We start from the raw sequence: 72,089 nt of genomic DNA, 5'->3' as shown, positions 1-72,089 counted from the left end.
TTTCTTTGTGGGATGCAGAGTCCACGCAAGTCTCATGGTGATGTAATAAAGCAGATATTGATATATCTAAGAGGAACAATCAGCTGTGGATTGAAGTATGGTCGAGGAGGATCAAAAGGAATTGTTGGGTATAGTGACAGCAGTCATAATATTGACCAAGATGATGGAAAAGGTACGACAGGTCATATATTCTACCTAGGAGATGCATCTATCACATGGTGCTCACAGAAGCAAGACACTGTAGCTCTGTCATCATGCGAAGCTGAGTTCATGGCCGCAACAGAAGAAGCTAAACAATCAATATGGCTTCAAGAACTGTTGGGTGAAATCAAAGGAAGAGAACCTGAAAAAGTTCTCATCAAGATTGATAATAAGTCTGCAATTGCACTCACTAAAAATCCAGTGTTTCATGGGAAGACGAAACACATTCACAAAAGGTATCATTTCATACGAGAATGTATCGAGAAGGAGATCATCAACGTTGAACAAATACCAGGAACTGAGCAGAAAGCAGATATATTGACAAATGCATTAGCTCGGATCAAGTTTGAAGAAATGAGACAACTGATTGGAGTACAAGATATGTCACGGGTAAGGTTGAAGCTTAACGGGGAGAATGTTGGTTAAACTTCAACATTAAGCCTAAGATAATCTCTAACAAGTTGGTTAGGATAAGAAAAGAAAATTGATGTAATCCTAAGGGAATTAGAAGTCATCTAGTTCTAAGAAAAGGAAAGACATGTAATAAGGTAATAGGACTAGGAAAAGGAATTCATAGTTCTATATATATATGATCACCAAAGTTGTGGTTGATCATATGAGCAAGATTAGAGCTTGTGTTTAGTTTTGAGAGATTTTCTAAAAATCAATAAAGAGAGTTGTATTTATATAAGCTAAGTTCATCTTGCAGTTGCCATTAGAAACAAGGTTTATTAAGAGAGTTTAATCTCACCTGAATTTATCATATAAATTCTGTTTTGGGTCAATTTGAGCAGCTATAAAACAACAAAGAAGACGAGCTCTGGCATTGGTTTTCCAATGATTGGCGGCTTAAATAGTTGAATGTTTAGGGTCTTAAATGGTTTGACAAGGTTGGGTACTTACCTGAATCGGGTTTTGAGGCTTATAAACTGCAGGGAAGGAGCTATAAAATGGGGAGAAAATGCAGCGGAGAGAATATCTCCATTACCAGAAAGGTGCCTGCAAAGTGCTTGACAAAATTACCCAACCAGTTCGCAGTCACTAACTCACCAAAATTCCACCCGTTTTCAACTACATCAACAACTCGAGTAGCAACCTAGACAGCACCTTCAACTCCTCCACTTCCACGCCACTAGCAACAAGTCTTGGTTTTCGACATTTCAATAATCAAATTCAATAATCATATTTCTCAGAGTTCCATTTGTTTCCACCACCACCACCACTAATATTCATCACAACCAGCAACACTCACCACTACCACCACCATCACAATCAACAAATCAAATTCAGGGGAAAATCATCCCCAATTTCACATATCACACCTAATCGAAAACCCCCATCAACAATTCAAATCTAATCAAAACCTAAAAGAAAACACTACCAATCATAAATCCTCAAGTGATAATTTTCGCCCTTCTTTTTCTTCTTCTTCTTCCTATTCTGAATTAGAAATCTAATTTATTTATTTATGAGAATCAAAATTAGAATTAGAATGAAATTAGGAATCTTAGAACTGTGTGAGAATTTAGAAAGGAACGTAGAAAGAGGGAATTGATAACCATATCTGGTCCGTGAAGTGATGAGGAATCTCGTTTTGTTACCCTGTTCTTTGAGTTGCAGTTGCAGAGAGGTAAAGACGAAATGGGATATGTTGGTATACGTGTAATCTAAACTCTAACCAGGCGTTTGGACTTCTCGTGTTAATGTTACCATTGTTAGGGATAAATAATGTAATAGTGCATGATCTGTTATAGAAATAGTAACTTCGTTTGGTCAATGGTTTGACTTAACAGTCTGTTTCGGATCAAGGTACCAACTCTTAATATTTTAAATATTGAGTACCAAAGCTAGGTGTTGAATATTTATTGGGTATCAAACATAAAATAACCATTATTTTAAAGGTTGTAACAAATTTGATCGCAATATTCTTGATTAGTTGAGGTTTTCTAAGTGACTCAGTGAGCTGAGTAACTCAGTGCAGTATTGTAAATTGAAATTCGATAAAAAAAAATATCAAATAAAGTCATCGAATGACAAGAGTAGCAAAAATTACAAGAGTATCAAACATAGCTAAGCATGTGATAGCTTCAAGTAGAAGTAAGTGGAACGAGGCACCAGTGTACTGCATCAAAATGGAAAGAGGTGCACAATGTATGAAATGTAACTCTACAATACATTCAGCGAAAAATATTGAAGACTTCCATGATAATGTGCTAAGGAGGGTACACAACAGATATTTTGAGGGGAACGAGATATTTAATGTTACGGAGAATGAACCGTTATAAGAGTGGCAGAAGAGAGCAATATCATTTTCATCCTTGGATGCACCCGTAGGAGGAACTTCGTATATTGATCTGTTAGTCATAATGTTATCTTTAGGAAAATATTCGCATTGGGAAATTGATCTAGCTGAGGATAAAAAAATTTGGGCAATATACCGAATACTTGTGGAAACAGGAAGTTCGGTGGATATTCTTTTTTACCATGCATTTAAAACCATGGGATACAAAGATTCTGACCTCATACCGTCTACCTACATTATTTACAGGTTTAATGGAGTCGCACCAGGGCCAAAATGCGAATTGACTGTGAAAAGCTCCGTATAATGCATTAATAGGCAGACCTTGGGTGCACAAAATAAAAGCAGTTGCCTCAACATTTCATCAAACTATTCGATTTCCAATACCCAGTGGAATAAGAAAAATAAAATAGGATTTTAAAGAGGCAAACCATTTTCACAAAAAAGATGTTCATAATTTCGAGGTAAAGATAGAGAAAAAGAATGAACAAAAGAAGAAGGTACTAGAAGCGAGAAAATAGGAATAGTTGATGTTATATATGACTAAAGCTAAGGAAGGATGGGATTTTCCAAGTGAGGTTCCCAAGAATTAAGAAGATCCCTTATAGAAATTAAAGGAACCATCGCCCCTTGGAGAACCGGTTATGAGTTTCGCAGCAGTCGAGCCAGTAAAGGAGATAAATTTTTAGGAACTAACGAGGAACCAAAGATAGTGAAGAAGAAAAGTTGATAGAATTATTGCGAGATTATCAAGATGTATTCTCATGGTGAATAAACAAAATGACAGGGATTGATCCACTTGTTGCATGTCATAAACTTGATATAAACCCAGCAATAAATCAAGTAAAATGGTGCATTCAGAAGATAGCAACCACTTATCACAAGTAGGTAAAAATAGAGATTGAAAACATTCTTGAGTCAGGAATCATAAGGCCTGCAAAGTACCCGTATTGGATTACGAATATGGTGGTAGTATCGAAGAAGAATAAAGAGACACAAATCTGCATAGATTTTAGCGATCTAAATTCAGCTTGTCTGAAAGATAGTTTCCCCTTTCCAAACATACCTCAAATAGTGTAGTCGACATCAGGATATCATAGATTCTCGTTGATGGATGGGTATTCAGTTTATAATCAAATACCCCTTGCTGAAGAAGATTAGGAGAACACTACATTCTTCTCTCCAAGAGGATTATATTGTTACATAAAAATGCCTTTCGGCTTAAAGAATGCTGGTTCCAGTTACCAACGAATGGTAGAAACGATTTTCGCTAAATGGGCTCATATAACGTTGGAGTTCTATGTAGATGATATGCTCATAAAAACTAAATAGTTCGGAGATCATGTAGAAGACCTAAAGGAAATTTTCTATCAAATGCGAATATATAAGATGAAGATGAATCCAACGAAATTTATCTTCGGAGTCGAATCAGCGAAGTTTCTAGGACATATAGTCTCGAAGAACCGAATCGAGATAGATCCTGTAAAGGTTCAGGATATATTGGACATGCCATCTCCAACAGTTGTAAGGAACGTGCCGAAGCTAAACGAGCATTTAGCGGTGCTAGGGAGATCAATTTCCAGATCTTCTGACAAATGTAAACACTTATTTGATATTTTAAAGAAAGGAATGAAGTTTGCATAGACACATGATTGTAAGCGGGCATTGCAAAGTATAAAAATTATCTCGTTAAGTTGTAGATCCTACAAAAACCAGAATCTGGCGAAGAATTATTGATCTATCTCGCGGAGATACCAAACACCCTTAGTGCGGTATTACTTCTTTCTGGTGAAGGAGTATAAAAGCCAATATATTACATCAGCAAAATTTCCAACTCTCCAGAGAGAAATTATCCTAAGATAGAGAAGCTAACATTAACATTAGTTTATGCCACTCAAAAGCTACAAACTTATTTTCAGACACCCAAAATCAAATTTCTGACCAGAACTCCCATAGAGTCAGTTTTGAAGAATGCAAAAAGGGTGGGAAGAGTAGAAAGGTGGAATGACCAGATTGAGCAATTTGGAGTCAAATATGAAATTTTAACTTCGACGAAGTCGCACGTAATCGCAGAATTTCTGGATGAATTTCCTTCGGGAGGAGATGGAGGAATAAAAGAAATGATGGATATGGAAGAAGATCGTACTGATTCTGAGGACCTACTCAAAGAAAACCATCCGCGAAGTTGATAAATATTCGTTGATGGATCATCAAATAGTTCAGGTGGAGGCATAGGAATCGTATTTACTTCACCAGGAGGAGAAAGAATAATCAGTTGTTTTCAATTGGAATATGCAGGCACCAACAAAGAAACCGAGTATGAAGCAGTGGTGCATGCATTGAGGCTGGCCATTAAGATGCAGTTAGACAATCTGAGGATATCTAGTGATTCGCTGCTGGTAGTTTGTCAATTGCAAGGAAAATATAATGCAAGCAATCCCACGATGCAGAAATACCTACAACTCGTAAAGCAATGTTCTCCCAGAATACCAAATATAATCTGGAAACACATATGCAGGAGAGATAGCAAGCATGCTGATTCCTTTTCTTTCATAGCATCAATGATCGTAGATCATGAAATCAAGTGTATCAGAATCGAGCGTTTAATGCAACAATTTATAAACAAAAAATCTGAAGAAATAAATGTTATGCTCCTAGAAAATGATGAAGGACAAAATGAGACAAGCAGCGAAGACTGGAGAACACCAGTTCATAAATATTTGGAGAAAATATACTTACCTCGCGACCAGATTCGAAGATAATAAAATCAAAAGCAATGCGATTAACTACGAATTGCGCGAAGGAATCCTGTGTCGAAAATATTTCCTGGGTATGTTATTAAGGTGCTTGTCACAGGAGGAGGGTACCTAAGTAATGAAGGATGTACATTATGGAGATGCTGGCAACCATATTGGTGGTAGATCATTGGCTTATAAAACCAGGGAAAAAGGATATTTTTGACCCTACATGCATGAAGATGCGAAGAACATTGTCACCAGGTGTGAAGCGTGCCAAAGGTTTGGGAAGAGAATACATACACCCGCTACAAACTTAAACTTGATACAAAGTGTTTGTCCATTTTCAATGTGAGGTGTAGACATAGTAAGACCTTTCATGACTGGGTCAAAGCAATGAGAAAGCGAAGGAAACAAAAAAAAAACAATAACTACCACTCTGAAGAAGAAGTTGAATGAACATCAAAAAGCATGGTGTGAACAGATCCCGAATGTGTTATGGTCGTATAGAACAACCAGACGAGATGCTATAGGGATGTCAGCTTTCTTCCTGACTGAATGGAAGCAGTATTTCCCCCCGAAGTAATCATCCCTACAACTAAGCGAGAATCCTGGGAAAAGAATCTAAATTATGATATTATCTTTACGAAGTTAGATGACTTGGAAGAAAATTGGGAAACCATACCTTTACGTATGAAAAACTGTCATCAAAGGTTATCTGGGAAGTATACCAAACGGGTAAAGGAGCGAAGTTTCGAGCCAGCCAATTTGGTGTTACAAGAAATCCCACCTTATCAAAAGGGGTGAGGAGGTAAATTGGAACTAACATGGTAAGGTCCTTAAATTATAAAAAGAGGAGTGGGCAATGGAGCTTCCAAACTTATAGATTGCGAAGAAAAAGGGACGGATAAAGAAGGTAACCCAATATACGGCGAAGCAGAAAGGCAAGATCGCAAACTGGATCATCCTTAGAATCTAGTATATATTAAGAAATATTACTCTTAAAAATAGAATGTTTGTTATGAATAAAGAATGAATAAACGTAATAAACAGCTGATCAAACATGTAATGAAATATCTTTTCCAAATTTACAAAGATCTCAAATACCTACGAAGAAAAAGGGGCACTCTAAGACCTCTTCAACAGGATGGTAAGACCTCGCAAATATAAGAAAAAATAAAAGGGGCATTCTAAGACCGCTTCAACAGGATGGTAAGAACTCACCAACGGGAAAAACAAGACATCTTCAATATGCCAGTAAGACCTCACTAGGAGGAAGAATAAGATCCCAAATTTAAAAATTCTAAAACCTTCGCCTAGGAAGGAAAGGTACCCAATCTTTGGCGTTCACCCTAGTTCGCACAAGATTGCAAGAAGCATAAGACCTAACGCACGTCATGTTGGGAAACCCTAGAGATGTTAAATATGGGCAATAATAAGACCCATCCGTCGAGGGTCCTCGATGGCCTTCGGTAAGGGGTGCAGAAATATGATCAGGGCGCCGACGTAACGGTTGAGCTATGGGTGCCCGGAACGTCTTGAGCATCACTGTCCATTATCGTTTGGCAAGTCCTGACTATGACGCACTTGGTCCCAAAGAAACCCCACCTCGGGTGTGACTTCATAACCATGAGCCATATCGGCGAAGGGATAAGAGGTCACGAAAACAATTGATTGTTGGAATATACCGGATGAGAAGAGATCAACATGCATTTTAGGGGTAACTTCCTTGAAGGGGCAGTCATGGGAAATATAAAGGGATGACATCTTCAATATTAGGGAGATGTGTAACCATAAAGACGACAATATCATGGTGCTGCTATGCGTGAGAATAGTTAAGCTTGTCATATTGTCGCGGAATACCCTGACGAGGTAAAAATATGGAAGTTAAGGCGATGTTGATGGACTATTACTTGCAATTGTAGTAGGCGCCAAAGACTTCGCCGAAAGGCGCTAATATCATGGGGCTGCTATTCCTAGGAATAGTTAGGCATAGAGCTGGCAAACCAGCCAAAAACTCACAAGTTAACCCGACCCGGACTGTGAAAATCCGTGTCCGTCCCGGATGGGTCCTAAACAAGCCGGGCACGGGTTGAAAAAATATCGGCTTGTGAGAAAACGGGTTAGACCATCCCGTCCCATAAATTCGCGGGTTAAACCCGTAACCCATCTACAATAATAAGTTATACTTAATTTCCATCGTCTAATTATCTAGGATTAATCTCATCCGTCCGTTTAGGATATAAAACCCAAAAATCATAGAGAAGATTTCATTTCTTCCCCCTCTTTTCTTTCTTCTCCACTGTCTCTTCGTCACAGATAAAACTAATGTCATCTATCTTTTTTCCGACGAGAACAATCTAAGTATTAGTGTGTGATTGGATCAGAATTATCTCTAGAAAGTTAAACTCTAAATTCTTTTTTGTACAAATCTCAAATCTTATTCAGGTAAGTCATCATTAATTCATATTTTTATCGAAGATTAATGGAAGATGATTGAAGATCGAAATTGAGAAGGATTCGAAGTATAAGATGTGAATGCTGTCATCGATTCACAACAGGAAGAATGGAAGTGGCCGCTATTGTTTGAAGTGAAGAGTTAGATTTTGCAGCAGAATCCGAAATTGATTGAAGAATTAAATCTAGGGATTGAGAATTTAAGGGTTTGAGAGCAAAATATGATATATGTTATAAAAGGTCAAGATATGGGTTTGTTAAGTATTGAGAAGAAAAAATCAATTTGGCCTCTGTCGGTATTATGAGCCATGGGAAGGAACTTAATATCCCTATTACCAATTGGATGCACTGCGTCTGAGTAAACAAGAAAAACGAGCATTTCCAAACGGTCCAATATTAGATGAATCATGTGATTGTGTCGCGTGGTAACCCAAGAAATTGACTTTAGGTTGTAAGAAGTGCTAGGAACACATTATTTGTTTGTAGCTTAAGCCCATCGAAGTTCCCGAGTAAAAATGTATCGTTATTTTTTATATTGTTCTTGGATTGTTTTGTCTTTTTTGTAATGGATGAATTTTACTGTTTTTGAGTAATTTCGTAATTAATTTTTTTGAGTAATTTTATAAAATGGTATTCCCTCGGTCCCTGTTATATAGGCAGAGTTTTGAAAATTTGTAGTCCCATCAGATAGGCGGATTTTAAATCCAAGATGTGTTTTTTCCATACATTACCCTTATTTATTATAGGTAGTTATCACCATAATTAAATTAATGTTTCTAATGTCGAAAATTGTACAAAGGATAAAACAGGAAAGAGGATAGATATATATGAAATCAAAGTTTTTTCTTATTCTAAGAGAAACTCACTTCTCCGCCTATATATTAGGGACAGAGGGAATAGTAAATTTATAATCAGTAAAGGTTATGGGCCGTGGAAGATACAATATGCAAATAGACTGTAGACTAAGGGTAACAGCCTTGATCCAAAATACTACATTGTATGGTCTGAGTTGACTTTCTAAAAACATTAACAACAGCGAAACCAAATTATTTGTCCAGTTTGATTTTGGGTGTTCCGTTAAATACAAGGGATGAAAATGAAATCTCAGCCGTGAGTCATAAAACTATTTGCACTTCAATATTTTGGAGAAGAGTTAAAAGGTGAGTGCCGGTAGTCAGGTGACTCAGGTTTTATTAACTAGATACATTTCAGCGGGATAGAATACTCGTCTAGAAATACCCCAGCTTTCTGGCCTGGTATAGTAGGCTCAACTTAAGAGTGAACATAAATATACTGCTCCCAGCATGTTGTTTGAAGTGGAATTTATAATTTCATTTGTTAAAAAAAAGGTTCTAAGAGATCATGTTATAACTAATCAACTGGCATAGACCGTCAAACATCTAAATTGGGGTCGCACAACAGATCATGTTATAAGTTTGTGGACCATTGAAATTGGGCTCGCGTAACATATCAAACTACAAACTTTCACATATTTTTATTCCTATGCATACCTTGTTTGACGCATTTTGTGTATATATTACACAAGAAGAAGCATTCTTCACTTCATGTGTCATTTCACATGCTTGGATAGTCAGGTAAATAGATTAGCAAATAAAATTAATAGACATTTCTTTATCGGTAAAGTAAAAAAAATATGAATACAACGGAAGAAGGGAAGTAGAGGTTTGAACCACCAAACAGTACAAAAGAAAATAAAGAGGAAAAGGAAAATGAGCCAAGAATTTAAAGCCATGTGAAAACATGCCTTTATTAAATTAAGCTATGGACAAAGTTGAATAGCACCACTTCAATGTCTGGATTTGGCGTCCATCGAGTTTATGAGCCATGGGAGGAAACTAATTATCTCTACCGCGGTACGGATAAACTAAGGGTAAAACATACTAAAAAGGATATCATGATTAGGGGAAACTCTCAAGTGATAATGTGGCAGTCGAAAAAGAGCACATTTAATAAAAGCCAATATGAATCAAAATTTTGAGTTATTTGTGTGTAAGACAAAATTATGTCCACATAGTATAATTCAAAATTTAAGATAGTTGATTATGTATCTTATAAAGTAGGTTGTAGATTTTAAAACATCTTTAGCTATCTCTTATACTTGTTTATGCACTTACGTTATTGTTACTTTTCCTCTGCACTTGTATTCCTGTACAGTAGTATCATTTTTCCAAAAAAGAGAAAGCTGTACAAATATGGAGATGGAACAAAATGGAGCTTATGATAGTCTGAGGGCAATGGAAACTAATCTCACATAACTTCTCACTTCCGGCCAATCTAAACTTGAAGACCTCAAATATGTTCTTAAACAATGGCCATGTTGCTTCTAAATACATGCGCAGGTCCGAAGGATTTGTCGACTAACGAGAAAGAAACTAACAAGCGCATGAAGAATCGATTTTGATTGGTTAATATCGTACCTATTTCCTTGATTTGGTAAATAACAAATATACAATATCATGTTTTCGAAAAAAATTTAAAATCAGATGTGTAGGCCATTGACGATGATGATCCATTTATTGTCTATGAACCTACGAGGTGTAAAGCTTCCAAAATGTGTCGTATGCTCGTACCTTTCGTTGAGGGTATTATTGTTGTCTTAAAGGAACACCAATGTGTTTGTAGCATAACAATATCCCCACATTAGATACTGCAGGACTTGTTCATGGGAGCAAGGGAAACATCTATTTCTCCTATACTGAAGCTGGAAATTTGTATCTCTATCCCATGGTTAGTCATTTTTTAACTTTATTTTTCTGCAAAATCAAACTTTGATACAAATGGGATTTTGCAGTATCCCATTTTATTACTCGTTATTTCCCTCTATAAAATATTGCACGAAAATTTATTTAATATAAAAAACAAACAAATTTGTGGAACACAGTTCCACTATATCAAAGAAAAACTTTCACGGTTGAATGTTGTTATAATATTTCGATTGTGGTAAATAAGAGTTTGTTGCTCGGACTTGAAAAGATTTTTAAAACAAAAAAATATATAAAATTTGTCACAGGATCAAGAGATAATAGGACTCAGGATTTCACCAATTCTTATACTCATGCGATTCAATTATTAATTCTAGACAATTAAAGCTTATATTGATAACAAATATCGACTCTTACTTTGCCAAAAATAGATTTTGTAAGTATTATATGTAAATCATAAACATGATGCATCAAGAATCTCATGGATTAAGCATACATCATCAGACAAAATCACAAATAATCAATAAAAATCATAATTCCATTCATAATAGTGCAAATAGTCATAAAAGAATTAAATAAAAATTACTCATGCATAAAGAATGGTTTCCTCCATCATCCCAGTATTGGGGTTTAGCTACTCATAATAATCATGTTCTCAAAATACATACTTGATGCTCAAAATATGATTAAAAGAGTGAAAAATATAAAACAGTGAAACTACGACCCTCTATAAGCGTCCAGAAAAGAACGATACCAGAGAACTGCAGTAAAATAACGACACTCATCCACTGCGCTGGAACTGTTGAAGAACGACGCTTCTCAGCTGCTGACGCTGCTGAAAATAAGACTGTCCTGGAGAGTCTGTTCTTCGTGTTCTTGAAGCTCTTTAATGGCAGCAGCAGCAGCATGTGAACATTGCTGCTACTCCTTCTTCTTCGCTCCCCCTGGCTCTGGGTCGACCCCAAACTCTTGATAAACCTTCTATAACTTCTCTCCACCTCTTATATACTTCACAGCTCAAAGAAATCCCGATAAAATCTCTTTTTTTTTTCTTTCTTCCAAAGTCTCGGAAAATATTTCTCAAAGCTTCTCAAAGCTATTCGTACGCGTCTGTTAGCTATAATCTTTCCACCAAACTCTTATCAAGACTTGAACAGGACCTAGTACGTAACTATCCAGCGTAAAACTCTCGCAAAATCTTTCATAAAAATCCTTGAAACTGGACAGAACAATACGTATCCTGTTTGGACTTTGATCGCTTCTCCCAGCCATTCCAGCCCAAGTTGATCGATAAAATCACTTGCATACGGTCTGTTTAGTCTTAACAGGCCTAGCCCAATTGATTTCAGGGATTTAATCTCCCTCAAAACTGCCCAGAAATCCAACAGCAAATTATCAGACGTGAACTTTAGTTTTCCCGCCAAATTCCATTATTTGAACTTTGAATGTGGTGTCCCCTTAACCAGACCGGGAGTCCCTTTAGCATATGCCTTGAAATGGGGTGCCCCTTATCCAAATTAGGATGCCTTTAGCAATTCTTTTGGGATGTTTTCCGCACTTTTTCAGGGTTCCTCCGGGGTATTTCCGGTACACTATCAACGGCAATCCAAGGGCCACATTTTTAGCCAATTTTTGCCGCAAAGCCTTATTTATCTAAAAACACCTACAAAGAGATTAAAAACCAAAATAAGTACAACAATGGACACTAACAATATACACAATTGAGATAAATTAGACACATAAATGCATCTATCAAATGTCTCAATAAAAATTCAACCACACGGTTCTTTATCTCCCACTGTCCCGCATATAACATTCCCAGTAAACAACCTGCCATCTTCCACACAAGATAAAATTAATGAACACAAATATATCTATTGAAGTGAATCGATTGATGAGTGGCGCTTTCACGACATGGTTAGTTGATTTTTGTTGATATTTCAACTTAGTGTACTCCGATATCTTATAAAATTGTTTGATGTATAATTTATATAGCAACAAAAGATCTTCTTATCATGCAACCTCGTTTGATTGGGACCATGAATACTAATTGGGGACCTCAACCATTTTATTCTCACCCCAAATATTTTGGGGGTGTTATAAGATGTACTGAATATACTATTTTATCTTTGACTAATATTTTTTCTCTTCAAAAAAACGATCCTAATTAACGACCCTTCAAAGACAATAACGACTATTAAGGATCGTCATGGTCGTATTCTATACTATTACGACCCTTTAATGCATTTCTGCCATTAATGACTGTTCGAAGATAACGACTTTAGACAATAACGACTGTCCAGTAACGACACTTCAAAAAAAATAACGACTGTTTGGAGTCGTTAAATACATAATTAATTCCCTGACGATGCTTTAAAAACAATAACGACCCTTTCAAAGCATCGTTAGGGAATTGATTATGTAACAACTCCAAACAGTCACACAGGTTACGTATTTCCGCCATTAATGACCTTCGAAGAAGATAACGACTCTTTTATAGGCAATAACGACTCTTTTAGAGTCGTCATTGAAACACTCAAATACCATGACGATTTTTCATATAAATCTGGACAAAAAAAAAATTGCAAACAAAATTTTTTTTTTTAAAAAAGTTAAACTCTAATAAAGTAAGGTCATCACTAATTAATTAAAATTATCATTAATTATATAAGGATAGATTAATCATTAAAAATTATTTTGGATAAGGAGTGACACAAATTAGGTTTTAGTGAACCTTTTTGTCCTTTAATGAAGGCCCCTAATTAGTACTCATGGCCCCAATCAAACGAGGCTTTTTATCCTCATATAAGTAATCCAGAAATTCTTTTTATTTTTTTTAATAAGAGTAATCCAGAAATTCTAACTAGTTGAAAATAAAATATTTGAACAATATATAGACGGACACTAGATTAATGATGCAAAATTGCAGATCAATCAAGTCACTCTTATTTACAATATGAAGGAGCTTTAATGGATGGTTGAATTTTCATTTATTTCTTTAACTGGTTAAAAGCTCCTGGGATTCAAGACTTATCATTAACTTTGAAGATTTTTTTTTTTTTTTTTTGTGTAAAATCAGTGAGAATCTATAGAAGGTATTTGGTCCGTGCATGATCATGTAATAAGTTTCTGACATTGGCTTTGGGTCTCATAACCGACAACGTGCCCTAACATCAATATCAGTCTAGTCCCATTGGCATTCAAGTTCCAAACTTTTATCCTGTCTGTGTACTTACCGAAAATATGGAGTTTGTTTATACTTTATACCGCAGATGAGCAATTTTCATGCATCATCATGCGTTTAATCTACCATGAATTCGGTAAGAATAACCATCTTGGCATGCAGGTCTACTCATGTAAATAGGCCAACAACTAGAATTAAAAAGCATTAGGAATGAGGGAATGTAAAAATGATTAATGAAGCTATTGGCTAACCCAAATCCTTGCCATCTGTGATGCATAGATTGGCCTCTACCGGTATTATTAGCCATTGGAGGGGACTAATTAAATATCTCTACTACCAATTGGATGAACGAACAGAAAAAGAAAACCGAGATCATTTTTGATGGGAAACTCGTACGTAAAAGTACCGACTAATAAAAAGGAGTTAAGAGGTAATCTTGAAGTTAAAAGGAGTTAAAAGGTAAGTTAATATTGGAGTTAAAAATCCCCACTAACAAAAAGGAGTTAACGGTACGAATCCCAGTGTAATATCCACGTCGGGAATTAAGAGATCAACTCTTCTTTATATAAAGGAGCAAGTTTATGATGACGTGGCGGCTCCACATTCAATTTTAGGTCTGCAAATATAGAGTGCCACGTGAGCGAATCAGTTTTATTACACAGATGGATGTCTTTTCGTATCCGTATTTGTTGAACATGGGATGCGAGATTACGAAGAGACACATTTCTGTTCTGAATTTTGAACCGATGACACTGAAACATTGGAAGTACATTGAATGGTTGCATTCCAACAATGACAAGTATTGACAACCTGTTTGGAAACTATATATAGTGCACAGACTAAAGATTGTTTTTCATCGTTGTTTTTCTTTTTCTTTCACGATTCCCTTTCATTGGAGATTTGCAATATACTGCAGATAGCCTTATTGTGATCTACCTTTGGCAACAGTGCAAAGAAAAAAGAAACAGTGGATTTTACAATGAAGCCGAAAACATGATCCTGAAAAGGAATTGAGGTTTGTGATACACTATCTACAAATATGCCATTAGTTCAGGGAGCACTTCACTTAGAATGACGTCGACATTAGTTCGTCATGTCAACATTTAGGCTTCAGACGTGACTCTTCAGTTCAGTTGCATATATTTGTTTCAACGAATGCACAATACTGATCCCTTTCAAGAAATCCCTCCTCTTGATCTTCTTATTCAATCAAAAGTACAATGTTAACAAAATTTAAGAAACCTATTTCAGATTTGTCCTTATTTTAGTGTTCGAATCAATGTGTTACACTTTTAATTGTGTATAGACAATCGTAAAGTGTCGGGACTCAGATACTCTATCGAGGGTAAGAGGATTTGGGAATGGTTGAATGGAAATGAAAAGATCGGAGTTCAGGTTAAAGTATCTTCTCATAAGTTGCTCATTGTGGTAAGAAGTCAGTTCTTCCATCTATGGTTTCCATTAGCTTTTGATAAGTTGATAAAAACATACTTTGGCATCCATGGTCTCCATGAGAAAAAGTTGGCATGGAGTTAGAGAGATGTTTCCTTACAAACATAAGCGAAGAAATATGGAGGATCTCTTCAATCAAATCGCAATTCTGCCAACCAAGTTTAGATCTTTTTCCTTTTTCTTTTAATTTTGAAGAGATGATTCAGGACCCACTGATGGATTGGAACAAGGCCGTAAGGATGCTTCAAGGTAAAATATTAATTTGTTTAACATTGAAGTTGTTGGAGGTTATAATGATGCTAGTGATCATGTAAAATTTGGATAGATTTTAGCGTAACAGTGCTTAGATGGAGGTTATAATGATGCTGTGAGTGGCAAAAAAAAAATCGTTAACTCTGATGTATATGAACAAGGAAGCGATAAAAGGGAACAAAATATTTCATTAAAGCTCCTATGTACTAACCCAAATGTTCTTTGCTCTGACGTATTTCGTTTAACCAGCATTTTAAGGAAAAGTTATGACAATAGTTCTAAATTTAAATCAATGTTTTGGGTAGGAGGTGGTTTGACTCTAATCTTTATTGGCTCATCTTTATCATTGGCAGTGAGCGCAGTTGGTATTGAAGAAATGAAGTATGTTTACACTGAAATCTGAAGAATTGAAGTGAAGAGTGCAATGACAAAGCCAACCGTGAGCCAATCTATATAATTCGAGTCACCAATTTTTATTCCAAAATGACAGGTTAACTATAAATCCTACACCAACTAACAAGATAATATTTCCAATGTCGTTAATATCGCTATTGATTTCTTTTCCATTCACGGATGTTGTAACTACTGGAAACCCAGTAATACGCCCAAAGTGATAGTAATCAAGATCTAAGACATACTAAGTAAGATAAACATCGAAATCTTTATTGATGAATCATTCAAAGTAACAAAGATACAAGTTCTTGAATACAAGGAAACCCTAATCTCTCCCCTAGGTTAAACTCTCCCACTCTCCAAATATCTGATCCCTTATACATTGCTCAAGGACCTCTATTTATAGGCCATCTAATTCTAATGGAACACAACTCATTTTATTTTGTCGCGTTCTCGCAGTAACGCTTTACACTTCGCACAAATCGTTTTCCATAAAGTTTTTTCCCTTCTTTCGCTTACTTCACATGGGCTTGTCGGGACACCCGTCTCTTTTCTTGCTCCATAATTTATCTATCTCGTGGATTGTCTTTTCGGCTAAGTAATCTTACTTCGTCCTTTTTTACTTCGCGGCAGATATCTTGTAGGGTACTTCACGGATCTTCATAACCCTTGTTCTTCTTGGAGCTTACTTCGTGATGAGACACTATCTCGCACATAGCTTTTACCTCGTCGACTTGTCAATAATGGTGACTCTAACTTGATTTTACAAGTCACTGACGAAGATTTTCGTGACACGATACAGGATCTTTAGTCCGGATTCTCGCGTCTTCCTATGTCCACGTGGCGATCCATATTTTGATATATACAAATATCCGACAGAATTGGAGAATCAAACCAAAAAATATCACAAAGAAAGGAGATACTGCATGACAGAAGAGCATCTTCGCTAAATTTAATTCACAATACAGTAATGAACTTTTTAGTTTACAATTTATTAGTTAATATTATCCAAATTCGCTGAGTCTCCATGTTTATGTTGACTTCAATTTTCAGAATTCTACAATTAGCAAGGAGGAAGTGGTCAACAAATTTCCAAATAAAAAAAATGAAGTGAAGGGATACACTTTCTCACAAGTAGTTATGGTCTGATTTCAAGTTCTTCACAAGTCTCATTAAAAAGGCAGAGAGGGACAAAAGGCTCCATATCAATTTAAAAACGACATAGGAAAGGAAGTCAAGCCAACGATTAATCTATAGTTTCGCATTCACAAGATCCATTGAAGAACTAACTTGGTTGTGCTTAACTAACTAGCACAATAGTTTAATATACAATGGTATATGTTATTTGCTAAACTTATCGATTTTTGTTTAGGTGTTAATGCAGAGAGATTCATTTTGTGATAGATAATGTTATGATTTAGATTGGGACATGTATTTTGTAGGCACAAGTAGCCAAATGTGCTGATTTGTAAGCTGCTAAAATTATACAGCTTTGTTATATAGTAACAGACTTACATCACCACACATGAAGCCAACAAAGATTTGTAGCCATCAAGAATGTTCTGAATCTTTGATGTATATGTTCTCTCCATTAAGTGTCCATTGACATAATATATAAATGGTTTGATGCTAAAAAGTTCCATTCATAAATGGTCAACCATTATGAATTACACTTATCACTTTTCTTAATTTTGGTTTTGGTTCAGTTAATGAACCAGCCCGTCCATTTGGACAGGTTTACAGAACTTGTTAGTATTATAAGAGAATTTTCCATTCACTGTTTTCCTCTACGGGATAAAATTTTAATAAAACTTTTGTTCGATACAACTCTTCTCCTAATTAAACTCATAATTAAGTAGTACAGTATGGACTTTTGGTGATACACTTGAAATCAAGTATCAAAAGCATTTGTTATATTATTATTTTCTAATTAATGGAAAGGACAAATGAAAAACTTATTGAAACAAATTAAAGTCTACAAAGCGATCCAGTCCATAGAGATGGGCAGAAAAACAAAACAATAAGAGATACAAACAAGGTTAATTGAGAATAGCATCACTATTTCATCCTATTGTGATTTGACATACGAATAGAATTAAAAATTGACAATATTGTTGTATTAAAACTTTTTGATTCGCAGATCAAGATCGGTTCACTCCAGCATCTCAGGGTATGATGTTTTTTTTCTTATTTGAAGAAGAGGGAGATCCCCTCACCCTCTTATTTTTACACTATCTCATATTTTTAGTGATATTTTTCTTAATAAAACTTATATGGTAACGTATTTGAAACTAATATTTTGGGGATATGCTCGTCTTATAAGGCTCAACATACCCACAAAAAATGAGCACATTCCAAAGTACCAAATCCCACCATCTACCAATCTTAATTTTAACGGATGAAAATTCATTGATTTTCGACGGTTGATTTTCAAAGTAGTATATGACGGAGTTATACACTCCGGAATATAGTGATTTTTTATGGGCATATATTTCTTGATAAGACAAAAATATCTGCAAAATGTTAGCTTCAAATATGCTAACGTTTAGATTTTATAAAAAAAAATAGTATCAAATGTGTTAGATAGTGTAAAAATAAGGTTAAAACTTTTTTGAAGAGAAAAGAGAAAAAAAACTTGAAGCCGAGTAACATGCCCAAAGATCATTACACTTTTACAAGTGGTAACTCATAACCATCTCCCGATGAGAAACAAGCTCTCTGAAACTTATACATCTAAAACACCCGTGCAAGGATCCCCACTGGAAAAGAAATTTCTTAATCTCAAGGTATAATGTTGTAACAAAAAGTATGTTCATGTAAAACAAATAGAATATAATTAACGCATATGGATGGGTATCATAACCTATTCCAAGTGAAGTTTCCAAATGTAATCACTTAGACTTAGGTCATTCTTACTCACAATCAAAGAAGGAGATAAAATAGACAAATGTGTTGCAGGAATATGTGGGGAAAGGTGTCTGACCACCATGTGGTAAAGTGCATGTGCACCTCCCCTCTTCTCCTAGACACATGTTGTGTTTTCTCTTCCCACTAAACACATGGCATACAGTACCCCAACACCTGTACTACTACATGCATTTAGTGTTATGTATTTAAAGTGTATAAGACAAAGAAAATAAATGAGAAACTCTCTGATTCTTCTTCTTCTCTACTTTTGTTTCTATTATGTTTGTCTCCCATTCACAATAAACTTAAACACGTTATCAGCACCTTGCTACAACCAACTGAGATTAAATTCTTCACAAGAAATTTAACTCTTCATCTTTATTGGTTCTTCATCAACTACTTCTTTCCCAAAGAGGTATTTACCTCAACCATTTTTTTTTCTCTCCTGACAACAAGGAAATTCCTTAAACATGCTTGTCCTCTTCTAAATAAATGATGCATGTTTGTCTCCCTTATTTATTAGATGCTTTTAGATATTTGTTCATGGGATTTTTTATCTCCATGATATTGATTAGTTGATCTCCATGATATTATCTCCATAAATATCTGATTCTTCTTCTTCAAAAAAAAATTATATGTTTTTTTTTATAAAGCTATGAAATTGAATAAAGTAGAAATCTTTTTCTAGTTTGCAAAAAAAAAATCCGTTGATTTGTCCTTCTCTTAGAAATGATACATTTATCTTTCTTCTTTATCACATGCTTGTACTTTTATCAAAAGTAATATATTAGTCTTTCTCTTGTATTGATAAAGCCATATCATAGGTTTGTCCTTGCTTTAGACCAAAAGTCAAGAATCTCTGATTTTGTCTCAACTTTTTTTTATCATGTGGTGTTACGTTATATTATTTCATTTACTTTCCAAAACTCATAATCCATGTATGTATGTTTTAAATTTGGAAAGCATCATATCATAATTTTATACTACTTATTAGAAAAATACTATGCTACTCCTTGTCTTTGCATGCATATAGACTTTCCTCATGAATGCCATGGTACCTTTTTTTTTACACCATGCTTATTTACCATATGTTCTTATTTGAATCATAATAGTGTATATGTACTATTTTAGATCCTCCTTGTGTTATTAAAGATAGCCCGAATAATAATAATAATAAAAATAAAATAATTTGCAAACGTATTAGCACTTAAATCCTAATAAATATGTGCATGTAAATATTAAATATTTTTGTATTCTATTTTTTCCAAACAAGTTTATTTTTGGTTGATAAATTTGTTAACCATGAAGAAATTTGGTTAGTCATTTTTGTTGACGGGTTATGACCATAAATTGGACTATGACATATCCGTAGTGCCTATATACAACCATAAAGAAACTTGGTTTATATATATTCATCTTGGCCATAAAAAATTTGGTCATAAGAAATGGTATCAAAATTTGTCATGTTCATGGACTCAAAAGGATTTGAGCACCATATTAATGTCCTTTACTTTATCTATGTAGATGGACCCAATTCGACCGGAGTTCGAACTTTTGGACTCAGCAGGACTTGAGTACCACCGTTGGGTCGCTGATGTGGAAACTACCTTCGTCGCAAAGGATTTCACCTCCACTATCAAGCCATCTGTCGACGCTGCTCCGGAGACTGAGAAAGACAAAGTTAATGCTCTTATGTTCCTCAAGAGGCATATCGATCCTAACCTGCGTTGGGGTTATCATCACTTGAAGACACCAAAAGAGCTATGGGATGCTCTCGATATCCGGTTTGGGAACATTCATGATTCCTTAATATCACAAGTCCTACTGGAATTTAAATTAACACATTGGAATTTCTTGTCATACTAAAAAGGATTTTGAATTTGAAAGATTAATAGTTAAAAGTTACCTGGATCCCCTTCTTATTGTTGTCAGCATCCCCATTTGAGGCAGCAACTATTGGTTCTTTGTTTAGATTTGATTCATCAAGCACTGGATTAAATGTTGATTCCCATTCCTCTATGATGTCTGATACCATGAAAGAACCAAACTGATCTATCTTAGTCTTAGATTGAGCATCTTCTACGATTTCTTCTGAGTTAGAACCTAGAGAGCTAATGAATTCAATTGGATCTGGTGAATTAAGGGACATTCTAAAAGTCGCCTGACTATTATCAATATCTAGTTCCTTATATGGTATGAAATACTCTTCTTCTTCTTCCTCTTCCGACATATCTTTTGAGAAAGAGTAGTGGGCATCAGCCGTTTCGAAATTAAACTCAGGTATTTCCTGGTAATATGATAATCTTTGGTTCACCATCAATCTCTAGTTTAAAGAATGTTTAAGCACAGCTTGTAGGACACATGCTTAAACTATTATATCTGATCGGGGTGCAAATTCAAACAAGTCTAGAAATGCCTAGTCTTCCTGCCTCACAGTAGGCTCGACTTAAGTGAGTATACATACACTACGCCGAGCAATTTGTTACAATGGACCAGACATGAGGCTGGATTTAAGAAAACGTCGGTTTTTCTATACGGTTTACAAAATTATTCATAAATTATTGAGAAAAATTGTACTTCAACTTTGGAACATTATATATCGGGATGATATATCTTTTTGAATATATCTTTGATGAATCCAACATATTAAAGCCTCGCAAATAGAAAGTGTTCGAACTTTGATATATTTCAATTCCTAGAGCATCTCCATTGGAGTATAGTTTTTAAAAAATATTGATGTCACCTAAGATTTTAGAAACTCGCAACAGAAAAAACCTCTCCAGTGGTGGTTGGATAATCCAAATTTAAAATATGACGTGGAAGTTTGAGTTTGGAGGAGAGTATGGGTTTTTGGAGACTCCCGTCCATACCCACGTCATCAATTTGTTATTATTTTAATTAATTTTTTGAATTTTGTTTCTATAAATAAGCGAAAGTATATCAAAATAGATATGGATACAACTACCACTGGAGATGCTTATCAAAATAAGATTTGTATTTATATTCTATGTTATTATGTACCTTTTTTTAGGTCTCCACATATGATAAATACTCATACTCCATTGGATATGCTCTTAGAAAACATTTTGCCGTACAACAAACTATTTGTTCACACTTGAGCTTTACAAAATGATGAAAATGTATCCATTGTGCAATTTAATAAAACCTATGATTGCCGACGAATGCTGAATTAGTTCATATTTCCTTATATTCCTTTTTTGTAGTAAAGATGAACTGTTGAAAGTATCACTTTTGTTCCAAATTCTGAAAGGAAGAAATAATACTCTATTTCAATTTTTGCATAATCAATAGAAAAACACCGACTGTATATCGATGGGCTAGTGCTTTAGCTGAACTCAAATCTCCAACTTAGTTTACTCGAATATCTCAGAAGAAGTTTTGTTTTCCTGATGGTACGATCACATATAATAACCATACTTTTTTCTTTCTCGGTATGATATTTTAAGAATTTTAAACTTAACAATATATGAATGTTACACTGGTTAAAAGGTTTAAATCAATCAAGCCCTTCACGAAGATAAAATGGATGACTGGCGTTTTCTTTATTTTCACAAGTGATATTATCTGTCCAGAGGTGTAAACTAGACCATGGCAGCACGAGCCCAGCCCAGCCCAGCACGTGGGTTGTCCCGGCATGCTAGCTTAATATGCTTTGCTAGGCCTAGCTAATTGGCACAGTGGCACAACACGTGGCACAAATAAGCATGTGGCACAACACGCTAACAAAGCATGTCATAACACAATTCCGCATAATATAATACGTTTTTTTTGTATATTTCACAAAGAGTGTTTATTCTAACCATTTGTTGACATTTTATTTTTGCGGTATCAAATTATTTCAATGATAACACATACAATATCTAAATATGTTGAAAATATTTACTTTGAAAAATGTAAAATAAGTGTACCAGGTACAACATGGTACGCCCTTGGGCACGTCACAACACGGTACGTCTTAATCTCTCGTACGAGGCATAACACGGTAGGCTCGCCTCTTAATGGATGTGCTGGGCTATGCCGGCCCGTTTTATATCTCTACGTTTGTGTGCACATCATTCAACAATGTGAAATTTGAAAATGATGAAATTTTTTGAGTAAAATAAAATGCAATACTCTTATTTATACTTGTTACATAGGTAATTAAAAGAGCTTTTCAAACATATAAATCTTATAAAAATCCGGTGTATATTGAAAGATAATAAGTTTTAAAAAAAATCGATATATATCTAAAACAATGATATTTTCATAAATATGCAAATATTAATTTAATGTAAGATTTACCCTTTATTTTTATTGAATTTACGTGATAGAGCTTAGTAATTTTAAATGAGGACAATTTTGTAATTTCAGAGGCCTCCTACCAAAAGGACCCTTTTTTCTTTCGTTATATTAGTTAGATGTAGCATCGTAACAAACAGTTTGGTCAAGGCACTGAAAATTCATGACCTATCAAACCAACACTTATCGAAGAGTTTGACACTTACTATAATCTAGCACATTAAAAAAAAATTTATCAGAACTAGCAAAGAAAAAGAATATTTTCTGATAAGAATCAGAACTATGACATTTTTTTTTCGAAGAAAAAGATTATACTCCCTCCGTCTCTATTATAAAGGCGGAGAAGGAGAAATCTCGTAGAATAAGAAGAGTTTTGGGTTTCATATATTTTCCTAAAACTACCTTATTTACCTATAATAAAGATTCTGATAGTTAATGAATTTCCTGATTCCAATGAATTTGTATTCCACTAAACAACGAAAGTATAAGAAAATCTGGTGAGAGAAATTGGCTAAACAATAAATATTGGAGTAAACCGTATGGATGAGAAGGTAGTATTAGTAATTATCCTAGGAAATTATTGTTAGTAATAAATATCTTTGTTGATACCCGTAAGCTTAAATAAGGGTATATAAGGAAGAAAACACATTGAAAATAGTTTTCTGCCTATATATAGGAACTGCAATTTTTTACTTCTCCGCCTTTAGAGCCTATCCTATGGAATGTGTGTGAAGGAAAAAGTCCTTATCCACGCAGGATCCACAACAATATTTATAAAAAATCATCTCCAACCCATTGATGTGAGGATGATGTGGCAAAAGAAAAGTTAGACATCCTCTAGATGAACCTCTAGTTTTAGACATTCACTTAGAGGATGTCTTCCCATCCTAGTCATACTTTTGTTAATAAAAATCAATGGAAAATAAATATGGAAAGGATTTTAACCAATTATATGCCTACAAATAAGTAATAAAATAATAGAAGACTTTATGGGTTGGAGACAAATATTTGTTTTTCTTAATATTTAAGATTTTATACTCAAAGAATGTCTTAAAAATGATGCCACCTATGAAATATTCATGTTCACCATTGGAGAAGATCTTATAACAGGTACGGAGGGAGTATTAAAGAGAAAAAGGTTATATCAGAACTAGGACATTAGTTGCCTACTTCAGGGTCTGAGATTTCAGACACCGCGTAAACTCCATTTATTACTAAGAGCAAAGGCTATGGTTAGTCTCCATTTGGAGACTAACTCGCCCATATGAACGACCACTCGTCCATATGAACGAGTATGGCCACTGTGGGAAAATATAAAAGAAGGACTAGCCGGGGGACCGTCCCCCGTTTAATAGTTTTTTTGAAATCTTATGGGGGACAGTCTCCCGTAAGAAATAAAAATAAATCTTGACGGGGGACAGTCCCCCGTCTAAAAGAAAAAAATTCCAAACGGGGGACGGTCCCCTGTTTGTGTAGGAAGTCGATATCAGGAGCAATTCTCCTGGATGTTTTCATTCTTCTTCAACATTTTCATGGTTTTTTCATCTTCTCCTTCACTATGATCTTCAAAAATGATAAGCAATCCAATTTCTTGCAAAAATAAATGTATCCCATTGATTAACGAGTAGAGGTAAATCCTATTCTAACAAAAAAAATCGTTTATTGATATTAATTTCATCATCTTATTTAGGTTTTGGTTAAAAGTTACCCTAATTTGATTTTTTTTCTAAATTCTTGAAGGTGTTGAGCTAATTGGGATAATTGAGCGAATTAAATGTATGATTCTTAGCTTAATCTTAATGTTGAGCGTATTAATTTTGTTTACCTCTTGTTCCATTGTTTTAATTTGATTGATTTATAGCTTAATTTTGATAAATGGTTAATGACACTTGTTTTAGGGTTCATATAGAGAACAATGGATTATACTATTTTGTCTTCTAAAGGTGAAGAAAATCATATATGCAACACTCTTGACATTGTAGATGGTGAACCTTCAATTAGATTTAGAGGTGGATGGAGCAATATGCATAATTTGTATGAAATTGTATGTAAAAATGAAAAATGTAAGTTGTTTGTAGACCAATGTGGATTGGGTCGATTACTTGACATAAATTTTTCGAAAGATGATCAACAACTCACACACGCAATTGTTGAGCGGTTTTGGAAATCTACAAATATTTTTCATTTTCCTACATTTGAAATAGGGCTCACACCCAATGACTTCTCTTGGTTGAAGGGTTTAGAAGTAGGAAAAGGAGTAAAGCTAGATTATGTAAATTGGTGTGATAAGGAAAATAGAGAAACTTGCTTGGAGTATGTTGAAAACCCTTTGCCCAATTTAGCTCAATTTATTTTCGATAAAGCCGAGAAAAAGAAAGCCGCGGAAAAGAAGAAAGCACTAGAAAAGGGGAAAGGGAAAGCCACAACAACCGAGCAAGAAAGTGATGATGAAGAAGATATTGATGAGAATTTGGAGCCGAATGATAGTGAAGAAGAAATTGGTGAGAATGGGGAAAACATAATTCGTGGTCTTGATGTGTCCTCCTATTTGAGCAAGAGGAGTGGTGGTATCAAATGTGTAGACATGTGTGACTGGTTGAAGACATTTAAAGGAAAGGGTGGAGTGGCTATGGAACCATATTGGGATGAAATTGTTCGGGTTTTTATTTTATGGATGATTGGTCAAGTGCTTATGCCAAATAGTGTATCCACCATAAAGGTAGGATGGTTATGTAACTTTGAGGAGTTGGATTTAGAAAACATAAATAGGTTTGATTGGGGATCTCCGACGTTGGCTTGTCTTTATAAATCTTTGGGCGAGGCTAGTTGCAAATTGAAGACTTTCAACGAGATGTGGATGATCTTAGAGGTATGTACATATGGCTCATTTTATATCTTAAACCCATTTAATGTTGATATTTGTGGAAAAATGTTATATATTAATTTCCCCCACTTTTTTTTGTAGTATTGGTTTTACTACTATTTCCACACTTTGTTTCCCAAAATTGATGGGAATGTACGGGTTTGGGATGATTTGTGGCCAAAAATTAAGGTGTTTAACAAGGAGAATTTAACGGAGGTTCAAAGGGATATGGGAAGACATTCAATTACTATTGCTCGTAAGCAAATGGAGAATAGGTCAATACAAGGAACAACATGGCAGCCATGGCGAGGAAGTGAGCATACTAATAATGAAGTCCTGAAATATTCGCATAGGTTGTCAAAGAAACGATGTGTTTTCTTGGATATTGAAGATGATCATGGCTATAGGTACTTGGGTGAGAGAATATGCAGATACAGGGAATGTATGTTGATACAGAGATGACAAATCGGAGAGCCTAATTTGGCCTAGAAAATGTCTGCAGATAACCGGTATGGCGATAATGCTCCTCTCATGATATTATTTTTGCAATTTATCATATGAAAACTAAAACGGTCTCAACTTCAGTGGTACAGTGGAGTGTTCGTTTCGTTAGCAACTTCAACCATCAGATCAAATAGTGATATCTCCCACCCTGAAAACGTACATTTTCAGGTGAAGCTGCATCACTCATCAACTGACTCCAAAGCTTACCATTACTTATTTATATGAAAAAGAAAAAAGAACTCTTAAACTTCTTTATTTTGGCTTGTCTCCTCCTAATACCGTGGTGATTCATTTTTAGCTTTCTTTTCGTTGTTTGTTTCTGCCATCATCGATAGACTACTGTAAATTCTATTATTCTAATATATCTTCTCTTTTCCGATCAAAAGAAAAAAAAACTTCTTATAAGAGAAGGATCTAAGATCACCTAAATTGAGAAAACAAAAATCAAAATCTTTAATTTGTAGATCAAACGTACAATTAGCTGACTAGTTTTTGGATTCAACCACCAAATTAGTTATCTTTTGAATGAGCTTGTTTTTCCAACGTTCTTCAAAATTAAACATGGGAATGGAACTTTAGAATTTTCCCATTCTTTCAATTATCGAAAATATGTTCCTGATTTTAATTATTTTATTTAAAAGACCATGAATTACATTGATGGTTTCACTTAGATACAAATCCATCGACTTAAGATGAAGGAAGATTTCTTTCTGATAAATTTTCCGGAAAATGGGTCATTTGTCCAAATATTTTTAAAACATGGTTCAAATGGACGAGTAAAAATTAGTATGGGTGTAATGGACACCAAAAAAATAGCAAGGATAAAACTGGATTCATCCTGGCTTAAAGTTCAAAAAATAGCGAGGATGAAATTGGATGCATCCTGATGTAAATTAAAAATAAGAAAAATAATTTGAAAATGGGTAGAATGAAACTATTTACATCCTGACTATTTTTACATTCTTATCCATTTAAACAGTATCAAAATCTAAATGTCCTCCACCCAGGAATTGTTGATTTTGGTCTTTTTAACCAATTTTGTGACTACAAAACTGCCCGAAATCTGGTATGAGTGATATACTTGACTCCAAATTTTCTCATATGAGTCTAAATGCATTCGATGATCGAATGTTTCTTACCAAAATCTGCCTCTACTAACGAAATATGCTCAGTGACCCATATTTGACATCATGATCCAAGATGTACCTCATGGCACAATATCTCCGTCTTAACCTACCTAGTGACTGAAAATTTATATCTTTGCCTGAATTTTGCTACTGCAACCCAGATTCTGCTTCATGACTGAAATCATTTTTGTTTGTGATCCAAACTTGTCAATCAGCCCAAAACCAGTCACATGACTTATAATCAGTCAGTCACTTGGTCGAAAATATGTCTAATTACCAGCATCTGTCGAATAATTAAAAATTATTATATCGACGCCGTCCATCAAAGTACTTTCAGTGTTTTCTTAATACAGATGTGCCGAGATAATTCAACAGATAGAAATTTTTAATTGATAAATGGTCCTTTCTTGGACAACCTTGGCCTCGAAAGTTATTTTTTAACAGATAGATTCAAATACGAAAGGTCATTAATTTATCAAGTCTGAATTTGAACTAAGAATCGGCATATCTTCATATCATATCATTTAGATACGATGTTGTCAACTCAAATAAGTCCGAGTGTCCAACATTCGTGGGTGACAACAATAAAACTCTGATACGACGTGCATACCATGTACTATAATTTCACACTACGCTGCTTCCACGACAAATTTGAATAGCTTCAAGGATGAAATTCTTGGAATCCTCCTTTTTTAGTACTATAAAAAGGATTGATTTCTTCCATTTTAATTCATTGGAAGTTATCATCATCTCTCTAATACATCTCTTCGATAACTCTCCCATCGATCCTTAGTTTTGTACAGAAACTAAGTCATGGCAAGAATCAACAGTTTGGTTTGTGTTTTTGCTCTTGCTTTTCTTGCACTTGCATCTACTTCCTATGGTTATTATGATAATGAAGAACCAAGACCTTCTGGTACCGAAGGTCAACCTTTTAAGATTTCTAATTACGTTCCAAGAGTTAGAGTGCCTAAAGTTCCTGAGGTAGAACATCCAGAAGTCCCATCCGTTCCCGAGGCCGAGAAGCCATACGTCTCCACCGCACCTAAGGTTGAGAAGCCGTACGTTCCAGCCGTTCCCGAGGCCGAGAAGCCATACGTCCCAACCGCGCCTAAGGTTGAGAAGCCGTATGTCCCAACCACCCCTAAGGTCCCAACCCCCAAAAACTATGCAGTACAAGGGCTTGTCTACTGTCAATCCGGTGCTGAACGAATTCCAATTGAAGGTAACTTTTTCTTCCGTTTTCCAATTCTCACTGTTTTGTTTGATAATCTTGCAGTAGATAATATCTGGATAGAAATTAATTTCTGATTTTGTATGTGCAGGAGTTGTGACAAAAGTTGTATGCTTTGCCGCTGATTTAGTTTCTCAGCTATTGGTCGTCACCAGTAAAACTGACAACAAGGGATACTTCTACACTCCATTGGATGTATCTTCCATCATTTACCAAGTTTTCCAGTGCAAGGTGTACCTTGATACATGCCCAATGACAATTTGCAGTCACCCTACCGATATCAACAATGGTGTCACTGGTGCCCTCCTCTCCCTCAACTATCACAGTCTCCCCAACAACAAGAACTTATACTCTGTTGGTCCTTTTGTTTACACTCCTGAGCCAAAGTACTAAAGATGAAATTTCTTCATCCGAGAGGCTTTGTTTGCTGCATAATTATTCTTTCATGTTCATTTTTTGTTTAGTTGTTGTATTCGTTTATTTGAATGGAGTTGAAATTTGTGATGGACTTTTAATCGGATTACATGTTATTAGCAGAATACACCCCTGGAAATGCAAATATAGATGGACACTGTATTATATATACACAAATCTCCAGTATGAAAACCATAGCCAAAAAACAAGAGCACTGTATCACAATCAAATTTTATGAAAACAACGTATTGTTCTAACTGCAATAGAATCAACAAATTCCAAATATCCACTCCACCACTTCTCTTTTTTAAGAAGCAAAACAAAGAATAAACCCCAAGTTCCAACTCCAATGCCTGTAGCAATAGCAACGTAGAACTCATCCTCTTCCTCCTCATATTCTTCAATTTCATTTGTAGAGCTAATATTCTGATCACCCTCGCAGATTTTTTCTGTTGGTACTCCGCACAACAACTCATTCCCGGTGAAAATTGAACCATCCCAACTCAAAGTCTCAAAATGAGTTCCTTCTGGAATCCTGCCACTCAACTTATTGTAAGATAAATTCAGAAAACCAAGAGAATCCATTGATGTCAAAGACTGTGGGATATTCCCTGACAATCTATTGTAGCATAAATCCAGTGACTCTAATCCTGACATATCTCCGATATTTGCAGGGATATTACCCGAGAAATGATTATAGGACAAATTAAGCATGAAAAGTCCTTTTAATGAAACTATCTCTTTTGGAATGCTTCCCTCTAGATTATTGCATGATAGGTCGATTGCAGAGGTATAGCTGTATAGCATTGCAAGTTGGACCGTGATCCCTTTGATATCCATCTTCAACTGCACAGATCTAAAATTATAATAGTCATCAGTCACAACTGTGTCATTAAGTCTACTTGTTAGCTTCTCCAAGTTCCCAATGTTGCTGGGAATTAAACCGGTTAAATTGTTACGCGACAAATCCAATATACGGAGTTGAGGCAACTGCATGATCTCTTCAGGGATAGACCCATAGAAGTTGTTTAACCTCAAAGAAAGGATTCGAAGGCCACGAAGCAAACCCAGCTCAGAGGGTATACTGCCTCCAAACTTGTTATTCGCTAAGTTAACAACTTCCAAATATTGAAGTTTACTTACGAAATTAGAAAGAGTACCATTGAAATTGTTGTTATTCAATTGAAGAAATCTCAATTTTCCTGCTGTTACAATCTCCTTCGGAACATTTCCTGTGAAATTATTTCTGCCAAGGTGGAGAAATGTAAGACTGCTACATTGCCCTATACTAGCAGGTATTGTCCCAGAAAGAGAGTTATTAGCCAGAGTCAATACTAGCATCCGTGTTAAATTGCTCAATTCTGTGGGCAATTCCCCGGTTAACCGGTTGCCAAAAAGAACCAACTTAATTAAATTTCTCAAATTCCACACAGAACTAGGAATTGAACCATTAAGCTTGTTAGTATACAAAGCTAAGGAAGTAAGAGAGCTTAATCTTCCAATTTCTTCAGGAATGAATCCACCAAATTCATTTTGAGAAAGATCAAGGTGAATAAGACTAGTAAGATTACTAATTTGCGACGGAATCAACCCGGAGAGTATGTTGTTGCTCAAGACAAGACTAACTAAATTGGTGAAACATGAGAAGTTGAAACCAAGGAGCGTACCTTGCAAACCCAAACCTGTTAGATTGAATCCCACGATGACGCTTCCCTTGTTATTGCAAGTGATTCCAGACCATTTGCACGGACTTACTGCACCAAAATCTCTCTTCCAAGATGGGAGAATAGATGAAGTCTGGCTAATAAGTGTTGATCTCCAATTCAGCAAAGCCTTAACTTGTTCGGCTAGTTGTGTTGAACTAAATGAAGAACCACCAGATACAAAAATAACTGAAGGAAAAGCCAACAACAAGAACACAAAAACGGTATCAGTGGCAACAACTTGTGCTATTTGCACCATTTTGATAGCTTAATTTTTCAGCGGGGAAAAGATTAAAGAAGTATTTTTTATTTTTTTTCTAATTGCAAGTGTTAGTTTTTTCTTATGCGAGGACTACTCTTTTGGGTCAAGGAAAGGATTTCTCTAATTAATCTCTAATTAAGAAAAGTAAGAAAAGTCCAAAAAGCTCTAAGAAAATTCTGTATAATATAAGACCGGCCGCCCCACTTGCGTACCTCATTCATCTCTAGCTCATTAGCATCGTGGCAATCTATTAGGACCAGGTGTGATGAATTAGGTGAGAAATATTTCCTATGCAGCGACTTCTGAACCGAGGCTAAAATTTAAGAAAAATCTGCAGAAAACCCAATGAAACTTGGGTGAAATCTGTGACTCTCGGATAATTAAGACTGAATGTCACAACCTGAGATTTATCAGAGGATTACTCTTGGGTAATTAAGAAGAAACCTGTTTTGAGGCATACATTTGCTTAAGTTTATCAGCCGAACCTGGACAAAATATAGGTTCAGCCGATAATTTGAGTATGCCTCAAAACAGGTCTCATTAAGAATTATTACTGTGAAACAGCCACCATATGATGGAACGGTCACCAAATACTACTGATAGTATAACAATATTTCACTGGAAAAGATGACCAACTCCCCAAGTCCAAAAGCAACTTCAAATTTTTTCTACCCAAAAAAACAAAGATCAAGTGATGAAATGAGAGATTCAAGGGCCACAGTGCAATTTCTGAATATTTATAGGTTTTATTTGGATGATGTGATTTGGGAATGTGTGGTGCCAGTCTGGATAAACAGAAGTTACAGCGATATATTTTCATGTGTTACTAAGGTGTATTGTCCTACTCTGAAGTTCTATTTACCCCTACAATTTGGAACTGTTGTATTATTTCTCTGCAAGTGAAGGTTCAGTGTTCTTCAAAACTAGTCCTTTCAGGTTTGGAATGAGGCTCTCTAATAATTCCTTTCTGGTCATGATTCTATCTGATGCACAGCTTTCTTCCTGCAAAACAAATGAAAAAGTACACAATGATTATCAGCTGGAAACAGAAAAAAAAAATGACTACAAACACCGGCGTATATCATCTTTGATGTTTGATGTATTCAAGTTTGGGGTATGAGTATACTCACATCATCTGGTGCAGCTGACTGTAAAGCTAAAAGAGTAACTGTTGCAGAATGGTAATCCAACAAGATATTATGAGCTGATTCTTCCAATTTCTCCTAAAAAAAACATGTTTTATGAGAACAGAAGAGAGAGAAATCCATAAAGCAACGGTGTTAAGCAAATACACATTCCACAATCTTTTAAGTTTATTCACATTAAGACACTATGAACAATCACACCCATCTTCATCCATCTATTTTCTCCATTTTCCCGAAGAACACCACCACTTTTACTCCCTATGAAGATGATGGTTAAAGAAATTACAAGCAACATATTACTTGTTCTTCCCCTAGACTAGATAATGAAGATAGATAAAGTTGGTATACCTTCAACCGAGAAACAGCAGCAGAAATAGCCCTTCCTGGAGCTTGGAGAGCTTTGTTATGCACCTATAGGAAAAACGTAACTTAGGTGTAAATCCTCTTACATACAGAAGAAAAAGATAAATAAAAGCCAAGTGAATTAACTTACCTGCAAATAGAGTAGCGATACAACTTTCGGAAGAAGGGAAATTGGATCGGTTTCATTAGAAACTTGAATCGTCAAATCCTGATCAATAAATAAAGCACCAAATGTTAAAACATGGGGGAAAATTACATTGTATATTTCACTAATGCACAACTGTCTTATGCAAGCAGTAGCAACTGAAAGTCTTAAGTTCAATGTTCCAGTCCATTGTAAAACCAGATGGAGAATGTTACCTTCCGATAGGAATGCAAAAGTGTTCTCTCCAACTTTTTATCAAGATTCTTAAAGAGTAACCCACTGGAAAAGTAAACAACCAAAATGTAGCGGTTATTAATTATTGAAGATGCTGAAACAGGAGGACCAAACATGAAATCAAAACAACGTAAGACTTAAATAATACCTTTCCTCAACTAGTGCTCTTAAGGCAACCATGAATGTCTCCACCCGCTGTTTTACAGAAATTTTCGAAGAGTAAAGATCACGAGGTCATTGATGTTTATAAGGATAAAAAATATATAACGAGAAATTAACTGCAGGTACAAAGTTGAATCTGTTTTATGACTAAATGGTGGTTGCTAAGTTGCTCACAGACACCTAAAGAAACAAACACAGTTTTGTTACACACTGTGGACAACTTAGGAGCTCTAGCAACCGAGGGTTTTAAGGAGATCTTCATCGGCTCATTATCCATATACACAAAGGCTAACCTTTGGGTACCCGACATGACAAAATACCAAGGGAGCGTGATGGATGGTAGTCAGGCAGAAATTTTAAAGGCGGTGAGATGATATAGGAAGCTACGAGCTTATTATTATGGTGTACCAGTTCTTTTCTCACATAGCCATTGATTTTCTATTCATCCGTGCCAGCATAAAAGTCAATATATATCGAAAATCTCACATAAGGTACATGACTGAAGTTGTTGTTTATTGAACTTTGGATTTGGAAGAATGTATATGCTGACCTTTCCCTCCAAAGCCTCAACTACTGAAAGAGCCTTTGCTGAAAGAGAAGCGTCTAAACTCTTTGCCTGAGAAAAAAAAAATAAACACTTAATACCATCAAACTCCTATTTGTAGAAGCAAATAGACAAATTGCATTTCATGTTAAAAATTGGCAAAATTTTCTCAGAGTGAGTTCATACAAGAGAAATTCTATCTCCAGAACTCAGCGATGCAGAGTCTGGCTGAGATTCTTCTACTGCGATTCCATTCTTCAGTTTATGGTGCATGTCCTACAACGAAAAGTAACATAGAATCAGGCTTTATTTCCTTTTCGTTTTATAAGGTATACTGAGAGATCTGACAATTTAACAACCACGCCTGAGGGAATGGAGAATTACCAAAGTTAGTAAAAGCCGGTCCACAATAGAGGCAGCTGTTGTTCTTAGTAAATGTTTGTGCAAGACAACCTGTCAAATCAAGGATCAGTATCTTGTGTCATTCATCATTAGCTGGAGTTACATACAACATATATCTCTGGACAGAATACTTACAGATACTGAAGGATCATCTTCAAACAAATCCAATGCTTTCTCATACAGCTGCAAATTTAAGAATTCCTGAAAGATAACAAAAACATCGAGTGACTTATGGTTTAATGAAGAAAGCTACATCCACAGGAAAAACAAAATATAGGCATATGTAGAAGTTTGGGAGTGGTGAGTTACATACTCTTATCAAATGAAATCAAAAGATAAGCGAAGAACAAACAAGAAAACAATAGAGTAAAACAGCAATAAGGAGCAACTTCCGCACTAACCTCGTCCAGTTTCTTCTGCAGATCATCCAATAAGTGTTTCATTTTCTCTGCATTTTCCGTAAACACGGTCTTTCTTCTTTCTTTCCAGGAATTGAGCAGCATAGGTCTTAAATGGGTCGCCAATGGTCTAATCAGTGTGTGTGGATCATCAAGACCTGTCACCTTAAACTGTTTAGTCCACTGATAAGATATGAAAGGATAACACGAAGGAAGAAGATAAAATAGAAAGATGTAAACATATAGAAAAATCGCACCTTGTCCTTCAAAATCGGGTATCAAGGTCAATATCTTTTCCATTATCCAGTCCTCATCAGGAATATTAAGGTCATCCTCTTTCACCTTACCCGATTTTCCACCTGATTTTTTGTCAGATACCTGCGAGGCATTTGCTTCCTTGTTTTTCCTCTGGTTCTTCTTATTAGATTTAGTAGGAATGTTTTCCACGATTTCGGGAACACTTTCATATGCAGCTGCTTTTGAATTTCCAGTGGTTTTTCCTCTTTTCTTCTTTGATCCCTTCTCCAAACCAGATTTAACACCAGTACTTTCATCACCAACTTCATTTGACTGAGTGCACGTATTGGAATCATGGCGACCTTTGGCTTCATTCACATGCAACTCTTGAGCAGCAGATTTCGAAAGAATGAAAGTTTCCGTTTCCTTCTCCATTCGATTAAAGATATCCTGCACAGTTGAGAAACATGAAAGAACTGCACAAATCAGAGAATAGAAGACAAGCAAAAGAAGAAATTTCAACGATGTTATGCAAACAATCTCGGAGGGCCACTCTACAGCTTTTGTGAAACAATATTATCTCTCACAAACAAATCTAACCAGCAATAAGGTAACTGAATTGTCTTCATGATTATCATTTATCAGTTATAATTTATCCAGATATAGGGGCATGAAGTCATCAACCTGGATACTGATTCGCCATTTAACTTTACTATGAACTTTTAAAGTCATTTCTCGATGTTCTTAATTGTTTTAAAAGGAATAACAGAACAACCAAGATATTCCTTAAACCTCGAATACTTACTTTGACAAATTCATTACTCAACACGCATGAATCCCCCAAAATGAGTGCATTTGTAGACTGTAAAGCAACATTTTGAGAGTCAATAAATTGATCGCACGGGCAATAACCACAACTCTATCCAAAAGAAATGGAATACAACTGACAGCATAATGGAGTCGTACTGTACCTTGAGGGCTCTTTGAACAGATGGACAAAATGACAAAAGCTTTAAAGCATCTTGAGACCCAACAAATGGAGGTAAAACTGAGAGACAATCAATCCTGCAATGGTCATTGTGATGTTAGAGAAGCGCAACAATCATTATGTGCACTAATGCAACCCTAAGATTCCTAGTAAATATAACATTTGAAACAGACAGTTTAAGACATGGACACACATGAAATATAACAACAGCAGTGATAGAAAATGAAGTTACCAGCTTTTCTGTTCAATAGCATCCTCTGCAGCAGAATCCAACATCTCAATCATTGATGGATGCACAAATACTGTATCCAGGGCTATACCTTCAGGGTATCTTGACTGCATTATGGTAAATAAGCGAAATCTTAAAGAAAAAACCAACACAAGAATATTGAAAGGCAAATTTGAATCATTACTGTAATCAAGGATACATAAAACAAAAGATACCTGCAAATACTGCTTAGGCTGGGGAATTGCGAGCTTCTGAAGAACTTCATAGCTGACAAAAGAATTCTGAAATGTAACGGTAAGTCAGAGAAAACTATTAAGTCAAAGAAGACAATAGTGTGAGCCACAAGGAAGAAATACAATGCATTCTCACGTCCCAATAAATTGCTTGAAACAAAAAGCATTTCAACTGAAACAGTTCGCAAGAAGTTTGAAATGCAACTGGAAAAGGCAATAGTGGTAATTGGTGCCTATGCAAACCCCAGAACATGATATTATACAACAGCCAGCAGATTAGTCCAACAACATATTCTTTCAGAAAATACTCATTCCATTTAGCGAAATATTATTTAAAGAAAAGTTTATCTTATTACAGTCGATAAAACATCAGAACCTCTTGGGCATTGCATAAGATAAGAACTGTTCTGACAACTGTGCCCAGTTGCGTGTAATGGTCTTAATCGTTAGGTACCAGCTTATGGTACATACTGACCATCTACAGTTACTATTCTACTAAGAAACAAAGAGCAAACCGAGCATGGAAAGTAGATTTCAAACCTGTGAGAAGAAAGAATCCACACTTTCTTTCTGAGCATGAGCGAAAACCTGATAAAATTGATTAACAAGCTAATGAGTGATACACGACAAGGAGAAACAACAAAATAATACCAACAAATAAGACTATGAACTTGGTTATTTACCGTTGGTGTCCAATGAACTCCGGCACGAACAGACCCAAGAATTTCCCCTTCCTTCACCAACCCATTAAACAGTGACTGAAAAAATGAACCATCAACAGCCACACCAGTGGCTCCATTCATTTCTTGCAATAATTGCTGCAACGAACTCCAGACCGCTGTTAAGTTAATAGGAACTGTAACCGCCCTTGTCGCACCACGTACCATTGCACTAACACGAGCTACATATGCTGGTGTATATATTTGCCCACCTTCAAATCTCCCTTTCACCTATAGTCATTCAAATCAATCGCACTTTAATCAAACTTCTGAACATTCAGTATTTCCTTTTTTATAAAATTTATCAACAAGTAAAACCAAGGTGAGTCTTCCACTAGCCGTACACCCTTGTGTTCAAATCTCACCCCTTCGACGCCTCTCAGTCTCTCTAACCAAAAATCTAAGCATCACAGCTCTCATTCTAGTACCGCTGTTTTGGACTGAGCAATGGAGAAGACTAGATCCTAACTACAGGGCTAATTGTCCACTAGCCCTACAGTAGACATACACCTCTCGATGTTCAGAATCAAATCCCTTCAATTACCCTCATCTCTCCGCTAATTCATGTACTCTCATTTCCCGAACAGAAAATCCCAAGGTTATGGTTCTTAACATTTTTAGCTTAATCAATCAAACTAAAATCTATTTTAAACCTATATTAGTCTTTGATATATGCTCCTCTACATTTCCCACCAATGAATCCTTAAACCCCATGGCATGTCTCACAGCGGCTCTACAATGCGCTGTAACCTAGAATTGTCTTTGGTATATGTTCCTCTACATTGGCCCCTAATGAATCCTAAAACAAAGTCTGCCGCCCACTGGCTCTACACGACTACACCCTGCTGTAACCTAAATTTTCAATATTATCCCTCTATATTGCCCTAATTTCTCAAATCAAATTCTCACAAACCCTAGAAAACCCCATAAATAAATAAATAGAATGAAAAAGACACTTACAATGGAGCCAAGCCTTGGTTCAAGAACAGAAGCTAACAATTCAGAACCAACATGCAATTGAGCAGCTAACTCGGCCAACGAAATCTGACTACATTCTTGCAATCTCTCATTAATTTCTTCAGCGACATTATCCCAATAACTTTGTGATATCAATTCTCCTTGTATCAACATCAGTTCTTTATCTTCATTAACTATGACTTGTGCTTGCTTCTCTATGTGATATAAATCAACACCAATTATATCTGATAGATCTATTAATGATACTCTTCCTGATTTCTTTATCTCTGTTATCATCTCATACTTCAATTGATCCTGACCAAAACAAAATCCCCAAAAAAATTCAGAAACAATTGGGAAAAATTAGGAGGTTGAGAATGGAAGCTTGGGATTACTTACAGGAGTGATGTATTCTTTGCCGGAGACGGTATGAAGGAGATCGAAATCGATGATACGAAGCTCTTGAAGCTTTTGAACTAATTCGACTACGTTTCTATCTGATAATCGAATACTTGATTTCGCTTGTTGTGCGAATTCGAATTGTCTCTGTAACTCTAATAACTCTGCGTCCATTTTTTTGATTTCTGATTTTCGACAGAGAAAATTTTCTTTCTCTTCTTCTTCGTCTTCTGAAGTTTTAAGAGAAACAGTTTATATTTTATTTCTCACGAGTCATGGCTTTTAATTTCTTCTTATACTTTATGAAAATTAAATTCGATGAGAGGTGGAATATATTCTGGGTCCCACTACACCTAAGACGTGGACTACCCAGTCAGCCTATGTTGTAAAAGGCGCACAAAGCATAGGGCCAGCGCCGGGTAAAAAAAGACTACCAGGCTCCAAACCATGACCAATTTTTTTGGACGCCTTTAGCGCTCAGGAACGCTAGGCGAGGCGATGGGTTGGTGCCTCGCCTTGCTTTTAGAACATATCACTGAGCCCCACTTGATTTTTCGAAGTCCAGATATGGATGATGATAAACATTCTGACGTGATAATCACAATTACTTTCATCAGTCATGGATGGGACCAGCCATCCAAATTGGTTAATATGGCCCATTTTTATGTGTGGCGAGTCCCACGAATCAGTAAGAGTTAGGACCAAAATCCGGATTTTCTCTCGGGCTTTCTGTCATTTCCAGTCCAACTACTAAAATAACGATTCTCTCATTTATGGATGTTTGACATGCTTTCTGATTCATACGCAAATTCTTGAACTGGTTGTTCATTTCTTCCTTCATTGACTCAATATCATTCTTCAACCCTTCAGATTATTCATCTCATCACCTAATTCCTTTAGTTGACTTAATTTCTTCGTCAACTCATTCAATTGCTTCAAATACCCCAAGGAAAGACAGCTCTGATACCACCTGTAGTGATTTACATACAATTGCGAATTAGAATCAATCAACAAGATCTACTCTACAGGTGGAGGGACAAAACTAAAGCAGAACAAGATAGAACAACTTTATAACCAAAAAGGTATTATAGACCATCTACTCATAAGGGACAGTCGAAAATGTATGTTGTTAACCACACGTATAGAAAATATGAAGGCACTCTACAGTCATGATGGTATCCACCAACAGGGACATGCCATATTTGCCTCCTTAGTATTATTTTATGGCTCTGCCACAGACTCAATATATATCATTGATATCCTCTACAATGAACAATTTCAGTAGTTTCTCAGAAAACCCACTGACTAGTGTAACGCCCTTCATTCCTCCCGGAGCTACAGTTGGTACGGAACTTTCAAAGTTCAAGAACACAATCTCAATTGTTATAGATGCTACAGGTTCCCTAATATTTTCTGGCACCACTTAACTTAAATCAACTTCTTGTTGAGATTATTAGTCCCACATAATATGAGAAGCTAAAAATCCTACAGTTTATAAGTGTTGGAAAATCCTAACCTTGCAAGCTGGTTTTCGAGGTTAGTTAGGCCCATGGACTTTAACACGGCATCAGATTCACATTGTGAAGAGTGATTTGACCACACCTCTATTCCACGTCACTTGATTTGTTGAACACATGTTAGACTGAATGAGACTACAATGAGGGAGCGTGTTGAGATTCTTAGTCCCGTATAGTATGGAAAGTTTAAGATCATGCAGTTTAAAAGCGAGGATTCACTGTCTTGTGTTCTTTCTTCAAGGAAAATACTTTTTGCATCGACGTTCTCCACCAGGATATTAATTAAGGGAGATGGGGCAACGAGACTTTTCAGTAGTGGTGGTGGTTAATGGAATATTTATAGATTTCAAGGGTCGATACGCGAAGATGGTATTGTATTAGTTATGATAGGATGATGATTGTAATTCCAAAGATAATTGTGGAATCGTCCCGAATCAGAAGTCAGGCGGGCGGTTTGTTTTTTTTTTCTTAATTTTCTGATGTCTACGCTTAAAGTCAAATCACTAGGGTCCCATATATTACAAGTTGATTTTGTGCCATTCTGACTTTGCATTTTCTCATTTCCGCTTCTTGCTCTTTTAAAAAAGTCTTATAAGAAATGACCGGTTGGATTTGTGCAACCAAGAAACAAAGACTTTGTATAGTAGAACCTCCATGTATTAATAGCCTTTACATATTAATAAAAAATCATGGTACCAATTTGGGCCAGTTATAAATAGTAATAACCTGCATAGTTTAATATTAATGGTTTTTCTCAGTTCCGACGTTTACCTCCATATATCAATAATCAATATTATATTGAAAAAATATAGATATTTTATCATTCGCATAAGTTATTTCTCTAGCATTAGATAACATACTCCCTCCGTCCCACCATTAAGTGACCTATTTGGTTTTTAATTTTGTCCCATCATTAAGTGACCTATATCACTAAACAAGGAGATATTTCTAAAATTACCCTTTTAATTGAATATAAGAAATATAAGAAATATGCATAATTTGATAGGCATGTTTATATTCGTTACGTAGGTGTTTTAAAATGCTTTTCAATGGTATAAAGTTTGCGAACATCCGTGGTGTAGTTTGAGAGATAAATCATTTCAAAATTTCATTAATTATTATCCATAAAGATATAATTGTAAAAAATGCTTAAAAATCTCTTTTTCCTTGCTTGCCTTAAAATTTGTGCAAACTTCAACTAAGTCACTTAATAGTGGGACGGAGGGAGTATTTATTTATCAGAAAGAAACTAACTTGATGAATTATTTTTTACAGTATCTATCTATTATATAGGCGGAATAACCTAATACTTTTTATAGTACTCCCTCCGTATCTATTAGATACGCGGACTGCTATTTCTTAGATGAATATTTCAACATGCATATATAATTGTGTTATTAATAGGACAAGGGGTAAAACATGAAAAAACATGAAAATGTATGAATCCAATGTTCTTTTTTTAATCCAAGAGAATTGTGTCCCCCGCCTATATATGTGGTACGGAGGGAGTAATAGAAGAAACCAAAAACTCTCTAGTCGCCTAACAAGTTCCTAAATACATACATGTAATTGTCTATGAGACTATAAAAGTGTATCTACATCATCTAACATAACTATAAATACACTGAACGTACACCAAACTTACAATTTTACATTCTCTATGTGTACCTCTTTATATTAATAACCTCAATATATTAACAATTTAGCGAATGCCTAAGAGTATTAATGTAGAAAAGTTTTATTGTAACTGGGTTCAAAAAATTTCTATAACTCTAGAAATGTAATAATTTCTGATTCCAAACATTAATCGAGCTTCAGATATAATGAATCAGACTCAGGGGAATCAATTAAGTAATGGAAAGCACAGACAACCTGAGACTAGAGGAAAGAGTGAGGAGGAAACTGCAAATACCAGGGTTATAAGACAACTAAATGAATGTAATCTTGTGTATATTGAAAAATCTCAAATTGCATACATTTTCTTATAATCAGTAAGCTCTGTATCAGAAGCAGCTGACATTGACCATGATCTTGACCTACTACCCATTGAATTTCTCCTGATACTCCTCAAATTTGAAGCTTCAATTCGGTGCCGTATAACCCAATAACACATTAGACCTAATGTCGTAGCCATGATTACCGTCCCAATAATTGTAACTGCAATTGCCAGCCATTTTTCATGTTTACCCACCACAACGAATGCTAATGCCAAGAACGCTACCGATATAAGAACACATGCCAACCACATTAGTTTGTTAATGACTGCCATCATCTGTTTCTTTGCTTTCCGCTCTATAATTACAACCGAAGTTTGCAAGAGATATGAAGAGAGCAAACGAATCGAAGAGGAAGAATATCATGAATGGAACATCTGGCGCAATGTTAGCTTCACCGAGCTCCAGACCAGGAGGAATATTGTCTGGGTCTGTAACAAATTAACCCGGGACTTGAAAAATGGCGGCAAAAGCAACTGTGGCTATCAGGTGTGCGACAACAGTTGTGGAGTTGATTGCATTGTTGAGACCTTCTAAATGCATCTTGTTGAGTTGTTTTGCAATTCCTTGCACACGCTTTCTGGTCTGACAGGTGTGTTCGAGCTGGTAATGGACTTCATGTTTTATATCACTTACTGTTTGCTTTAGCTCTTTAGCCATGGGTTTAGGCTTGAGAGAACTGGCACTCTGAACACCATACTCTTGTAGGATGGCCCTAATTTCAGAATTCCCCGTTACTGCTGCAGTGTCTAGGGAAGTTTCCTTTGACCGGTTAACAGCTTTCGTGTTCCTTTGTGCTCTAGTAGCATCCTAACAATCTGCATGGATAGGATTTCACATTTCACTAATACCCCGAGACCGATATTTATATTCTGATAGACACACTGACAAGATAGAGAAAGAGATAGAAGCAAAACCTGAACCCTGCCCTTCCGAGTTGCTATGTGCAATGCTGTATTTCCTTTGGAATCTACCATGTTGACTAAAAACCGATCCAACCTGATAAGCTCCTCCACCAGCTCAATCTTGGAACCTTTTACCGCCATGTGAAGTGCAGTTTGCCCCTTCTTATCCGTCCGAGTTGATATTCCTGGTTCTTTAGTTAGAAGGGCTGTCACAATCTCCACATGACCATTCCTTGCTGCAGAATGTAACGCGGTTTTGCCATTGGTTTTCGCAATTTTTGCTACATTTCCATCCTGCTCCGGTAGGAAATTCACCACTTCTGTATGCCCTTGCGTTGCAGCTGTGTGTAACGCAGTCGTATTTGACAGATCCACGGTCATAGAGAGTCCCGGAAGGGCAGTCAAGAATCTTCACCACCTCTGCAAAAATCAAATACAAAAAAAAGGCGAAGTAACTATAAGAATTCTCGGAAGTACAAGTAAAGATAACCATTAGCACTTGCAAATTTGACAGCGAATGAAAAGAAAAAAAAAAAACAAAGATTCAGTGGTATATACAAATACCCAAGTCCCCTTGCTTAGCAGCAATATGAAATGCATCATAACCGTTGCGAGCTCTAATACTAGCCGAACCGAATGCTTAATCATCTCCTCAACAACATCAACATAGCCATACTCAGCAGCAACATAAAGCGCCGTTTCCCCATATTGATTAGGCTTTTTGTTAGAATACGGGCATCCAACTCAAAACCAATTGGCAATGAGTGGAGAGGCCCATAGAGTTATAAATAGCAGGATTTTAGATTGCCCATACTATGTGGGACTAATAATCTCAACACGCCCCCTCACGTGTAGCCTCGTTGGGTCTAACACGTGGACAATAAATCAGGTGACGCGGAGTAAAGGCACGGTCAAACGACTCGTCGCAAATAGCCTGCTCTGATACCATGTTAGAATACGGGCATCCAACTCAAAACCAATTGGCAATGAGTGGAGAGGCCCATAGAGTTATAAATAGCAGGATTTTAGATTGCCCATACTATGTGGGACTAATAATCTCAACACTTTTCCAACACTTCCTTCATATCTTCATTTCCAGAACCAGAGAAGATTGCTTTAATCTCAGCTAAATTACCAGCTCTCGCCGCAGAATGTAACGGTGTATCGCCTCGTTTACCCGTCAATTGCTTCGTCATTTTTTTACGACGGAAGCTTTGTTGGTGCCTCCATCTCTAACCCAATTGTCTTCTTCCCTTGGTCAATTTACAGATTCTCTGATAAATTTTCACGTCAACCAATCACAGATTACTACGAAAAAACCTAGAATTGAAGAATGTATAAAACCCGGGTTCTTATGACTCCTGAATCTGAATCTCATTCTTCTTCCTATTCCGAAATCAATACCCTGTTTCAAAACAAAAATTCGCATAAAATTATCAAAATCGAAAAAAATAAAATCTGGGTTTTGTTGATTACGTCATAATAGATTCAGAAATGTTGAGAAAAATGATAATTATGTACCTGGGAATTGAAGAACAGGGCTGCTTTTTTTCATAAAATAACAGAAGATAAATTGAAGAAAGACAAATTGTATTATCTGTCATTCTTTATGAAAAGAACCGAAACAGAGAGTTTGATTCTGGAATTGTTAATGGCAACAACTGAGATTGACACAAAAAGGAGGAAATGAAAGCTAAGGTTGTTTGTTTGTTGACAGTTGAACTTCGATGGACATGATAATAGAAAAGGGAATCCATGGTGGTGACAGGTCCTTTCACTTTCAGGCCTCAGGCCTCACCATCCCCCACCTTAAAAAGCTTTATAACCTTAACTTTTGAGCTTTATAGTGCATTCTACAGATCTTTGAGACTAAGCAAATGAGGGGTTGGATCCTTGGAGGGAGTATAACGGGGGAGATCAAGGTAGGTGGAAGGGACCCCACAATACCATGTCGGATTTTTTTTTAATGGGCCAGGCATCTAGGCCATGTGGAACGATTTGTCGCTCTTGCTCATGCTTCTAGATGATTGTGGGCCTTGTGGCTTGATGAACGGTGTATAAATGGTGTAACTTGATTCGTAGAGCGTTTCCAATAGTAGGTCAAAAAAATTCTACGTGGGTGTCGTAGTTAGACCTTCATTTGTTTAGATTTTATTCCTGGATTTTAATAAGACTCTTTATACTAAAACTCATCTCCAGTGGTTAAATATTAAGATCGTGTTTGGTAGCCTTGATATCGTAATTTAGTTTGGGTTATCCCTTAAATAACTGTATATTGTGTTTGTGTGGGTTATTATTTCATGTTAAGAAAAGAATAGTGTATCCTACCTAGATTTTAGGAGGCTAAAAAGGTGGGGTTTCGGTATTCCATGTAAAACCTAGAATGTCTTAATCCTTTTATGGGTTAGACAGTTATTTTTATAACTTTTTTTTTTGTTTAAATTTTTCTTATGCTCAAACCACAAATTTATATGGTATAGTTATTTATTTATTTTTTAATTAATTAATTTAGCTTGTATACAAGTCTGCTGACAAACAACATACTGCACTAACTCAATGTGGAAAACAAACACCATTTAAAATAACCATTGACATGATAGTCTTGGATAAACCTAAGAATACCATAACCTGGACATCGTTTTTCATATCCAAGCTGCCAAACAGACCCTAAGAAAATTTAGTCTAATTCCATATGATAACCGCATCAAGATTCTAAAAGAAATTATTTTTTAAAATAAAATTGATGATATAAAATTAGTTAGGGGTCATCTCGAAGGTGTAGTTAAGGTTTTTTTTAACACCCTTCATGTTGAGTATTTGATTCCTTCTAGTTTATAGGACCTAACCATTGGAGTTGCATTTATATTAAATGGGGTCTAAAATCTCACGTGTCATTTAAAAAAAGATATTTTCACCCTCTGTTTGAGATGCTCTTATATTCCGGTTGGATTTCCGCTTTACACGAAAAACGACAGGCCCCGTTAATTATCAGAGAAATGGCTACAACTAATGAACTCGCGAATCCATGGAGAGCTAATTAACACTCATCCTCCATGCCAAAAAAGTGAACTCACGGTGCGGAAAGCGCAAAAGATTAGCTCCACATATGTAAGTTCTTCCTGCATAGCTTGTTCTAAGCCAGGATTGAGGAAAGGAAATATGGAAAATAGGTCATTTGTCCAAATATTTTTAAAACATAGTTCAAATGGACGGGTAAAAATTATTATTGTGAAATGGACACCAAAAAATAGAAATGATGAAACTGGATTCATCCTGACTTAAACTTAAAAAATAGCAAGGATGAAACTGGATGCATCATGATGTAAATTAAAAATAAAAAAAAAAGTATTTAAAAATTGGTAGGATGAAACTGTTTACATCCTGGCTGTTTTTACATTTTTGTCCATTTAAACAGTATCAAAATCTAAATGTCCTTTTCATCCATGAATTATTAATTTTGGTCTTTTTAACCAATTTTGTGAAGGAAATAACATGCTTGGCGAGCCGACGTAAAGCTCGGCCTCATTATCATGAGATGAAACCCAATACATATAACGTTGGGGCAATACGCTCTTTGCGACATGATGAAAAAAGCAAGACGAGTCGTTCTCTTGGTTTGTATCTTGCCTTTCGTTTATAACCTATCTTAACTGGTTGGGGACTAAAATGCTTAGTTTTTGTTTTTGGTTGCTCGACCAAGTACCTTGCTCTTTTAGAACATCTTGCTAATTCCGAGGAGATTTTAATAGATCTCAGTTGTTGGTTTAATGAATTTATTTTTGAACTAAAAGAAAGAAAATTCTACTTTGTTGAACTAACGACTGAGATTTTTCGAGATCTCCTTGAAACTAACATTATGGTTTGTATGGTTGATGACACTAACAACTTCTGATAAAGCCTGTTCCGGAAAATATTTTATGGGAAAATGCATGAGTTTTGTTTGGTTTGTGTAAAAGTATTCCGAGTAAAACAAAAATAAGAGAACATTTAGTAAAACGAAAATAATAATTATTGTTGATAAACGAAAATAATTATCCCTTTAACGGGGCTAGGAAACTCCTAAAAGGAAAAGTGAGCCTAATATCAAACATAGGGGACTAAGGTCCGAGCCCACTAGAAAGTTTCCATAAGATAGAAAGAATAAGGACGGAATTAATGGAAAAGGAGAAGGTTGTATTTAGGAGGAGTGGCATTAGTGGTAATTAAGGAGGTTCAGAGACTTCTGGCATGATGTCAGAAAAGGAAGGGCTTTTGGGAAAGTCTACAAAAGGAGGTACATAGTACAATGGAAAGCAGGCTCTCTCTCATACCATTCCTAGAAAAGTGTTGTCATTAGGTGTGACTAGGACAGGTAGGATCGATATCATATTCACCCTTCAACATTTGACGACCACACCCGGAGGCTCGTGCCTAGCCCACCTTGACACAACTAGGAAGCATTAGCTCTGGCGCGTTGGAGAATCAGTTGATCGACCGCCGCTCAACGCAAAATGCGGGAGAATAGGAATAGTGTCAAGTCCGACCACGCAAGGTAGAAGGTCGGACGCCTTGCAGGAGAAAGACAAAAAACCAGCAGCTGTATATGCACTACCCGCGTTACCCTCTATGCAAGAAATGCAAAGAGAACTGGACGACCACGTCCGACGAGAACAAGAACTAAGGAAGTTGTTGAGAGCGGCTAAAGATGAACAAAGCATCAAATAAACGACAAAAAACATCATAGAGGAGGAGGAAGAGCCTGTAATCATGTCATAAGAGGCGATAGTAAAGTACTTAGAATTACCGAGTGATGAAGCAAGCCAACTACGACTTCACGACCAGTCCATACTCCTTCGAAATCCCAGAATACCAATACCCCGAGGATTATACTTCACCATAGTTCAAAGTATACTATGGACAAGGGGATGCGCGTGAACATCTTAGGCGATTCTTTTCTACCATGAGTGATCGTGTGGCCGATGAGAATCTATGTCTGAGGGAATTCCCAAAATCATTGACAAACACGATATTCACTTGGTACAACCACCTGAAGCCAGGAAGCATCAGCTCATGCCCGACCATGTCTACCCTCTTATTCAAAAAATTCCACCAGCCAAAAAAAAGATCACGTCGATAGATCTAAGAAGTTGTGGCCAACGATTAGGGGAAGACATAGGGAAATACATCACTAGATTCTGTTACTTTGCGTTAGGCTGTCACAAGGAAATAAAAAAAGATGCACTTGTAGACATCTCTGTACGAGGAATGACCCCATATTTCAAGAAAGGTCAGGTTAGATTTTGATTCCAAACTTTTGTCGGGCTAGAAGAGGTAGCAGTGAGAATCTCCGACTGTGGGGATAAATCTAACGCGGACCACACCTAGCTCCCTTATGTCAATTCCGTATCAGTCGCCCCACGTAACACCCGTGCGAACAGCAACCAGGAAGGGTGGAATACACAGGCGAACCAACCCTATAACCGAGAAGGTACTAGAGATCAGTAGTGGACATACCCACCTCCCATACCATGCAGTTGTTTGAGGGTGAAAACGGTTTCTGCTGATTTTGGTAATTTTGTGTGTGTGGGTGAGAAACGAGTCTAAACCCTAAAAAATATACTGCAAGGGAGTACTTTGATTTGAGAGATCAATCTGTACAAATCCGGCCTAAACCAAGAAATGGTCGTTCCAGACTTGCTTCGGCCACAAAGTGTAGGAGAAGGGTTGATCTAGGGTGGGAAGCGAAGAGAGTGTTGAGACCAGAATAGTTGATTCGGGAAGAGTAGTTGTTTAACGACTTGTATCAGAAGTGGAAATCTAACGGATGGGAAAGCTAACAAGTGATTTATGAGTGTTGTATTCTCCTGACCAAAAACTTGTCCTTGGTGGAAATAGGTGAGACCTATTTATACAAATCGCAACGAAACGTACCCTGGACTCGTAAGAAGTGGAAACAGTTGAGTAAATGGAAAAAATGGTAATGAGTAACGCCTGGAATTGATGTTTCCATAATGAAGGAAACGTTTTACTATTACTTCTTGTATTTACTAACTGCCTCACCCTTATGACACTTTCCTGTAACGAGCGTAGTGTACGCCGCACGCTGTGAACAGCCAAACCAATACCTTGATGAGCATCCCCCAGTTTATGACATGTTCCGATGTCTCGAGTGTTTTCGTGGAAAACGTGTATCATGTTGCTACGTGTGTCGTGGACAAAGGATTTAGGGTTTGTAGTCAAGGTGGTGCCGTGACCAAAGAATAGGCATCTTAGCTAGGTTGGTGCCGTGACCAGAGAGTTAGCATCGCATCCAAGTTGGTGTCGCGAGTCATTTGGTGGAAGGTTTGTACGGATGAGATCTGCAGCTCAGGAGGAATGATAGCCGTAGATTGTTGCAAACCTTCGTTTGGCAACCAGAGGCATGGTTGCAGCGCTTGCATGCTCTTGGCATATTTTAGGCGCGGCCAAAATTAGAGTTTTGGCATAAACCGTGATATTTGGCCTTGGGACGGAAGTTGGCATGCGTTAGGTGGTGAACTTGGACGGGTGAGATCTACATCTCAGATGGAAGGGTAGCCGTTGATTGTTGCAACCCTTCGTTTGGCAGCCAGCGGCATGGTGGTAGGGCCGCATGGCTTTGGCATATTTTAGGCGCGGCTAAAATTAGGGTTTTGGCATAAACCGTGATGTTTGGCCTTGGTCCGGAAGTTTCCATGCGTTAGGTGGAAAAATTTGATGGCTGAAATATGCATCTTAGATGGAAGGGTAGCCGTTGATTGTTGCAACCCTTCGTTTGGCAGCCAGCGGCATGGTGGTAGGGCCGCATGGATTTGGCATGTTTTAGGCGCGGCCGAAATTAGGGTTTTGGCATAAACCGTGGTGTTTGGCCTTGGGCCGGAAGTTTACATGCGTTAGGTGGAGAACTTGGACGGCTGAGATATGCATCTCAGATGGAAGGGTAGCTGTTGATTTTTGCAACCCTTTGTTTGACAGCCAGCGGCATGGTGGTAGGGCCGCATGGCTTTGGCATGTTTTAGGCGCGACCAAAGTTAGGGTTTTGGCATAAATCGTGATGTTTGGCCTTGGTCCGGAAGTTTCCATGCGTTATGTGGAGAACTTCGACGGCTGAGATCTGCATCTCAGATGGAAGGGTAGCCGTTGATTGTTGCAACCATTCGTTTGGCAGCCAGCGCAATGTGGTAGGGCCGGCCTGGCTTTGGCGCGGAGAAGTGGACGGCATGGTATGCCATTGGAACTGTGGTGCGGCTGGCATGGTTGGCATGCCTTGGCATGGAGATGTGGTTGGCATGGTATGCCATTGGCACCGTGGTGCGGCTGGTATGGTTGGCATGCCTTGGCGCGGAGATGTGGCTGGCATGGTTGGCATGCCTTGGCGCGGAGATTTGGCTGGCATGGTATGCCATTGGCACTGTGATGCGGCTGGAATGGTTGACATGCCTTGGCGCGGAGATGTGGCTGGCATGGTATGCCAGTTGCACTGTGGTGCGGCTGGCATGGTCGGCATGCCTTTGGCGAGGAGATGTGGATTTCATAGCAGGCCATTGGCACGGTGGTGCGGCTAGCATGGTCGGCATGCCTTTGACGCGGAGATGTGGCTGGCATAGTATGCCATTGGCACGTTTGGATAGCATGCATGGCTGGCATGTGTAGAGATGATGCCAGTTAGTACCGAGGGCTCTGCCGTGGAGCATGGCATATACGTGAAAAAGGTACCCCGGTAATTTTACACAGACATAATGAACGGTTCAATAAATGTGCTAGTGGCGACATTATTACTCAAGTGTGACGTCACTGTTTGACTAAGGTTTTACGATTTTAACCCTAAGCTAAAAACCACCATCAACAACAACAAAGAACATATGGGATTAGTGGAACAATGGTTGACAAATAAGGAAGCCCAATTACCTTGACAAATTAAGGTCCTAATACCACCGACAAAAACGACGCTAGGTACTGCCACTACCACTGAAGGATTCGGCACCCCACGATCGAATGCTTCAACCTCCGAAGGATTTTCCAAAGAAAACTCGTGGCAGGAGAAATAGAAATGAATAACCCGGGGGATGACGAGCCAATCCAGCACCAAGTTATGATGCTCGCCCACGATCCAAGCGGAGACGTGTGGAGACCATGGGAGGATGACAACGACGAGGTGTGCGAAGTGGAGATGGAGACTCCCAAATTTGAAAACACGGAAGGTGTAGCCAGTAAATTCATACATACGATACTAGCTCAACAGTTTTTTGACTCATTAGGGTTCAGCGAAAACCAAATCAAGGAGGCGTCCAAAGCAATAGCAGCAGGAAAGCCTTACGACCATATTCTTAAGAGGTAAATTGTATTCACAGATGAGGATATCTGCTACACGGGAGAACACCTTAGACCTTTGTACTTAACCGTTCATATCAAAAAGCAGCTGTTGAAGAGAGCCCCTGTGGATGGAGGTGCATCTTTGAATCTGATCTTCATGCAAACGATTGATATCTTGGGGGTACAATGACCCTATTTTTGGATGCAGGCAACGACCGTGAAGGGATCTGGCGGTCACACACAAACATCAATCAGGATCTTCAATATGGTAATGAAAGTTAGGCCTATCCGAGCACTCACGTCATTCTACGTTTTAGAAGAGGACACCACGTTCCATCTGCTACTAGGGCGAGGATGGTTACTCAATCACAAGGGTGTGGCGTCGATGTACCATCAGTGTGTTAAGACCAATATAGGGGTAAGCAATATTGAATACCCACAACAAGCAATCCTTTTGACCCGCAGGAAGCATATATGGTAGACACAGTCTTCTACGACATTCCTTAGGAATTGGATGAGATACCTGAAATACATCCCACTCCACTACCCAAATGGGAAGAAGAAGAAAAGGTGAAACCAATTAAGTCAGTTTTCTGCCCTTCCAGGATGGTATTCCCAGCGGATAAGAAGAGGAAACATGAGGAGCAATCAGGATTTCAACGCTTCTCAAAACCCGATTGGGGAGGGGGACGTATACCGATTATATAAATTAGCCAAGGGAACACCTGCAGATGAACATGAACGCGCCATGTCATCAATCGACGAAGAAGCATAAATCCCCTTAGAAAGCATCATCCAGGAATTAGCCGAGTTACCATGCGAGACACTTAGCAATCAAGGAACCAACACGGGGAAACAGTACAAACTGTGTCGGAAGAGCGAACACCTTAAAACCTCACCATGGATGGATTGGATGAGATCAACGTTGGAACTCAGGAAGAAGCGCCACATTATGATCAACACAAATCTAAGCAAAGAAGAAATGGAAGCGTTGATCGAACTAATCAGGGAATACAAGGATGTCTTCGCCTTCAAATATGACGAAATGATGGGACTGGACAGAATCCTCGTTACTCATAATATCAGTGTGTCATCCGAATTTAGACCAATAAAGCAAAGAGGCTGTGAATTCCCAAGGAATACAAATCTCGTTTTAAAAGAAGAGGTGGAACGTTTGTTAAACGCTAAATTCATCAAGCCCATCCAACACTCGACTTGGATAGATAACATTGTACCCGTAACAAAGAAGAATGAAAAAATCAGATGCTGCATAGACTATATAGAGATCTAAACGGGGGGTTCCCGAAAGATGACTTTCCGCTGACCAATATCGATATGACAACAGACGAGACATGGGGTGACAAAAGGTTCCCCTTCATGGTCTGATTCAGCGGGTATAACCAAATAATGATTGCCGCATCGGATGCAATGAAAATTGCTTTCCAGACCCCGTATGGGAACTTCAACCACGTCGTAATGCTATTCGCCCTAAAAAACGCAGGCGCCACCTATCAACGTGCTTTGACAGCCATATTTCATGACCTGCTGCATCAGATGGTAGAAGTAATATCGTTGTGAAGTCGCAAGTCCCTGAGGACCACATCTCGCACATGAAAACGGTCTTTGAGAGATGTAGGGAATTCAAGCTTAGAATGAGTCCCCTCAAATGCGCTTTCCGGGTGACATCGGTAAAGTTCTTGGGTTTTATGGTAACTAGCGAAGGGATTCAAGTGGTCCCGAACAAGGTCTAAGCTATTACAAACATGGTACCACCACCAAATACCAAGGAACTACAAGCATTTATCGGTAGGATATCATGCATACGACGTTTCATATCGAGGCTCGTTTATCTGCTATCCTCATTTCTGTCGTTGCTAAGAAAAGGTGTCGTATTTACATAGGGTGAAACGCAATGTACAACATTTCAAAAACTCAAGCAGTGCCTCGTTAGCTCACAGGTCCTCGGGCTACCAATGAAAAGAGTTCTCTTATATCTGTATATGACGTTTACCAACCTGGCGATAGGGGCCATACTGGCACAAGACATGGGAGGCGACAAGTAATCACCAATCTATTATGTCATCCGAGTCCTGCGTGAAGTAGAACTAAGATACCCACGCATAGAGCAAGCATGTCTAGCCGTCATTTATGCTGTACAGAAGCTACGCCTATACTTACTAGCGCACGAAATAATCGTAGTAACAGCGGCGAACCCGATAGCATATTTAGCCTTCAAGCCCGTTTTGATGGGAAGAACCGCCTGTTGGTTCCTACAGTTGTCTGAATTCGATCTCAAGTATCGGCATCCGATGGGAGTATACGGTCAGGTGATAGCTGACCTAATAGCGATGCTCCCAGGAGAAGGAGATGGCGAGGTACACGAATATATACTTGGTGAAGTAGCAGCCGCGGAAGCTGATAAACTTTAGACCATGTTCTTCGACGGGTCATCCTATGGAACTGGAGGCGGAGCGGGAGTAGTATTCGAAGCCCCTCAAGGCGATCTGTTGTCGTATTTTTTTAATCTATACTTTCTGTATAGTAATAATGTTACTGAATACGAGGCGCTGATCTTAGGACTAAGAATGGGAAAAAAACTCGACCTAGGAAGCGTAGAGACAAAGGGCGATTGTAAACTAGTAATGAATTAGGTAAACGACGACTTTCATGTCAAATAAGCACACCTAGCGCCCTACCGAGCAGAAGCACAAAGCATGATTCATCAAACAAGGTCAACCTTAGATCACACGGGCAGAAGTGAAAATCCACAAGGGTACACCTTAGCGACTCTGGAAAGTAAAATGCAGCTGAATGGCGAGGATGAGGGCACATAAACGATAAAAAGAAGAAAACTTCCCAGCACCTGGACAGATGATCTGGCTTTCGAAGAAGCAGATGACTGGAGGAAAGTATACATTGAAGATCTAACAAATATAGGTGATGACTGAGTTATGCCCACCAAATTATTAAAATAGTTCATGGTAATACAAGGAGCCTTTTACTATCGGGATGCAGGAGGGTCCCTCGCGAGATGCGTAAATAAGATGGAGGCGGAGAAAATACTCCAGGAGAAGCACTAAGAAACCTGCGGACAGACATGTGCGGTCCACCTCTATAGGAAGCTCAAAGAGACTAAGGGTATATTGTCCAAGTATGTAGGCACAAGAGGTCTCCCTTCAAGATAGCTGCGCCAACTGTCATGCCCCACCACAACCTTCAGAGGTTTGTTCGGCCGAAGGGGTCGACCGGAGACAACCATATGTCGATTATCTCCAGCATGGCAAGCTACCTAGTGAGAGGAAAGCATCATTAAAAATCCAAAAGAAAACAACGCGTTTCTTCATGAATAAAAACGTGCTTTATCGAAGAAGTTACAGCAACGCGATCTTGTGATGCCTATACGACCTAGAGGCAATAAAAGTCATAACCCAGTCCCACAACATCGATCACCAAGGAATATAAAAACTATTTCTACAGCTGTATGAAGGTGGATTTTATTGGCCGTCCATGAAAAACGACACCGCCGAACACGTTAGGAAATGCTTGAGTTGCTAGATGCACGAAACGTTGATCAAAGCACCCCACACACAGTTACACAGCATAGTAACGTCGTGGCCATTTCACAGTTGGGGACTAGACCTTATAAGTCCGATAAACCCGAATTCTTCAAAGCGCCAAAAATACATAATAACCGCCACCGAATATTCATCCAAATGGGTCGAAGCGATACCTATAAAAGACTATGCTGGAGAGACCATGGCGACGTTCATCAAAGAGCACATCATTTGATGATTCGGCGCACCCATGCTAATCAAAGCAGATATATAATGCCAAGTCGTTCGTGAACAAGGACGTGATAGATTTGCTCCGACAATATAACACGAGGTTATACACATCGACCCTTTATTATCCCCAAGGGAACAGGCATGCGGAGGCTACCAACAAAACTCTCCTCTGAATCCTGAGTAGGACATTGCATGATCATCACAGAGGATGTCACGAGCAACTACCACTCGCGCTATGGACATACAGAATCTAGAAACGAAGTTCGACAGGAGCATCGCCTTATTCCTTGGTTTACGATGAGGACGCCATATTACCTGCAGAAGTAGAGTTACCATCAGCAACAGTAGCAATGGCCAGCCACACCACACCAGATGAAGTAAGTCGCTTCGCACATCTAGACACAATTAGATAAAAGAGGGCTCGAGCGGAACGGTTAGCTGAGGCATATAGGAAACGAACGATTAACTACTACAACCAGAGCGTCAAAGAGAAAATCTTCAAGATCGATGATCTGGTCCTAAAAATTGCCCCCACGTGCAAAGGAACATCAGCGCAGGGAAATTCGCAGTAAACTGGGACGACACGTTTAAAATTAGAAAAGTAGCTGAGAGCAGATACTACAAGCTGAGACGAATGGATGGTACCAACGTTAAATTGCCCATCAACGAAAACTTGTTAAAATGCATAAGTTTAATCAATGTACAAGCAACTATGTCACATAATAAAGGAAAATTATCAACAATGAATGCTGAGCAAATAAAATTACAAAAGGATACAAGATGTCAAAGACACTCGGTCGGCTGACAAATTTGTAAAAGGCTACGGGATGCCAAAGGCACCCGGTCGGCTGGCGAATTTATAAAAGGCTAGGGGTGCCAAAGGCACACGGTCGGCTAACAAATTTACAAAAGGTTACGGAATGCCAAAGACACCCGGTCGCTGACGATTTACAAAAGGCTACGGGATGCTAATGGCACTCGGTCGTCTGACGAATTTACAAAGGCTACGGGATGCCAAAGGCACCCGTTTGGCTGACGAATTTACAAATGGCCAAAGGATGCACCTAGTTGGCCGAAAAAGTCTTTAAACCACGGGATGCTAAAGGTGCTCTATCGGCAAATAATTTACAAAAGCCATAAATACTAAGAAAATGGGGGAGTATGCGCGTTTAATATACAACCCCATCTAAATGCAACACTACCAAACGACGCATTTCAATTTGTCAATCTTCCGAAAATAAAAATGAGACGGTGTAGGCGCATTTTACATACGCCTCACTCCAACTCAATCTAACTCCAATATTACCAAACGACGCGTTTCAACCCGTCAATCTTCCGAAAGAAAAAAAGAAAGGCAGTAGGCGCATTTTATATATGCCCCACCCAATCCCATCAAGGCGAAACATGATGGAGCGCATTATAGTAAAAAAAACAGAGAGAAGGAATAGATGCGTTTTACATAAGCCCCACCCCAACCCAATTTAACTTCAATACTACCCAACGGCGCGTTTGAATTCGTCAATCTTCCGAAAACAAAAAAAAAGGGAGTAGGCACGTTTTACATACGCTCCACCCCCACCCAATCTAACTCCAACACTACCAAATGACGCGTTTGAATCGTCAATCATCCGAAAAAAGAATGAAAGAGGGAATAGGCGCGTTTTACATAGGCCCCACCCCCAACCCAATCTAACTCCAACACTATTGTATGGCGCGTTTTCATTCATCAATCTTCTACAAATAAAGAGGGAAGTAAGCGCGTTTAATTCCCCACCCTATCCCACCAAGGAGAAACATGATGACGCGTTTCATTCTTTCCAAAATAAAGAGGAGAGTGGGCATGTTTAATATGATGACGTGTCCCGAATCTTCGAAATAAAAAACGGAAGGGGGAGGTGATATCCCACCCACACAAACTGAAGACCCCAAAATAAAGAAAACAAAGAAAAGAATAACCACGTACCAAACAAGCCGCCAACACGGATTATATACATATGAAGTAAAGACGGTCCCCAAGAATACAAAAAAAAAAACACAAACACAAACAACACAAACAAACAAAGAAGAAGAAATAACACACTAGAACTACCCTCACAAGTTTAACTTGCTATTAATGCGTTGCAATGAGAAATATCTGCATCCAAGGATCGCATCATCAAAAGAGCCTCCTCAAGTTGGACGGTCGCTAAGGCTAAGGCATGATCAGCCTCATCAATCAACTTATGAACATCCTCCATAATCTTTTCGGAAGCCTGCGACTCATGCGCTAGTGAGAAGGTATCCCCATGTTCATAAACATGCCCACCACTTCCCTCAAAACGAGCAAGCGTTTTAGTTCATCTTGAAAGTAAGACGCGCGAAAGAGTGCAGACACAGCTTCTAGGGTCAAAGTATACCCGTAAAGCTGCGAAGTAGACTCTTCATCTATTTAAATATGACAGTCAGTTATGGCACGGTCTACACGAGCGGCCATCGTTACGGGCTCTTTGAATGGTCAGCGGGATAAATAGCTTTGACAACATCATCTAAAGCGCGCTGAACCTCAAAAGTCATGCACCCAAACACCTGAGATCGTTGGGCCATCTGGTATGTCTCGTATTTATCATTGAATTGGGCGCGGATAGTAATGCGGTTCGCTTCCTCTATTTCCGGAATACCTTCACCTCAGCCTTCATAAGCAATAATCGCGCCAACTCTTCGCTCTTAAACAGAACCGTCGCCAACGTGGGTACGGGTGCCAAGGTCAAGACATAGCCATGGAGGAGGTGTGCCATATGACAAAGCACGGACCAGGAAAGCAGGCATTTGAAACAGAAGGGAAACTGGGTAAGGAATGATTATGAAGATATAAGTAACTAAGTGTCTATATGTAGGTGAAGGGGAAATGAATAGTGTGATAACCGTACGGATCAGACAATGCATGTCAGAGTACACGACCGCCCAATGGACTGTGAAGATTTCCGCACAGCTAAGCGGATGCGATGAGAGGAGCCCTCTCGGATCTAGCGTGTGAGAAGGAGTCGGCGAGATACGATATGACTATCGGGTTATTTAACAATTAACCCAATAATCAGGAAATTAATGTTGATACATTAAAATAATTCCCTTTAGCGGGTTTACGAAGTCTAAAAGGGAAGTTGAACCTAATATGAAACATAGGAGACTTGGGAACTAAGGCCCAAGCCCACTAGAAAGTATCCAAAAGATAGAAAGAATAAAGAGGGAATTAATGGATAATGAGAAGGTTGTATTAGGAGGAGTGACATCAGTGATAACTAAGGAGGTTTGTAGACATGTGGCATGATGTCATAAAAGAAAGGACTTTTGTGAAAAATCTATAAAAGGAGGTACATTGTATAATGGAAAACAGTCTCTCTCATACCATTCTTAGAAAAGTGTTTTCATTAGGTGTGCCTAGGACGGATATAACCAATATCATATCGGTCGTGATAGACCTACCGAGTTTGTGCACCGAGAGGGGATCGGACGACTGAAATGTCACCCTCTCTGCATTGGGATAGGGGTGAGGCATGAGTGGACCCCACCCCCTCTCACACGGTACACGTACATCACAGTGCACCAATCATTTTTGATATCATATTCACTCTTCAATAATTATCCCACGAATCATACCGACAGAGATAAGCAAAATGTGACCCCAACTCGTCGAATGAGCCACCCTGCAGGGTGGATTGGGATTCCACACTGCCCATCTCTATTGATATGACCCTCAAGATGCCTAGCATTTCTGAATGTAATTTGTAATTTAGTAGTTGCCTGCACCAACCAAAAGAAGGTGAACGAGGTTCAAAGCGGCTGTGAAAGTCATGAACCAGCTAGATTCTGCTATCACAGCCAACAACTAGATTTATTTTCTCTATTTATTAGTAATCTGAATAAACCATAAACTTAATAGAATCAAAAGAATTTTTATTTCAAATTTTGAGTACACAACACCTTAATCCATTGACACCAAATAACTGATTCTTCATCTTCAACGTCTCTAGTGCATTCATTCTTCTCTGTCTTCTTACTCTCCTACCCAATGTCTCTTATCAGCCACCAATCCTAATGACTCCACATTTCTTAATGTGAGGAACTTCTCTGTGACAAGTAGCAGCAACATAATGAACTTTATCCATGCTAATACGTTTTTCAACCTCTTTAGTTGCAGACATACAAATGCAGTTTACATCAACCTCCCTTACCAATCCACAACATTCGGTAGATGGTCGAATTCTTGGACCTTTCTTCAATACATACTTTCCACAAAGATCTACTAAAGCTTTAGTCTCATCCTCACAACCTGGTTGAGCATTCCCTGTTGATGAATTTCGAAGAATTCCAACTAGAAGGACCAAAAATAAACTCAAGCAGAGTATGTTTTTCATGACTGCAATTCCAATGAATTTCTTGTTGTTGGGTAGTTACATATTTATACAAGGGTCATGGGATTAAGGCTTGGAAAGAAATCAATGCTTAATTACACAATATCACTAATTAATGATTTTCAAAATTTGAATTTCTTTCCTTGTACGTTATACACTGGTCTGTAACAGAACAGAATTTATTTCATCGATATATTCTAGGTTGACCATAAATTGCAGTCCTGCTGTTTTTATGTGAGACTAAGCCACTTGTCTAGAAAAGTCTGGTGGTTTTCGTGTGAGAATGTGAAACTACGCTATTTGTCCAAAATACATGTACGAGATTTCTCTGGGTAGTTACAGAACAATAACATTTCATTTAGTGTCAAATTAATACAAGGTTTTATTGGGTAAAAGCAATATCTAATTTTGGTTCTTGAGACAGATTTTGGACCACGGTATACATATCAAGTTACTGGGCAAAATTTGGTAACTGTTCCGATTTGATTGAATGTTCAGCTGGATTCAGGAAACGAACCATTAGAATAAATTACGAAGATTTTCATAGGACTACAACTTACTTCTGCTTTATCGTTTCAAATGTAGCCAACTATACAAAGCTCCATACACCAGACACAGAAAAGGGGATCTAATTCAAGGTCAGTCATCTATGTAGTTTTCAAGTACTTGCAGACATATTACTGCAGAGAAATATACATTATTGAATCCTATTTATCAGACCCCAAGTGTTCATAGTTTATAACAACCTAATTATCAGACGAGAATCTGGATCATTTGCTATTTACCAGGATACCCCTACCACATTAAATTGCATAGATTGGATTAACCTCAGAATCAGAAAACTCAGAGTGATACCATGACTGGGATGCACTCCTCCTCGAACTTTTCTCCTTCTTCTTGATATTACGGCTCCGTTTAGATTTAATAACGTAGTAAGTCATGGTGCCGAGAACACCTACCATTATGACTCCTCCCACGACTGTAACCAGGATAGCTGCCCACTCATAATGACGTCCTACAACGATATATGAGGAGGCAATAAACGCAACAGAGGTGCAAACTGATGCTAGCCACATCAACTTATTGATCACCTCTACAACCCTTCTTTCTGATTTGGTTTCTCCTCTTACCAGAGTAATTTGAACAACCACAACGGCCAATGATGTGAAGAGAGCAATAGCGTTGAAAATGAAGAAGATTTTGAATGAGATGCTATTCACCACTACTGCCATCCCCTTGTTATCGTCTCCACCTGGTACAGTGAAAATTGCTGCAAAAGCTACCGTTGCAAAGAGAACAGCTACCACAGTGACGGAGTTGGTGGCATTGTTGATCCCTTCCCTATGAAGCTTCCTGAGTTCCTTGGCTATTCCATTGACGTTCTTGTTGGTTTTTCTGGTCTGCTCAAGTTGTGTGTGGACATCTTTTTTAATCTGAGATACAGTTTTCCGAAGTTCATCCCTCGGCTGGTTAAGTTCATTTGCCCTGATTGCACCACGGCTGGCCAAGCACTCTCTAATTTCTGTAGATTCTTCAGACAGATTGAGTCCTTCAGCTATGTCAAGTGCTGTCTTATGGTCTCTGGTTAGAGCATTTACATTGATGTCAGGGAGGTATAAGAGCGCATTCACTATCTGCAAAAACGCCAGAATGCCAATACTTAACCTATAAGGTAATATGTAAAATATAAACAATATTAGACCAAAAGCTTGGATAGTCCAACACAACAGTGGTGACATACAATCTAGCAAAATACAACAGGGAACAAGACTTTCACTATGTGCAAGAAGACTAGACTTCCCGTACTCGATTCTTCATAGGATCAATTCATAATGAATTATCGTTCACCAGGCTGAAACCAAACATAACAACCACAAAAAAGACATGTTGATATGAATTGGGCCAAATATACTACTGCTTTCTTTTCGGCCTTGAACTCTACAAGTATATGGTTTGTAAATCATGCACTTCAAAATTCGTTTCGCGTAATAGCAAATCATGTATTTCGAATGTTTATAAGTCTGTTCATTTGTTGCTTAGCTGGGAATGCACTATGCAGACAATAAAGAAAGGGCGCAGTCCAAGCATGCACAAGGTACATAATGACTCAAAGGGTCGTGATAGGGCCTTGTGTGATCTAAACTCAATGACACTAATCAATAAAGATGATAAAGTACCTATATAATTGTACAATTTAAGAGACAGCGGCAGTTATAAGCCAATCAAGCAGCATGAAGATGGAATAGCAAAGACACGGAATAATACCTCTGCCCGCTTTTTCCTGGTGGCTACGTGTAACGCTGTGTTACCAAACTTGTCGGGAAGCATAACAATAGCTGAATCTGCATCGAGAAGCAACTTCACGGCTTCACAGCTATGCCCTTTCACAGCCATATGTAAAGCAGTTTGTCCTTTCTTATCAGTCCTGCGCGCCAGTTGTGGATCCTTATCCAACAACGCTTTCACAATTTCTACATGACCTTGTCGAGCAGTTAAATGCAATGCATTTTTCCCATTGGATCGTGGAACCTCTACCATGCTAGAATCTCTCGATAGCAATTCTAACACAACAGCTGTATGCCCCTTAGTAGCTGCAGATATAAGAGGAGTCGCACCTGATGGACCAACTGTTTTGCTTAATCCTGGATCATGGTCCAATAGAACCTGAACCACAGCTGTACAAACAAAATTAATATTACATTCAACTATGGAGACCACCAATTAATTATGCAAAAATGAATAACACTTTTGGCAATATCATTTTTAGAGTATTATGGAACAAATTCTCCACTCTAATTAGTCCAATTGACATCCCTACCGACAAAACGATCCGCCATGATACACAAGTATGTTTCCACTACCTTTGCTTGTTGCTAACACAATATTTTTTGGATCAGAGAGTCTCAAAATGATACAATCATGTCAATCTTTAGCTACTACTAGGTTCATCCAAAGCAACTAAGAAACATCAAATCTATTCTCACCTTGGTGGCCTTGACTAGCAGCAACATGCAATGCATCGAAACCAGATCGATTCTTCCTCGAAATACTCTCTTTAGTAGTATACTTCAACAACTCTTTCACCACATCAAGATGCCCTTTATCCGCCGCCGTAAACAGCGCCGTCTCCCCCAATTCGTTAACCTCATTAACAACAGCAGACCTAATCTCAGCCACTTCAGCATCAAATTCAGCACCACTCAAAGTACCAGTCATCTGAGCATCAATATCACCCAAAATCTGCTTGACAGCAACAAGATCTCCTCTTTGTGCAGCTAAATGAAGCTCCGTATCATTATGTCTCCCTGTAACTTGTTTCACATACTTCTTTTTAAACGATTGATCAAATCTTTTACCGGAATTTGATAGTACCAGTGCCGGCGTTGATGCTGTTGATGATGGTGAAGGTGTTGGTGATGTCGAAAGCGATGGCAGGTTCGTAATTGATGATAATCTACTCAAATTTAATTCACCTATTTTCTCTGTATTCTCACCTATAAACAAAACAAAAATTCAATCAAAACCCATAATCAATCAAAATTTAAGAAATTCAAAATGAAATTGAAACTTAAAATCAAAATATACCTTCGTTTTCGATTTCGATACCCATAGATGATGAAAATAAGTGAAAATCAGCAGATTTCGTCCGTATATGAGTGAATTTTGATGATATGAATGAATTTTAAGAGTCCCAAGGATAAGAATGTTGTTAGTGAAGAAAGAATATTGGGAATTTTTTGTGGAATCAGAAGATAAAGAGTGAAGACGAAAGGGGAAAGTTCATGGAAGGAGCAGCGAAGACTGAAAAAGTGAAGACTGAAAGAAAAAGGTTTTTGGATTTATGTGTTATGTTTGTTAATTTATTATCTCTTCTGGAAGACGTCACCCACCAGTTTCAGTTTCATTATCAATCATTTTTTTTCTCCTTCATTTCTTCCGTGTTTATTAGTGTTGGGGAGTGAATAATTCTACTTTAGGAGGTATTTTTTTTTTTTTTTGACGCTGTACATCTTTTTATGTATCAACAATGATTGTTGATCCTTACAACTATATATAACAGTTGATTTCTTACGTACGTAACAAGTGTAACCAAACTAGCCATACTTCTAGTGATTATCGCAAGTTTCATGATTACAATAATGAAACTCAAGAAGAAACACAAGAAGAAGAAGCATTAGGAGATGATGAGTTTAATTATTTACAAGAACATGATACTTATGATGCAGATTTTCTTGGGGTGATTCGACCAGTTTTAATCACCGAACCATGTATTACACAAGGGCATCATATTTTTAAGTCTCATTATATCATTGAGGTGAAGCTTTGCAACATGATAATCGACAGTGGAAGTAAAGAAAACTATGTTTCTGCAAATTTGGTTGAGAAACTTTGTTTACCTGTTAATATTCATCCAAAACCGTATTCAGTTAGCTAGATAAATAGCTCTTCCACTCAGCAAATCACTCATCAATGCTTAGTGAAGTTCTCTTTCCCTGGATATTCAGATTATGCTTTATGTGATGTTATTAACATGACTGCAGCAAGTTTATTATTGGGAAGACCATGGCAGTATGATATTCGAGTTGTTCATAACTGTTATGAAAATACTTATACCTTTTTTCATGAAGGATTTACAAAGGTTTTGCGGCCTTTACAATCTTATTCTTCAATTAAAGAACTAACAGACACGAAGACGACTGCTTTAGTAGCTACAATTGTTTATTCTTTGAACACTCATTCTTTGATCTCTCATGAAATTGCTAAACCTATGGTGGAGATTCCAGACAAGGTACAATCTTTATTGTCTTCTTTTAGTGACTTATTTCCTGCTGAGTTACCCAATATTTTACCTCTATTTAGAGATTTACAACATGAGATAGATTTCATTCCTGGAACTTCTATTCCTAATCAACCTCACTATAGATTAATCCCTAAAGAGCATGAGATATTACAAGGTCAGGTTGATGATTTGTTACAAAAAGGTTTGATAAGACTTAGCAAAAGTCCTTGTGCTAGTCCAGCCTTTTTAGTAGACAAAAAGGATGGTGGACATCGTATGTGTATAGACTGTAGATCTTTAAACAGAGTTACTATACCATATAGGTTTCCCATACCAAGAATTGATGACATGATTGATATGCTTTCTGGTGCTAAAGTGTTTACAAAGCTTGATTTACGAAGTGGCTATCATAAAATACGTATTCGAGAAGGTGATGAATGGAAAATAACTTTCAAAACAAAAGAAGGTTTATATGAGTGGTTAGTCATGCCCTTTGGTTATCTAATACACCCAACACATTTATGCGTCTAATGAACCAAGTTCTGCAACATTTTCTTGGAAAATTTGTCATTGTCTATTTTGATGGCATCTTGATCTTTAGCAACAGTGAAGAAGAGCATCTTATGCATTTATATCAGGTTTTTACATCTTTACAAAAGAATGTTTTGTATGTAAACTTGAAGAAGTGCACATTCTTTACCAACAAAGTTACCTTTTTTGTGTTATGTTGTGTCTGATTCTGGTATTTTTGTAGATAATTCTAAGACCAAAGAAATTGTTGATTGGCCTGTTCCAACTTCTATATATGAAGTATGTAGTTTTCATGGCTTAGCTTCATTCTATAGAAGATTTTTGAGGAATTTTAGTACTATTGCAGCTGGTTTAACAGATTGTTTGAAGCGTGATACTTTTGAATTGACTGAAGAAGCTGACAAGAGTTTTAATTTACTCAAAGAGAAGTTATGTATTGCCCCTCTTCTTGCCATGCCAAATTTTGATAAGCCTTTTGAGATTCATTGTGGTGCTTCTGTTGTTGGCATTGGTGCTGTATTATCTCAAGAAGGACATCCAGTTGCATACTATAGTGAAAATAATTCAGATACAAGGAAGAAGTGGTTTACTTATGAGTTGGAATTAATTACTCTTGTTCAGGCTCTTAAGAATTGGCATCCTTATCTTATTCACAGTGAGTTTGTTGTCAATACTGATAATCAGGCACTTAAGTTTTTGAAAACTTTTGCAAAGGTCAACAGAATGCATGATAGGTGGTTGTCTACTATCAATCAATACACGTTTTCTATTAAACATCAGATTGGGAAACTTAATCAAGTTGTTGATGCTTTAAGTAGAAGAGCTCATCTTCTAATTACTATCAAACATGAGAGTTTAGCCTTTGATTTCTTAAAAGATCTCTATAGTGAAGACAAAGAATTTCAGAAAATATGGGAAAAGTGTGGTTCTTCAACAGGCAGTGTTGATGATTATCTCATTCAAGATGGTTTTCTTTTTAAGAGGAATCGTTTATGTATACCACAGTGTTCTTTACGTCTTCATTTGATCCAGGAATTACATGGAAGTGGCCTGAGAGGACATTTTGGACGTGATAAAACTATTGCTTTAGTTGAGGAACGATATTTTTGACCTTCAATTAAACGAGACATTCAGAAGTACGTACAAAAATGCATGGTTTGTCAGCAGTCTAAAGGAAATGTTCAAAATACTGGATTATATACTCCACTTCCCATTCCTGATGCACCTTGGGTGGATATTAGCATGGATTTTGTGTTTGGTTTACCACGTACTGCCAGGAGGAATGATTCTATTATGGTGGTTGTTGATCGTTACTCAAAAATGGATCATTTCATAGCATGCAAGAAAACTGCAGATGCCTCCAATGTTGCTTATTTATTTTTCAAAGAAGTAGTACGTCTACATGGAATTCTCAAGACAATTACTTCTGATCGAGACACTAAGTTTTTGAGCTACTTTTGGAAGTCGTTATGGATGCGTTTGGGAACTAAACTTCAATATAGTACAACTGCTCACCCTCAAACAGATGGACAAACTGAAGTAGTCAATCGATCTTTAGGAAGTCTGATTAGAGCCAAGGTTATTAGAGGAAAAGAGAAGTAATGGGATAATCTTCTTCCTAACATGGAATTTGATTATAATACTTCAATAAATCGATCCACAGGTAAGACACCTTTTGAGATTGTTTATTCTAAAGTTCCTAATCATATTTTGGATTTGGTGGTGCTTCCCAAGCTGCGAAAATCAAATGTTAAGGCAGACAATTTTGTTGAGAAAGCTTCAATCATACATCAAGAAGTAATGACAAGGCTTGCAGATTCTAATAACAAGTACAAGGAAAATGAAAATCAGCATAGAAGACTTAAGACTTTGATGAAGGATAATTGGTTATTATTCATCTCAGAAAAGAAAGATTTCCTACTGATACTTACAACAACACCAAGATGAAGAAATATGGACCACTCAAGATTTTGAAGAAAATCAGTGATAATGCATATGTTATTAATCTTCCATCAAATTGGAATATCTCTAATATATTCAATGTGCAAGAAATATTTACGTTTCATGGAGAGAATGAAGTTATTTCTACTAATTAACTCGAAGGCGAGTTTCTTTCAAGAAGGGGGGACTGATGTAGTACATCTTTCTATGTATCAACAATGATTGTTGATCCCTTATTTTTGTATCCACTATAACAGTTGATTCCTTATGTATGTATCAACTGTCACAGTTGATCCTTTACGTTTGTTTAAGTTTACTTGTCTTGCAAGTTTATTCTTTCCTAGTTTGATTATATTTCCTTTTCTTTTCTGTTTAGTCGGTTCTTGTGAACCTATTTAAAGGATATGCCTTCTTGTTTTGAAGAACACCTTATTATCAATATTATTATCAAGTTTGTTTATCAATCTTTTACCTTAGAATCTAGATCCTAAAATCATATTTTAACTAAGTTCTTGACGAAACTTCAACTATCATCAAACCCAAGCAACTAGTTTGCTATACCCTGTTCTGTGCTACACTATTTTTTTAGTTCGGGGCAGCTGGACCTATTTTGGTCGAGCTAGCTAACCCAGTCCCACTGCCGATCTACCGCCATCCCAAAAGCGTCTCACTCTGAGACTGGTAAAAATATGGGATCCAACTCTTCTTAATGGGAATCGATTTCCCTACCTCTTATTTGCTACACGTTGTCCCGCTTTGCGCCCTACTTATCGCCCACACTGACATAGCAAACTGACGTGTAAGAAAATGTTTAAAACCTTGAAATGTGTTCGAGAAATCTCGTGCAATTTCTCTTTCTTCAATTTCTTTTCCACTTTATCTATCTTCTCCTTCTCTTATGTAGGAATAAAATATCGGACATATATAATATGCGAGTAAAGAATAATTAGTTGAGTGCGAAGGTTATCGCACACAATCAGATGTGATGACGAAGTGTGAAGAACTGTGTGAAGTTTATAAGGTCTGCGAAAATAACCAATATACGTGTGCGATAATATCGCACAAGGATTCCGAAAATAAAGTATCTCTTAGCTGTCATCCATTATGTAATATCCTATATAAAGAGTAATTGGTCTATAAAGAGGGGGGGTTCTTGAGAGGGACTTTGGTCAAGAAATTAGGAGAGAGAAAGATTGTAAAGTGAGAAAGAGCAAACCTGAATTTCCCGTTACCTTGTAATTGTTCTTGTGATTTTAATGAATAAAAAGATGATTCACTTTGAGGCTAGTTAATTACTAGTAGATTCTTATATTTGTGTGGTTGTGAGATTTCTTGCAACTACATCTTCCGTCTGTTAAATTTTCTCCTCTTTCTCATTTTCACTTTGTAGATCCTAATGAAAACTTTTGATATGAAACTGACTACGATCAAAACTGTACTACTGTACATGTTCAGCTTATTGTAACCTTTCACGGCTGAATTAAATACAGAAACTTTCTTCAGATTCAAAATTTCCAAAAAGATTATGCAATCTTGAATTTTATTTGTATTGATTAGATGAAGCACTAACATTCATTTGAGCTAGGGTTTTCAATTTCCTTGTCTTTCTACATAACCCAGTTGGGAAAATTTCAATGTAAAAGCAGTTGAATCCATGACCTATTCACAGATGGGGGCATCTGGATGATCTTAATGGAACTTTGACAATAATCATCTACTGGAATTTTTGCACTTGATAACCTGGAGAGGTTAATTTTATGAACCCAAGCTTCATTTTAATTTTTGATTGATTTGAAAAAAAAATTCTCTTGTAATCAACGATGAAAAAGAGATTAAGAAGAAGAAAAAAAAATGGAAGTCAGAGAAAAAAGATTGTATTAAAAAAGAAGAAGACAGAATCACGTGGACCCTGTACACCTGAGCAAGCCATATATGAGACACGTAGGAATGGGCGGAGAGTAGGGCGCATAATATCATTTCCGTTTTTTTTCTCCTTAATTTATTTGGTATTTATTACTATTGGAGAGTGAATAGAATTCTACTGCAGGAGGTAACTTTTTTAGTTCGGGGCAGCTGGACCTATTTTGGTCCCACTGCTGTTCTACCGCCATCCCAACAAGTCTCACTCTGAGATTGGTAAAAATATGGGATCCAACTGTTCTTAATGGGAATCGATTTCCCTACCTCTTACTTGCATGACAAACGAACGGGTACGAGTTATCACTCATAATATAAGTGGGGGACACGAGAGTTTAAGTGCTTGTAGCGTGTTTGGATGGGTATTTAGAAGTTGCTTGACTTTAGAAAGTAAGAAAAAATATCAGAAGTTAGTTTAGATATTCAATTTAAAATAATTTTAATAAATACAAAAATTAATTTTTTATGAAGCTAAAATATTTTGTTTCTGACTTCGACTTATGAAGAAGTATAAATACATTTTCTTATGGGGTCTAAATAGGTTTTTTTAGCTCAGTGAAACGGGTACGTTATATGGAGAAATCTAAGTTTATTAGAGATAGGTGGAATTGGAAGTGGATGCTTAAGATTGAGTTTTGTGATTAGTGGTTGGATAGAGTGAGTGGGATGCGTAGGGGTTGAGATTTGTTTTTAAGTTGTTGGAAGTAGCCGCCGAGGGGCACATGGGATGGATTAGTGACTGTGTCACGCGTGGGATAAGTAGGTGGAGCATATAATGAAGACGGACAAAAACATTCTATTGTTAATTGTGACTGCATCGTGACTGATAAAGTAAGTACAGTGTAATTCACGTTTGTTACTTTAGGTTTATTTTCTTGATGATGTATTGAATTCTTCAAATTGTTCCCTCCACATATGGCTATTACTTAGATGTTGGTTTTGCTTTTGCAGGACAAGATAATGCTCTTTCCGTTTCTAAAAAAGTATTTTTTTCATTTAATTTTTATAAAAGTATTTTAATTAGGAAATTAAGAAATTGTGGTAAATAAATATTTTGTTAAGGGTATTTTTAGAAATAAATTATAAAAATTATCCCCTCACATGCTTGCCTTAAAAATTCATGATTTATAACCAGTCCTATAATGGGCTGATACCATTTCATCGATCCAACGGTCAGGATCGGTGGGATATTTTTGTCCTATATGAAACCGTATCATCCCCTAATAGGACTAAAATTCCTCTTTATAAATCGTGTTAAAATTGTGAAAATAGAAAGAATATCCGTTTTTAAGTAACGGGGGGAGTATATCACAACTCAATTGCGACTAATTTTAGCTCTTAATTTTGTTCTAGACCTGACGGAGAACCAAAGTGGAAACTAAATTACTTCAAGCGGAGAATCTTTCGTCTCATCAATTCTCAACTTTTTTGAATTGCAAACTTCAGGGTATGAAAATGCTTCTTTAACGTGGCTCACAATAAAAACGTCCAGGTGAATATATGTGAAAGAATCGATTCATCACTAATATCTTAGCAATGCGTTAAACAATTTTCAGATGCATATAGGTATGTCATCACCGATGGTCGGTTCATATCATATACCTCTTTCGAAACCAATTTTTTTTAAGAGAAAATATAAAAATCATTCAGATATATTTAAGATCCCGACTTACGCATCATATTTTATCCACTTTGCTTTCTGCTATTATCAGTCTTGTATCGCTTCGAAACTTCGACTTTTATCTCCCGATTTCCGACCTAGCCCATTGGAATTTTGAAGTTTTTGTAAGTATTAATACTTTAAAATTGAAACCTACAAAAATCCGGTAATTTTCCTTCTCAATTAGATACTTTTAGAAGTTTGCAAGTGGAAGTAAGAAAGTGGTCAAAACTCAAGAATGATTATTACCGCCAAATATCTCGCAATAAATTTTCAAGGAATTTGATCAAAATATAGAGTATTTCCATGCTTCAGCCTCTACCAGTATAACAATAAATGTCATTCACTCTCTCCGCAAACCCTCGGTCCATTGGCTTTTTACATAGAGGCCAAATTAATTCTCTCTTAATCAATCACTTCTCTGGTATAAGCGTTTTCTGATTCTTGGATTACAATATTTTTTCCTCAATAATATAGGCCAACATATTTGAGACAGAAAATTGTTCCCATATTGAGCTTCCATCCAAGGGGTATATCTGGAATGTATATGAGTCCTTTGGGAGCTCTAGGTCCGAACAATTTCCAACCTCGTTTTTTCAAAATCGAGTGGAATATTTTTGGACCTGATATCATCTCGAACATTCTGTATTTCTTCAAATCGGGTTCCTTACCTATGGATTTCAAAATCGATTTATTGACCCTAATTCAAAAAATATCTACGCCTCAAATCCCATCGGATATTCGGCATATTACTTTGAGTAACACGATTTAAAACTCATCCCTTGACACTTTTATAATCACATTATCTCACACGTTGGACGTCATTTTTGCGAATTAAAACTAAGTTGTAAAAGATTTGAAGCTAATATACTATTACATAGCTCTATTTTCCTACCGAAAATGAGCGTATTCCGAGACGTATAACACCATAATCTACTACTTTGAAAATGAGACATTGAAGTTCTGCGGATTTCTAACCGTCGGCATTAAGACCGGTATATTTTGAGGTTTTATATTTCGGAATGTGCTCATTTTTGGTAGGCATGTAGAACTTGGTAAGAGGAACATGTTCTCAAAATATTAGATTTGAATCTGTTACGGTTTGGTTTTTATTCGCAAAAATGTCGTCCAACGTGTGAGATAATGTGATAATAAAAGTGTGTGAGCATCCCTCCTCTTTAATTACATAGGAAAGGGTACATAGAAACATACTACAAATAAATTATTTAGAAGTGTTCTAAAAAGTGTAGATAAAAATGAAATACGAGAAACATAGAAAATTAGTGAAAGATAGAATCACAATAGAGAAAGGTAATTTCGGTTTTGGTTCCATGAATTCGCAGTATCCCACGCTAGTATCACAATCCCAACGGATTTTATCTTTTAAGTTAAATGCATTAGATTTTTATCCTCTCATTAACTTTCACCTTTTAGTTTTTCTTAGTTTTCTCCCATGTCTAAATATGCTTCCCGCAGATGATTCATCTCATAAAATATTATGCTTGGTAAATAAATTGAACACTCGATCAATTTCGCCTTTCAGTAGATTTTTATCCTCTCATTAACTTTCACCTTTTAGTTTTTTTTTAGTTTTCTCGCATGTCTAAATATTCTTCCTGTACATGACTCATCTCATAAAAAAATTATACTTGGTAAATAAATTAAACGCTCAATCAATTTTACTAGCTGTCATTTCTAAAGACAAATTTTTTATCTCCGAAACTGATGGTAAATGTACAATTTGAGGGCAATGGTAGTGCAGAAGTATTACCCTAAAACAGAATAAGCACTAATCATGTGTGACTAACACTACTCATGAGCTTTAAACCTTCACGATTATTACACCGTAATTGCAAAATTGTCGAGATGAGCCATATAAATGACATGCACAAACAAGTTTCAAGTTGACATGGATACAATTTGTAACTGGGATGCTCTTTTTCATCGAGACTGATTGAATTTCTTTTTTTTTCTTTACTTATTTTTCTTCGTTCATTTTTCATATACCATTTTGTAGTTTATATTCGATTTTTTTTTATCAATATAGTATCTCTCTATTATTCCGATAAGCGGAAAAGAAAAACAAAAATAATAACTCGATTGAACTTATATAATTGTTACTTATACTGCAATTTCCTATCCTTTCGTGTTTTTTTTATTCAATAAAATTTATAAATAGTGAAAAAAAGTTATGGAA

At 37.2% G+C, this 72,089-nt stretch overlaps 5 protein-coding genes and 1 pseudogene across 5 annotated transcripts; 1 reads left to right on the top strand and 5 right to left on the bottom strand.

Moving 5' to 3' along the window:
* The first annotated feature begins 28,154 nt into the window (after positions 1 to 28,154).
* LOC113323825 (proline-rich protein 3-like) lies at positions 28,155 to 29,148 on the top strand. The gene is made up of 2 exons (XM_026572175.1): positions 28,155 to 28,621; positions 28,722 to 29,148. Exons 1-2 carry the CDS (start codon positions 28,210 to 28,212, stop codon positions 29,021 to 29,023), a joined length of 714 nt encoding a protein of 237 aa, XP_026427960.1. The 5' UTR covers positions 28,155 to 28,209; the 3' UTR covers positions 29,024 to 29,148.
* A 121-nt stretch (positions 29,149 to 29,269) lies between these two features.
* Positions 29,270 to 31,006, bottom strand: LOC113322313 (probable leucine-rich repeat receptor-like protein kinase At1g35710). Its single transcript, XM_026570381.1, has one exon. The coding sequence runs from the start codon at positions 31,004 to 31,006 to the stop codon at positions 29,270 to 29,272; it is 1,737 nt and encodes a 578-aa protein (XP_026426166.1).
* Positions 31,007 to 31,650: 644 nt separating this feature from the next.
* Positions 31,651 to 38,407, bottom strand: LOC113322850 (E3 UFM1-protein ligase 1 homolog). The gene is made up of 20 exons (XM_026571018.1): positions 38,165 to 38,407; positions 37,769 to 38,080; positions 36,773 to 37,039; positions 36,630 to 36,677; positions 36,072 to 36,137; positions 35,860 to 35,963; positions 35,611 to 35,704; positions 35,445 to 35,501; positions 34,660 to 35,089; positions 34,406 to 34,560; positions 34,140 to 34,205; positions 33,987 to 34,055; positions 33,789 to 33,878; positions 33,609 to 33,674; positions 33,045 to 33,091; positions 32,878 to 32,941; positions 32,648 to 32,725; positions 32,503 to 32,565; positions 32,140 to 32,232; positions 31,651 to 32,011 (listed from the first exon to the last, which is right to left on the bottom strand). Exons 1-20 carry the CDS (start codon positions 38,336 to 38,338, stop codon positions 31,895 to 31,897), a joined length of 2,460 nt encoding a protein of 819 aa, XP_026426803.1. The 5' UTR covers positions 38,339 to 38,407; the 3' UTR covers positions 31,651 to 31,894.
* Positions 38,408 to 41,614: 3,207 nt separating this feature from the next.
* LOC113321172 lies at positions 41,615 to 44,395 on the bottom strand (annotated as a pseudogene).
* A 14,335-nt stretch (positions 44,396 to 58,730) lies between these two features.
* On the bottom strand, positions 58,731 to 59,066 carry LOC113322312. The gene has a single exon (XM_026570380.1). It carries the CDS (start codon positions 59,064 to 59,066, stop codon positions 58,731 to 58,733), a length of 336 nt encoding a protein of 111 aa, XP_026426165.1.
* Positions 59,067 to 59,566: 500 nt separating this feature from the next.
* Positions 59,567 to 62,930, bottom strand: LOC113321773 (ankyrin repeat-containing protein ITN1-like). The gene is made up of 4 exons (XM_026569686.1): positions 62,649 to 62,930; positions 62,048 to 62,557; positions 61,329 to 61,738; positions 59,567 to 60,697 (listed from the first exon to the last, which is right to left on the bottom strand). Exons 1-4 carry the CDS (start codon positions 62,671 to 62,673, stop codon positions 59,867 to 59,869), a joined length of 1,776 nt encoding a protein of 591 aa, XP_026425471.1. The 5' UTR covers positions 62,674 to 62,930; the 3' UTR covers positions 59,567 to 59,866.
* Between the last annotated feature and the right edge of the window lie 9,159 nt (positions 62,931 to 72,089).

Source organism: Papaver somniferum, chromosome 11 (assembly GCF_003573695.1).
Source record: "Papaver somniferum cultivar HN1 chromosome 11, ASM357369v1, whole genome shotgun sequence".
NCBI lineage: Eukaryota > Viridiplantae > Streptophyta > Magnoliopsida > Ranunculales > Papaveraceae > Papaver > Papaver somniferum.
This window is presented reverse-complemented; position numbering and strand designations above follow the sequence as displayed.

Excerpts from the sequence above, each read along its gene's own strand:
- LOC113322312 (XM_026570380.1), bottom strand. The coding sequence starts at position 59,066 with ATGAAAAACATACTCTGCTTGAGTTTATTTTTGGTCCTTCTAGTTGGA.
- LOC113323825 (XM_026572175.1), top strand. The coding sequence starts at position 28,210 with ATGGCAAGAATCAACAGTTTGGTTTGTGTTTTTGCTCTTGCTTTTCTT. Across the intron at positions 28,622-28,721 it reads TGAACGAATTCCAATTGAAG|GAGTTGTGACAAAAGTTGTA; the intron begins GTAACTTTTTCT and ends TTGTATGTGCAG.
- LOC113321773 (XM_026569686.1), bottom strand. The coding sequence starts at position 62,673 with ATGGGTATCGAAATCGAAAACGAAG. Across the intron at positions 61,739-62,047 it reads TGCTAGTCAAGGCCACCAAG|CTGTGGTTCAGGTTCTATTG; the intron begins GTGAGAATAGAT and ends TTGTTTGTACAG. Across the intron at positions 60,698-61,328 it reads CCAGGAAAAAGCGGGCAGAG|ATAGTGAATGCGCTCTTATA; the intron begins GTATTATTCCGT and ends GCGTTTTTGCAG.
- LOC113322313 (XM_026570381.1), bottom strand. The coding sequence starts at position 31,006 with ATGGTGCAAATAGCACAAGTTGTTGCCACTGATACCGTTTTTGTGTTC.
- LOC113322850 (XM_026571018.1), bottom strand. The coding sequence starts at position 38,338 with ATGGACGCAGAGTTATTAGAGTTACAGAGACAATTCGAATTCGCACAA. Across the intron at positions 36,138-36,629 it reads TGGATTCTTTCTTCTCACAG|AATTCTTTTGTCAGCTATGA; the intron begins GTTTGAAATCTA and ends GTTACATTTCAG. Across the intron at positions 32,012-32,139 it reads AGTCAGCTGCACCAGATGAT|GAAGAAAGCTGTGCATCAGA; the intron begins GTGAGTATACTC and ends TTTGTTTTGCAG.